The sequence below is a fragment of the Mercenaria mercenaria genome, chromosome 6 (genome assembly GCF_021730395.1).
Source record: "Mercenaria mercenaria strain notata chromosome 6, MADL_Memer_1, whole genome shotgun sequence".
Lineage (NCBI taxonomy): Eukaryota > Metazoa > Mollusca > Bivalvia > Venerida > Veneridae > Mercenaria > Mercenaria mercenaria.
The window spans coordinates 36356661-36428749 of NC_069366.1; the positions used below are offsets into that span (position 1 = coordinate 36356661).

The following is a 72089-nucleotide window of genomic DNA, read 5'->3' on the forward strand; positions in this document are numbered from 1 at the left end:
AACCCATGATGGGATCTGGCCAGTTTTCGAAAGTAACCGAGATATTATGCCAATACAAGTTGTGTGCAAGTTTGATTAAAGCTGATTGCAAAATGTGGTCTCTGTGTTCAGAAGCCAAAAATAGCAAATTTTGGCCATTTAAGGGGCCATAACTCTGGAACCCATGAAGGGATCTGGCCAGTTTTCAAAAGGAACCGAGATATTACGCCAATACAAGTTGTGTGCAAGTTTGATTAAAGTTGATTTCAAAATGTGGTCTCTATCGTGTTCACAGGCAAAAAATAGTAAATTTTGGCCCTTTAAGGGGCTATAACTCTGGAACCCATGATGGGATCTGACTAGTTTTCGAAAGGTACCGAGATATTATGCCAATACAAGTTGTGTGCAAGTTTGATTAAAATTGATTGCAAACTGTGGTCTCTATCATGTTCACAAGAAATTACGATTCCGCAGAAAGAACACATTTTTGCGCCCTTTGCAGCCGCCATTTTGATCAGCTACTGGACATGTGACCATAGCGCGTGCGATCTCGCGGAATGAACATTACGGCTACAAACTGTAACTCCCCCAGAACATAACATGACAGCCAAATCAATTATTTGGACATTTCACATTAAAAGTACTTTAAAAAAATCCAAATTTAAAACTGAACTAATCACCATAATACCACATTGTACAAGGAAATAATGTTGTCATAACCCAAGGAGGAAAGCTATCTCTTCAATGCTTGCAATGACCAAGAAAGAAGGCATGCACATTTACACTTCTAGGAGGAACACATGTGTGGAGTTCCATAAAATTTTCCTTACCAGTCTTGAAGAAGCTTGTGCTAAATATTCTTACTAGGCACAATTTCTTTACTACAGAAAATTTGATGACTGACCATCACTATACTTTTATATAAACCCTTACCATAACCCTCATATCCCCTGCCAAACATTCTTTAGATATTTGCTTTAATAAAAAGTATCCAATCATTTTTAAATGCAACTCTTGATAATTCTAACATGGCTCTTGTGTGGAGTTCAAAAGCATGTCATGCATGATTTGCATGTAATACAGTTAACATGCAAATACCTTTATACAAAATTTAATTTCTAATTAGCCCAGTCTAAAATCAGGAAAAGTGTGGTTGTAAGAACGACTGACTGTACAGCTGTACACAGACAAATTTCGGTACACTAAGTGACTTTTTTTAAGACATGATTTTTTTCTGTTCGTGTGAAATGAACAACATAATGGGATCAGCAAATCCATGAATGTCACCAGTGATTCATTTTTAAATTGCCAATTTTATTCTGTCATTCATTTCACATAATTTGATAAACACCAAAAAAGAAGTTTCATTTCTTTATATTTATGTTATATTTCCTTTCCATTTGTAAACAAGATTATATTATAAATTGCACACATTTTGTTGCATTGAACACTAGAATCAGCTTCCCAGCCATTTTTTTCACCAGACAGAACAACTGCGCCGTCATCTAAGGGATGTTCTCCCTGACAATACATGGATGTCGTCAAAACAGCGGCCCCTTATCACTAAGCAGCACTGATGTAACTTTCGCGCCTTTCCTTTTCAGTTATAGGACAAGGGTAAAGAGGAAAATTCTCCTAGATTGCTAAGATGATGCGTTTAATTAATACTAACCCCCAAGTCAATAAAATGGACATTAACACTCAGCAGTGGGGCTATAAATTACAACAGTGGTCAAATCTGGACAATGTGTGAAATGATAAGAAGAAATGTGTAAAACTAAAACATTGTGATACCATACATTATAAAATGGCTCATGAATTTGAACTAAAACATTGTGATACCATACAGTATAAAATGGCTCATGAATTTGAACTAAAACATTGTGATACCATACAGTATAAAATGGCTCATGAATATGAAACAACTCGAGATCTGTTTAAGCATCAGTGAAGTCATTAAAAAAAATCAAAGTTATTATAATATACATGTACATGAAACAAAAAACTTGTGAATTAAAGTACATTTAACATGTAAACTAAAAAATTGGAAGTAGACATACAGAAAAGTACTTTAGTTAAAACTTGTCATATAGATTCAAGTGTAACTAAATCAATTATTTTTGAGCTCCGAAATTACGAAAAAAGGGAACATACATAATACTTTAATACATAACTGTAATTACTTAAACATGTCATTTTTTTTTTGTTATAAGTGTGCACAGTTGTTTTACAAACTGATTCAACATTAGAACACATAAAAGGGAGTGTCTAGAGGTACGGACCTCCTTATTTTTTTTAGAGACTCATGGTTATTTACATCTTAAATTTTGTTGAATAAGAATAAACCAGTGTTCAAGTAAAACTTGGCTCTAAATGGTTGACAGATACCAGCGTTCACCCGATTGTTTACCTTCTAAATAACTGAGGAACTCCAAATGAATACACTGTTCCATGCCAATTATAAACTGTTGATGGCAGATTAAAGAGTGAATCTAACACTTGAATGAATTATATTTGAAATCACAGCAGAACAAGAGCTGTCACTATTGGTGACACAAGCCCCCGAAGTAGGCCCAAGAATGCCACAGTTGTATGGGCAAAAAAAATTACATATCATTTTGTGACCTTGACCTTGACTAAGAGGCCTGGGTCATAAGCGTGACACATCTTCTCAATATGGTTAACATTTGTGTCAAACTATTTTCAAATCCCTTGATAAATGGTAGAGTTATGGACCAGACAAGAAACACCTTTAACTTCAAAGTGTGACCTTGACCTTGGATCTAGGGGTCTGGGTCTAGCGAATGACACCTCATCTCATTATAGCGAACATTTATGTCAAGTAATTTCAAAATATCTTCATCTATGGCAGAGTTATGGACCGGACAAGAAACAGACCATCTTAACATCTGACCTCTAAGTGTGACCTTGACCTTGGAGCTAGGGGTCTGGGTTTTGCTCATGACACATCGTCTCATTATGAGGAACATTAATGCCAAGTAATTTCAAAATCCCTTAATAAATGGCAGAGTTATGGACCGAACATGAAACAAACCCAGTTAATCTTGGACTTCTAAGTGTGACCTTGACCTTGGAGCTAGGGGTCTGGGTCTTGCGCATAACACGTCGTCTCATTATGCAAAATATTTATGCCAAGTTGTCTCAAAACCCCTTCATGGATGGCAGAGTTATGGACCGGACACGAAACAGACCATGTTAACCTTTGACCTCTAAGTGTGACCTTGACCTTGGAACTAGGGGTCTGGGTCTTGCGCATGACATGTCGTCTCGTTATGGTGAACATTTAGGCCAAGTTATTTGAAAATCCCTTTATGAATGGAAGAGTTACAGCCCGGACAAGAATTTTACACGGACGGACGGACGGACAGTGCGATTTTAATATGCCCACCTTCGGGGGCATAAAAAGCAAGAGTGTCGGATGACAGCGCGCTAGACTATTCAAAGAATTGATGGAAGAATGGGGTCAAAATATTACCACAGATTTTTAGACAACAGAAAAAATAGATAAGACAAACAGTGTTCCTGTATTTGTGGCTTTGGAGTATTGCACTATAAAAGCAATGTCTGATCATGATGGTAAGCAAGTGTTCAAACTTTCAAAGCCATATATCAAACAGTTTAGACAAAATATGGAATGGTATGAGAAACTTAACTAATTTGTATGTCAGAAAAAGGGCTAAACTGAGCTAAAGTCCTTGTCCTATTTATGAAGTCTTGCCTACATATGTAGACTATGATGGTAAACGAGTGGTCAAAGTTTTAAAGTCATATGACAGTTTAGGCAAAATCTATGTCCAAAAAGTGCCATAATTCAGGCAAAATAGTTGACAGAGTTATGTACTCTTGACTATAGATTGAAATCATGATGATAAATAAGTGTTCAAAGTTTCAAAGCCACAGGTCAAATAGTTTTGACAAAACGCTGACTTCTACGAGAAACTGAACTGATTTCCAAGTTCAAAAAGGGCCATAATTCATAATTAGACAAACAATGTACCGGTACCTGCATTTGTGGATTTGGATAAGTCTTGCACTATATGGCAATCAGGCCAATGCCAATGTGCGATCATGATGGTCAGCAAGAGTTCAAAGTTTCAGAGCCATATATCGAACAGTTTAGACAAAATATGGAATGGTATGCGAAACTCAACTAATTTCTACGTCATAAGGCCACAACTGGCCTAAAGTCTTTGCCCTAGTTATGTAGTCTTGCCTACATATGTAGACTATGATGGTAAAGAAGTGGTCAAAATTTCAAAGCCATACAACAAACAGGTTATGGAAAATTATGGAGTTGTATGAAAAATTTAACTGATTTCTAAGTTCAAAAAGGGCAATAATTCATCCAAAATAGTTGTCAGAGTTATGTACTCTTGCCTACAGATGGAAATCATGATGATAAGTAAGTGTTCAAAGTTTAAAAGCCATATGTCAAATAGTTTTGACAAAACATGGACTTGTACAAAAAGTGAACCAATTTCGGAGTCCAAAAAGGGCCATAATTCAGCCAAAATATTTGTCAGAGTTATGTACTTTTGCCAACAGATAGAGGTTGTTATGATAAACAAATGATAAAAGTTTCAAAGCCATATGTCAAACACTTTACATAAAATATGAACTGGTACGAAAAACTTAACCAAGAATTTCAAGTCAAAAGGGGCCATAATTCAGCCAAAATCCTTGATGGAGTTATGTACTCTTGCCTATAACTGGACATGGTGATGGTAAACAAGTGTTGAAAGTTTCAAAGCTTTATCTCAAAAGACTTTATCAAAATATGGACTGTTACAAACAACTTAACTAAGGTGTTTTGCCAACGCCGACGCTGTGGTGAGTAGGATAGCTCTAATTATTCTTCGAATAGTCGAGCTAATAGGCATAATAATATGCACCTATTTATTTTGTTATTTAGCAAGATATAATGATAATCGACAAGGAACTGATTGTTTAATAATCCATTAATCGACATTAAGTAAAAGAAACTGTTTGTGAAAACGCCCCTTGTATCTCGTAACGGCTACCGAATGATTATCATTAAAATAGTTTTTTTCACAACATATTTAACATTATTTTGTTTAATCTTTATAATCATAATAATATATATAATCTTTTTTTCTGCCAGTTCGAATCCTCGTGATTTATTTGGTGTTTCTTGGTTATTTACGTTTTGAAAGATCGGGTGAACTTTGTTATCTGTAAACCAGCTAGATCCAAGTTTAAGGTGAATACTGATGAAGTCTTATTTGTTATTTCAGTTTCAACAAAATTTGAAATGTAAATGACTCTTAATCTCTAGAAAAACGGAGGTCCGTTCCCCTAGAAAACCCGTAAGGTACGGATCCGTACAGGATTGTTTTAAAGGAAGAGTACTGCATAATTTTTACAGTCAATCTGTTGAAATAAAAAAAAAATACTGTGATTATAAAGCTTACCTATAGTCAAAAGTGTTTCTGTTAAAATGCTCATTATTTCATAAGAATTTTAACATTATGTACAAAGTATAACTAACTACACATGTGAATGGCAACAGCACTGAATCTTTAAGTCCACAGTTTTGATGGCTTAGCTTTCTATTTCTAGTCCCAATGTCGCATAATTTTACATTGTATTAATGTATATCAAAAATGTGTGTCGCATCTCAACTATGTTCACAATGTAACTGTATACAGCAAAAGCACTGATTTGTTTTTATAATTAATGAGAATCACACGGCTCTTTTTTTCAACAAGTTCAGTGTCTGATTTCCTGAATTATTCCTTTGAATTTATATGTTTATGGAGGTAAATATCATTTACTACACTTCGCTTAGAGTTATTCTTTGCACGAAAGCAGTTTGCACTGTCTTCTCATCTTTAGACTGACAACAGTTACTGCTACACACTTTGTCATTGTATGGTCCACACACTTTTATTCATCAAACTTCACTTAAGAGTTATTCTTTGCACTGAAAATTAGTCTCATTTTTATCAGTCATTCATGAAAGTCATTCCGAGTTAAGGTAGGTCTGCATTACTGTCATAGTCATTCTGGATTAATTCTGAATTAATGGCACTGTCATTGTAGTTACTTGATTCAAAGTCATTCTGAATAAAGGTCACAGTCATTCTGACTTGTGATCACAGTCATTTTAACTTAGGGCATAGGCATTCTGAACTTGATTCAAAGACATTCTGAATAAAGGTCATAGTCATTCTGACTTGTGATCACAGTCATTTTAACTTAAGGGCATAGGCATTCTGAAATTATTAGTCCCAGTTATTCTGAATAAAAATCAGTCAATCTGACTGAAGGTCTCTCAGGCATTCTGACTTAAAATCGCAATCATTGACTTAAGAGCATAGGTATTATGAATTATTGTCAGGTAGAGTCAACAAAAAGTAATATTCTGTATTAGTAAATTCAAAAGACCTTTAAATATTTATTCGTTGTACATGATGTTAAAATATAAATTGAATACTAAAGTACTTATGATATTTCTTCACAAAATGTACATGCAGTTTTATTGAAAAAAAAGGGAAATATACATGACTGCCCCCTCCCCCACCAAACATCCTAGAACAGTGGCTTTTAATACACTTCCATTTTGGCCTTGCTACGTACTTGACACTGGTGTACTTTCTGTAAGGTACAGTAATTGCCCTGGTAAACACTTTATGAAAAAGTTTAAAGGTCCAGATACACACCAAAAACGCACCACTTTGCATCTATAATGTGCAATTTTTCCTGACCCCACTAGAACAGTGGCCTACACTTCCATTTAGTGGCCTAGCTAAACCCCGGAATTATTAATTTTGTTAAAATACACCATTTTGCATTCTAATTTGTGCAATTTTTACGTGAGAGCATGCCCAGAACCCCCAGGACAGTGGCATACACTTCCATTTTAGCCTAGCAACGCCTCTGAATTATGAATTTCACCAAAATGCATCATGTTTTATCTAGAATGTATTTTTTTCTGGGGAAACATCCCCCATCCCCTTAAAACAGTGACTTATACTTCCATTATGGTCCAGCTACTCCTTTGACACTGGTCTACTTTCTAAATTGTACAATAGCTTCACCGGGTCTATACTTCATTTTTGAAAAATGAAAAACATAAAAGTCCTGATATCATCCAAAATGCAACATTTTGCATCTAAAATGTGAAATAAATTTTCTGTGGGAGCATGCCATACCTTCCTTGGACAGTGACGTACAATTCCATTTTAGCCTAACTACGCCCCTGAGTTATAAATTTCAAGCTTTAGGTCTTGTGATTCAAAGTCACATTCATATAGTATTATAAAATATTGCCATTTACAATGTAAATTATATATTATCAAAAGTTACAATATAAAATGATTACAATGTTTATTCTTAATTTCATAAGTAAAACAGTTTCAATAAAGATTTTAATAAAACACATCTAAAAAAAAAACAACTATTGAGTTATCAGTTCATTCTTGTGAGACACAGAACATTGACTTAAGTTACAATCATTAAACATGTTCTAAAATTCTCAAACCACCATTAGAACAGATTCCAAGCTTATCAAATTGGTCAGAGCCATTAATTCACATTATCTGATTCTTAATGGGACATCATGCTGACAAGATAACAAGCCTGAAAGTTCCAAATCAAAATTGATTCTCCAGCTACCCCTTGTCCTATAACTGTTTTACTGTTCACACCAAATGAAAGTCATAATTTTCAATGGAAAATAATAGCAAAGCAATAATGTCCTGATAAATACAATAAATTCATTCAATTCTGTAGCTGTTCCATTAAAACATGAATTCACTAAGATGCAGTATTTTGGGGTTGTTATTTATTTGTTCATTTCGGATTAAATTTCTTGTATTGGCGCAACCTGGAATATTACTTCTCCTGACAATAAATGATTTTACAATAACAAACGAAGAATCAACTACAACAAGCAACTGACGATGTTACATTTTATCATCATCTGAAAGCAGCAAAAATGAAACTGAACTTCAGAAATAGTAACAGCATTACCCTTGTGACATGTGTCTGTACAACAGAAATGCCATATTAAACTAAAGCTATCACTGAAGGTGACGAATGTACCCCCCGCACGCACTGACACAGTACATTGCAATAATGTGGACTGTATGTATATAGACTCTATGTATATAGTAAAGTAACATAAAAAACAAAGTCCCATAACTCTGTTAGGTTGGTACTGATCACTTGTGTGAAGTTTCAATAAATTGTGTGCAATGGTTCGGGAGATTAGGCGCGTACAAGATTGCATAAGCAGACTCTATGTATATAGCATAGTAACAAAAAACAAAGTCCCATAACTCTGCAGAATATTTATCTAAAAGAACATAACATGCACCATGCACAACTAGGGTTGGTACTGATCACTTGTGTGAAGTTTCATTCAATTGTGTCAAGGGGATGAGGAGAGAAGGTGCGCACAAGATTGCATATGCAGACTCAATGTATATAGCACAGTAACAAAAAACAAAGTCCCGTAACTCTGCAAATTTATTTTCTGAAAGAACCTAACATGCACCATGCACAACTACTGTTGTTACTGATCACTTGTGTGAAGTTTCATTAAATAGTGTCAAGGGGATGAGGAGAATTGGTGCACACAAGATTGTGTCTACGGACGGACAGACGGACAGACGACAGACAACCTGAAACCAGTATACCCCCCCCCCTTACAACTTCGTTGTCGTGGGGTACAAAAAGTAAAATATAAATACTTAATTTTCTAGTAGACCCCCGTCTCCAGACAGGGCGGGTTAAAAATACAAAGACTATTTCACGGAAAGTGTCCAAAGAGTTTCTTGTGTAGGCGTAGTTTTAGAGGTCTAGGTCTAACTGTATTAATCAAAAACCCCTTTGGATATTTATGCGGAGCATACTTTCAATTGGAAACTCTTTACTGCGTTAATCAAAAACCGATTTGGATATTTATGCTACCGCTCAGGTGAGCTAAAAATTTATTGGAAACCAATATAATTGTGTTTCAAATGTGTTTAAAATTTGAAATTTCTCTCACATCACCTCCTTTCATCATTTTAGAAAACAGAATAACTGTCGGGCAAAGACAAGGAGATTCTATGACAAAGAGGGTATAGCTGCGTTCCAATCAATGGCCATTCACTCCATGGGTTAATGCCATGCCTGGGCAGTTAAATGAGTAAGTTATTCAGGTGATGTTTTAAAGGTTGATGGTTCTATCAAGATGTCCACCCTTGCCGGAAATAATGCCTAAAGGGGCATCTGGGGTCTTCCTTCACCATTTGAAGCTGAAATGTCTCTGGATGATCCATTGTAAAACCCAACAGCAAAAAGACATAATGAAACTGCTACTTGAAAAATCAGAGTCTTAAGATTCTATGGCAAAAAGCTTACATCTCTAGTCCTTGATATTTTCCACACACCTCCTGGCAGATCATCCCCTACATAGTTATCTGTGATCACCTGTCGAGACAACATATTCTTTTTAGCATGTTGCACATGCTGATGAACCTGTAGACAAAAGCTTTAAAATTTAATAACTGATCATCTGTAAAGATTAAGTGATTCAATTTTATAGCTCTCTATCTCTTCAATTCATATAATCTTCTTCGATTAAAACAGATCAATTAATGAACAGACTGAAATAAACTATACATGTAGAGAAATAAAATGCTAAGAAGTGCTCTTTCTTTGTTTCAGGTTTAGCACCATTTTTCAGCAGTATTTCAGTTATGTAATGACTGGCAACTAACCTTACTAGTGTTCCTGTATTCTGTACCAGTACTAACCTGTTCTTCACAAGTAACTGCCAACTTCTTCACATGTATCAGAGGATGAGGATGAAATTACTTCTGACACAATGTCTGTTATCAAATCAGCACAGAGAAAATATGCTTCGGCCGGGGGATTGAACTCATGACCCCATGATCTGTAGATATGTGTTCTCCTTATTGAGCTAAGTGGACAGGCTTTGCTAAAAATTGTACACTGCTATAATTTCTGACAGCCAAGCTATAGGGAGAACGCTACAGTGTATGAATTATTCTCAAATATTCCCTGTTCAGTAGGCTTCCATTGTTTTACATTTACACAGATAATTTTGTCAGTTACAACTGAATGTAATCAGATTTATCATTTATCAAGAGTAATCTGCTACTTTTGACTAGAAGTAAGACTACACTAGATTACACAGCTCCTAAACCCAAACTCCCTGCAGGGATTATCTCCTCTAGTGCTATAATATCACAAATACCATGTGACCATGAATGTTTACCTTACCGTTGAAATACTATTTTCTTAATTTCATTTTATTCTTTTCATTTCATGACCCACATTAGCCTTAGAAATCTGAAAAATACTCAAAACAATTTCAATAACCAAAATCCTATATCAAATGTTTAAACAAAACGAATTAAAATAATCTTGATAAAATGTGTTTGGCAGCAGAAATCTGTTAAAGTATTTACTGTAAGAGGAGACTACTGATTAGATTAACCCTTACCTGGACCTGGTTGGTTTGATCAGAGAAAGCTTGACCTTCCAAAGTCTCATTGTTCTTCTTTTCTTTATGTCCTTAAAATAGTATTTCATCATTTTAAAACAGGACTAAATACAAGTGTGACTCTTCATTCCATAGGGGTTTGATTCTGTGCTATTTTCAAGCCAGAACTGCAAGCATCTGGTGTTTGACGAGTCTTGGTTGGTATTGGTTTGAAATGCTGGAGTTTAAAGATACTTTAAATTTTTCAATGTTGTGCCTTATTAATTAACATGTAACTGAAATACCCTTATGGTGAACACTGAATATTACAGTAAATGAATTGCGTTTAAGCCGCTGCTAGGGGTGTGAGGGGGTTGCACTTTTCATACCTTCTCATGACAGCCTTGAACGGCCTTTGCTATTATGCTGTTTGGTTGCATTCTATGTTTCCAGGGGATCTTTTTACAGATTTTATTTTCAACTTACTTTTACTATAGCCATTTCTAACTTGACACTTGCCGGTAGTTAAGTACTTACTTTAAAAAATAGCACAAGCCATTTACCTTTAAACTAAGAAACCAGTGTTGAGATAAGAAGTATACCTTGTCAAAAATAATGTTTCTCCAATACCTTTTTGACCTCTGTTCAATTTTTCTACTTCGAGCACCGTGTTTGGCCGAACAAGACTTGTGTCTTTCTTTGCAAAGTCCTGTGACGACAACGCACTCTGACAAACAATGTTGCTCTCATGCTCAGCCTAAATAGATAATATTAATTTTTAAATTTACTATTGTAAAAAATAACACATTTAAATATAAAGTATATTAAGATGATAGTGGACCTGTAATGACACTCAGCAATTTTCATGTGATTACGTACACTAGCTAGGCATTTCACCCTTCTTGAGACAAACATGTAAATATTGCTTAACTTTCACATGTTTTCCCATAAAAACTGGAGAATGTCAAAATGCATATAGACAATATGCAAATTGCCGACTGTCATTATCGGTATACAACCTTAAAAGCTGAAACTTCAAATCTATTGCAAATGTGTATCATACATTACAGTTAGTCTAGATAGAATTGCTTGGCAGCATTAGACAATATTAGCTCTCTTCTTTCGTTCAGATACTTGCCCTATTTCCATTTACTAGTAATTCAAATCAATATATTTTATTCAATTTTAGGGGGAAAAATGAGTTATTGGCAAGAAAAGGCCTGAATAATAGTTTTGTAATGCTTAAGAAAGAGACTACTCAACTGTCTGTTATACATATAATTTGCTGGCTATGCATAAGTTTGCTGTCAATACATTACCCAAACAGAAAATTTTCTTGACTTTCAAAACAATCATTACAAAGTCAATCAAATTGGAAAAAAGATGTTCTTACTGCTTTGTAATTAGTTTCTAGCTGTGCCTGTTTCTTCATTTTATCCAGCCTTGTTACACGTTTCTTCACCTCTAGTTGAAACTGTTTCAGTCGAGCCTGTTTCTCCAGCTGTAACTGTCTAAGTGGTAATTCTTCTTCCTCAGCTGCCAGCTGAAACAGTGGTATGGCAGTGCTTTAAATCACTACAATTACTATGATTAAGCTATTCCAAAATATACAAAACCTGAAGAATTGAAATAAGAATTATTGTGCAATAGACCAATATTTCCCTCACATGATTGTGTTAAAGTTAACTTAAACGGAAATCTACATGTTGTTGATGTCATTGATGATTATGATCATGAGTGCTGTTTTTCACTTGAATAAAATTGACTTTGTTTTTAAATGTTATTCCTTCATCTTTTACCATGAATACATGACCGAAAAACTATATCATGTACACAAAACCCGTCGGTTCAATCTGCAGAAGCCATGGACTGAATATGACTCACAACTATACTTGTCGTTAAAGCCAAAACATGTTTCCTACCAACATGAAGGAAGCCCTATCTCGAATTGAGATCTGTCTCAAAGACATAGTCTCTTGGGTGCATCAGAACATGCTGAAGCTCAATACTGACAAAACTGAGGTCATTTTGTTTCACACAAATCACACAAAAATACCCGAAGATATCTGCGTGAAAGTAGGACCCTCTCGGATTTAACCATCAATTTGTGTGAAGAATCTCGGTGCTAGAATGGATTCAAACATGGTAATGAAACAGCATGTTAACTCTCTATGTAGAGCTAGTTATGCACAACTTCGGCAAATAGGCCACATTAGGCAGTACATCACAGCTGATGCTACCAAGTCTCTTGTGAACTCTCTGGTTAAATCGAAAGTAGACTACTGTAACTCGCTGCTGTATGGAATTTCCAAAGACACATTGCAAAAACTTCAATGTGTACAAAACACAGCTGCCCGCATCATAACCAAGACTCCGCGATACAATCATATCACACCAGTCTTGAAGGAGTTGCATTGGCTTCCGGTTCAGCACCGAATTGAGTAGAATATCTTGACACTTACATACATAGCCATGCACAATGAATCTCCCAAGTACATTGTCGATATGCTGGACTTGTACAGGCCTCGTAGAGACTTAAGGTCGGCAAATGGCCCAGTGTCTTTGGTTGTTCCGAGGATTCGAACAGTAAAGTATGGTGACAGAAGTTTCAAACATGCAGCTCCAAAGCTTTGGAATGCCCTCCCAGCAAGCATCAGAGATTCAAGCTTACTGTCCGCATTTAAAAAATCTTTGAAAACACATCTCTTTCACACATGTTATATAAAATAACAAAATCTGAAATACTGTTGAAAATGGCGTTAAACCCAAAACAAACAAAAAAATAACAAAATCATGACAGGTTTGTTTCGTGTTGAGGAAAGGATTGCTCTCCTGTAATAGAGTATGTAATGTGATTTAACGTTGAGCAAAATTTAAGGATGATCTTGTTTTAATTACTATTCCTTTTAATCTTTTACCAATGTATTTACATGTATATACAATGTATATGTATGTATGTGTTCTTTAATGTCTTTGTAAAGCACTTTTGAACGCACATATTTTGTATGAAAAGAGTGCTATAAAAATGTAGTATATTAATAACAAGAGCTCGTCGAACACGAAATGCCCCCCTTGATGCATTCAGTAATTGCACAAGGAACAGAAATTATTTGCTCACTGTAAACAAAAGTTCTACTGTTCTAGTTCAATGTGACCTTGACCTTTGACCTATTGACCTCAAAATCAACAAGGGTCATCAGCTGGTCATAATCAACCTCCTTATTGAATTTCGTGATCCTAGGCCCAAACATTCTCAAGGTATCGTCCGAAAAGGGTTTAAATTTTCCAGGCCAATGAGACCTTGACCTTTGGCCTACATACCTCAAAATCTCTAGGGGTCATCTACTGGTCCAAGCGTTCTCAAGTAATTGTCTGGAAACGGTTTAAATGTTTCGAGTCACTGTAACCTTGTAACCTTGACCTTTGACCTACTGACCTCAAAATCAATAGGGGTTATTTGCTGGTCATGATGAACGTCTGTATCATCTTTCATGAACCTTGGCCCAAGCATTCTCAAGTTATCATCCAGAAACCCTTTAACTGTTCCTGGCCAATGTGACCTTGAACTTTGACCTAATGACCTCAAAACCAATATGGGTGAGAGAGAGAGGGGGAGTGAATGTGAATGGGAGCTAGAACCAATTAGGTAAAGGGTCACACAAGGAACATACTTCTAAATTGGCTATCACTTTCAGAGAAGATGATTTCTAAAGTTCTCCATATAGTAAACTAGCCTTCAACTAGTTTTCAAATAATTCCAATGCTATTTAAAAAATATGTATTTGAAACAAAATTCTAAGTTTGCTAAAATGCATGAACACGGTCATGTCTTAATGTTGCACCTACATCAAAATGCATGTACATTATGAGGTTATATTATCACGATATTATGTAGTCTGAATGTGTAAATTGTTGTTAAAAACGCATATAAAACATTAAAAAAATGAAATTCTGCTGGCCCACAACTAGAAATTTTTATTAGGGATGCAAGTTGACAGTAAAGGCGTTTTCACCGAATGAAGTTAACTGTGAAAGGAGGTATCCCCTACTTTAACAGTGGTTAGGACTTCTCCCCCTGGGCAGTATTAAATAAATAAGTAAATGTTGGCCTCTAGTACAGTACATTTTAGGACTAGATTCTTGGTATCTTGATCTTGTAGACAGGCACGCCTATTTAACTTAATTAACTGCATCAATTAAATACGCTGGATAAAACAAGAAAACAACAGATATTAACTCAAGATACAATAATACAGAGGTCATAGTGTTCTATCCGGAATATACTACAGTACACAAGGATTCTACAAATCATCATAAAGGTTCAAAGAAAACATTTCAACAGTCTAACATTGCTCTTCAATTTACTGGATTATGGTCCTGTGTTGTCAACGAAGTCCAGGTGAAGGCATGAATCACATTTGTGAAAGCTCTAGTAAAGTATTTGTATTTCAATAGTCAAGGAAATTATATGACCAGTTGAGCTAAAAGTATGTTATACATGAAAGGGAAATATAGTTATTTTTGCTCAAAACAATAACTTTCAGAATTAAGAAATACATATTTCATAGATCAACTTGTAAATCATGTAGAATGGAGTATCCTTGGTGTAAGTAAGACACGTGCGGACCTACCCTTGTTATCCCCCAAAATCCTCAGACTTATACGTAAACGGGACAAAATGTATTCAAACATGAAAAAGAAAGGTATCAACTATCGCCCAAGCATTTAAGGCCCTAAAAAGTAGGACCCAAAAGGGAATAAGAACCTCCCATTGGTCTTATTTCTTGAAACAGGTCACGGTCTAAATTAATGGAACATATTCTTGTCTCAAATATCATGTCCCACTTTGACAGAAATGATCTCCTTAGCCAATATCAACATGGCTTCAGGTCAAAACATAGCTGTGAAACACAACTTATCAGCTTCACACAAGAGGTATTTGACATTCTTGAAAATGGCCAACAGACTGATGTCATCGTCATGAACTTCAGTAAAGCCTTTGACAAGGTTGACCATAAATTGATTCATAAGCTCGATACCCTGGGAGTCCACCCATTAGCATCCCAGTGGATCAGGTCATTTCTCAAGGATCGTTCCCAAAGAGTAGTTGTGGATGGCTTCACCTCAGATGAACTTCCTGTTCTTTCCGGGGTTCCACAAGGATCAGTCATTGGCCCTTGTCTCTTTCTAGCCTACATAAATGACCTCCCAGAGTCCATCAAAAGTAAGTCACGTCTTTTTGCAGATGACACTATTGTCTATCTGACGGTTAAATCCTCCCTTGATTCTCAATCCCTACAAAATGATCTTCATTCCCTAGAAGCCTGGGAAAAGGACTGGTCAGTGGAGTTCAATCCAGATAAGTGTGAGGTGTTGAGGATTACTCGAAAGAAAAAACCTATCATCTACAACTATACACTCCATAATATATCACTAAAAACTACAGAAGCTGCTCTCAGCTGGTCAAAACACATTGATAAAATCACATCGAAAGCAAAAAATTCACTTAGATTCATCAAAAGAAATGTCAAAACAAACAACAGAATAGTAAAAGAAACAGCTTACAACACTTATGTCCGCCCACAGCTTGAATACTGTTCCACTATATGGCACCCTTGGCAAAAATCCCTCACATACAAAATTGAGTACAACGATCTGCAGCTCGATACGATGTAACAACTATGGTCAAACAAGCAGCGTCACCCAAATGCTTAATGATCTCAACTGGCAATCCCTTAAATAAATTCCCTTAACTACTTGATCCCACAATCTCACACGCAATACCATTCAAACTCCTTTTTTCCAAGAACAATTCGTTCTTGGAATGGTCTCCCCCTACATATACAGTCCAGCCCCAGTTTGATTCTATTCACTGAGAGGCTGGCAATTGTAACTTTCTAATCTCTATCTATGCTTTTATCCGAAGAACTATAAAATACATTTTATTTTTATAGCTCTTTGTTTTATCTTAGTAATTGTAGTTCTTTTTAACTTTGCACCTAATGAGCTTGCTCATCTTTTAACAGTCCGTCCCAGACAAAGCGACTCCCAGTTATAATCAGTATTGATTGTTGGGCAGTAAAATGTAGATATAGATGACTAGATGTAGATGTACCAATTACCGGTGTATTATTTAATGATTGATATTCCACAATACACGACATTCAATTTATATGCTAACTAAAATTAAACTCATTTTCAAGAAAAATTAATTTTTTCTTCATTAAAAGTAAATTTTATTCACCTGGGTACACAGTTATCGGAAATATTAGGTCATATTTTGACCGACCATGGTCGCCATCTTGGATGTTTACAGTTACCAATTACCGGTGGAATTGTGGGAAATAATGCTACTGCATTAAACTTCCATCCAGATAAACAAAAATAACAAGTAAACAAAGCTGAAAGTTCTAGCTAATGGATTATTTTATTTGCTGTGGGGAAGAAATGTATATTATAACAATCCATACAAAATAAATTAAATAAATGAATAATATCACAAACAGCAATGTGTCACATTTTTGTCAAAAATCACAGATAAACCAGACTTATCACATTCAGTGGTGGCACAAGAACTCATCATGCCTCCTTAAAAACTTCACACCACAGCAGTATTTCGGGTGTCCAATGACCACACTTATCACACTGTCCCTTGTAACTGTAATGAAATAAACAAAAAAAAACTTACCACATGCACACAATATTGAATGCAATTTGATTTCTGTTCTTAACAATGAAAAGTCGGAAGTTTAGTCCAGTATCAAAAAGGGCGCCAAAAAGCGCATGCGAGGCAGTGCTCGATGACGTCATTTACAGGAAGGGAACTCCTTCTGTCATTTATTTTCTGGGGAATTATTCTTTATTATAACACGACCCGATTTGTTTTCCTATTAAACTAAGAAGGCTAAAACCTGTGTGTTATCATTCAACAATTCATTTTTTCTGACGTCACAATTATTACGTCATAGGCGTTAGACGGCATAGCGGCGCACTGGAAAAGAAGTCAACAGAAATCAGACAAATGTTTGATGGATATCGTCAAGGACGTATATAATAATGATTAAAAACGTGTTAGAATCAAAATAATATATCTCAAAAAGTGATTTGCTCGTGAATAAAATCATTGTTTGTCGTTTAGATGCGTATTATTATATCACTCGGGCTGCGCCCTCGTGATATAATTCCTTCGCATCTAAACTCCAAACAGTGATTTTATTCAACGACAAATCACTGTTTAGGATATACTATTTCTTAATTCATCGAGTGATATTGAAGTTTATCAATAAAATAAATTTGAAAAACATATTTTCCATCAATTCATATAGAATAAATAAGTAACTTACCTTTAGGAAGGACATATTTCACGGAAATTCACTTTGATAATATTTCCTACATTAAAGCGTAATAATATAGCTTAGAATAATATAAAAAAAACAAGCACGTTATTCACCAAAAAGTTACTTTTTACGCTGGGTGGTCACACATACATCCATAACAATTTCTGGTCTGTATAACTTCTGGCCGCAGGAAATCTTTCAACTTGTCATTCTGATTGGAGGTCTATCAAGACCTCTCCATAGTGTTGGCTTTCAAACTAGAGGATTTAGACTAATCTACTAATTTTACGGCATTAGATTTCACTTTCTAGCGCAAATTACGGTGAGCCAGTCTAAAATGGCCCAATGCGCTTGCGTACAAGTAAGTTTTGAAATCCTCTAAGACGAAACTAATTGTTCGTTTAAAATAAAGAAATATAGTGTAATACTATTGTTACAAATGTTGGAAACGGTTCAGTTATTAATAGCAAAATATATAGATATATATTTACTATTCTTTGTTCGCAGTATTCAAAGATATGCATATGCATTGAATCACATTAAAATATATTTCGTTCAATTAAATAAATCTATCGTTTAACTGGCGGTTTGTTTGCTCCGTTCGTTTGGGAAGATATGGCTCTTCCGAGATGTTCGATTGTGCGTCTTCTGTTTTTAGAAGATCTTCTGTGTCTTCCACACAATAGTCGGAAGAGGTAGCAGATAAAAGATGTTAATCGCGTGATCAAAACAAGGCAGCAATTCGACATATAAAACTTACAAACTGAGTAATAAACTAAAACAAATAAAATGTTTAGAATTTCTTTTTTAAATTAACATTTAACAATAAAAATCTCTGAAAAAATACATTTAACAAAAGAATGATATATTTTTTCACTTCCGGCAGACGTCCGTTCGATTGGGATTTACTTCCAAGCTTTTCTAAAGCTTCTCGGAAGCTATATTCTTGGGCCCAAACGAACGGGGCAGTTGACAAACAAGCTTGTCAGGTGAGGTTCTCGCAAAAATGGTAAGATGTCAATTTGGCAGCTTTCACCAGGGCCAAGTTCGGACTTGGAGCCAAAGACATCAGTGTACTATTATTATTGCAGTGGTAGCTTTTGAACATTTTTAAATGAAAGTCAGTTACTAGGAAATGCATGAGTCTACAGTCCTCGGATTGGCGGAGGTTGATCATATCCTGAAGATGGCTTATTGATTTTGAGATCATTAGGTCGCGGTTACAATGACCTGGACCAGAAAAACAGTTTCCAGACTATAACCCAAGAACGCTTTGGCTTATGATCTCTAAACTTGATAAGAAGTTTGGCCATCACCAACAGAATGATGACCCCTAATAGGTCACAGTGATCTGCATCAGGGAAACTGTTTTTCGTATAATGCACAACCTATCATATAACCAGAGACATAGATAACAATTGTTGTTATCTATGTCCCTGATATAACTTTAAAAGGAGCAACACTGGACCGCCTCTCCTAGGTTTCTTTTTTAAAAGAAGTCACTTGTTTCAGGTTGAAGGTCAGTAATTCAAATCCTTTGTTTCATATAAAAAAAAACGACAACTTCAGGTCGACTTTACGTATCTTTATAGAATATCACGTTTTCCTACACCTATTTTTCATGAAAGTTCTATCATAAATTAACGAAAAAATGAAAAGAAAATAGGGGGTTGAATAGTTCCTAGTGAAATGCCAGTCAGTTGTGGTCTGCTACCCAAAAAATGGCGCATATTAGCTCTTGTCCGCACAATAAACACCAACTTCCGGTTTCGATCTGCAAAACTTGCCATGTGTGGTGTATAAACATAAAAACCGCCTCATTTCATGCAGAATGAATTCTAGCAGTGACAACATGTGATTAAAGCACTAGTTCTACACGAGTTTGTGCAAAAAATGGAAAAATTAGGACTTATTTATTATGGACTACTTTCCACTACACCACGCGTAGAAGCACATTTTCGATCAAATTACTGACATTATTCCTATAAGAAATATTTCTTATCAAATTTCACAACATTTTATTTCTATTTTCAGGAAAGATGTAATACCAAACATATTACCAAGTTTTATTGTGAAAGTTTAAGATTTTAGAGAAATATATAGAGGATATTTGTTTGTTTGCAGTGTGATATCGAAATATATCTTCATCGATAAGGGAGACAATTGAATATTTTCACGAAGGCGGATATCACACTGCAAACAAACAAATTTTCTTTTTATTTTATGCTTATTGGTGAAGATCAACGAATTTTCTGTTTATAACATGCTTACATGTTCAAATAAGGCCAATACTTCATGATGATATTAGGATTTATTTAGGCTACCATGTTACATATGATGCATCCGCTAAATTACCATGGACACTCAGGCACATTAATATCGAATATTGGTGATTAGGTCCGTTAAATCAAAACGACGCCATTTTGTTTTTGAAAACAAAAACTACATTTAAAATATTTTGTTAAAAAATGCACAATAATCCGCGGCCAACAGACAGAAGTTAATTAAGCATATTTAAAACTTTTCGGTCAATGCCGTCAGTTCGTTAAATAACCGGAAGTTTGCTTTGTTTACAAACGCTGAAGGTCAGATTAAAAAACAACTCGAAAAACGTAAACAACTGGGGATTATCCGAAAGTCCTTGGAAAATCAAGCTGCAGAATTAAATATCAACATGGATTTAATGGAAATATTGGTCTAGGAGCTGTATGTATAGCATAACGAACAGGGATTGAATTTGGAACACAACTGGCTGGGTGGGGAAGAATTTCGACGAAAATGCTGGCACATTACGTAAGGTTGAGTTGATGTCTTGTGATGATAAACTAAGACAACAACCAACTAAATGTGCTGTCGCCAGTAAAATCTACAATACGATAGTGAGGAACCGATGAAAAGTGGAGGAAAGACGTATGAGGTAATAGCCAAGCAACCAAGCCTTGGTCCAAGGTAACATTTCAAGAGCATTAGATCTAAGTAGTACTGTTATTTCTTTTGCAAAGGTTATTATAGCTAGCTTGTCCTATATAGGATTATCTAGCTGTACATGTCTCCTGTATGGCTTGAATACTATGATAATAATAGGATACCAACAATTATAAAGGCAACAAAGTGAGTTAATTATAGAATATATTTCAAGGGAGATAATTTGATCTGAAAAAAAGAAGTTCGGCACTGTGAGTGATATAGAGAAATATCTCACTGATATTTTTCAGTATTTCACCAGTTAGCATAAAATAAAGACATTTAATTGAAGCCACCCCCTACCAAATTACTGGACTAAATTTAGGCCCTATGGTCGCTTCTCTGTAAATTTTGGTAAAATTTTCACTTGTTTGCATTATTTTTACTTGGGTTCTGAAATATCATTCATTCCGTCATGAATAAGGCCCAGATGGATGCATTTTGTGCATTTTCTGACATTCTGGAGACAAACAATTGGCCCTTTTATCCCAGAAATCGCTGCAAAAGCGCATCTACATGATCTACATTGTATGCAAAATATGGTCAGAATTCAAAAAATTTCAAATTTCATGATTATGTTGCATTGGAAACACCCTTTTATAACATAAACAACAAATTTATGACTATTAAGAATAATTGTGATGTGTTCCGAGAAAAGTCTTATTTCAGCTCTTATAAGAAATATTTCTTATCAAATTTCACAACATTTTTATTTCTATTTTCAAGAAAGATGTAATACCAAACATATTACCAAGTTCCATTGTGAAATTGTAAGATTTTAGAGAAATACAGACATTTAATGGAAGCCACCCCTACCCATTTACTGGGCTAAATTTAGGCCCTATGGTCGCTTCTCTGTAAATTTTGGTAAAATTTTCTCTTGTTTGCATTATTTTTTACTTGGATTCTGAAATATCATTCATTCCGTCATGAATAAGGCCCAGATGGATGCATTTTGTGCATTTTCTGACATTCTGGAGACAAACAATTGGCATTTTTATCCCAGAAATCGCTGCAGAAATAGGCGCATCTATGCAAAATATGGTCAGAATTCAAAATGTTTCAAATTTCATGATTATTTTGCATTGGAAACACCCTTTTATAACATAAACAACCAATTTATGACTATTAAGACTATTTGTGGTGTGTTCCGAGAAAAGTCTTGTTTCAGCTCTAATATAAGAAATATTTCTTATCAAATTTCACAACATTTTTATTTCTATTTTCAGAAAAGATGTAATATCAAACATATTACAAAGTTTCATTGTGAAATTTTAAGATTTTAGAGAAATATAGACATTTAATTGAAGCCACCCCTACCCATTTACTGGGCTAAATTTAGGCCCTATGGTCGCTTCTCTGTAAATTTTAGTAAAATTTTCACTTGTTTGCATTATTTTGTACTTGGATTCTGCAATGTCATTCATTCCGTCATGAATAAGGCCCAGATGGATGCATTTTGTGCATTTTTTGACATTCTGGAGACAAACAATTGGCCTTTTTATCCCAGAAATCGCTGCAGAAATAGGCGAATCTATGCAAAATATGGTCAAAATTAAAAAAAATCAAATTTCATGATTATTTTGCGTTGGAAACACCCTTTTCAAACATAAACAACCATTTATGGCTATTAAGACTACTTGTGATGTGTTCCGAGAAATGTCTTATTTCAGCTCTTATAAGAAATAGTTCTTATCAAATTTCACAACTTTTTTATTTCTATTTTCAAGAAAGATGTAATACCAAACATATTACCAAGTTTCAATGTGAAATTTTAAGATTTTAGAGAAGTATAGACATTTAATTGAAGACACCCCCTACCAATTCACTGGACTAAATTTAGGCCCTATGGTCGCTTCTCTGTATATTTTGGTAAAGTTTTCACTTGTTTGCATTATTTTTTACTTGGGTTCTGAAATATCATTCATTCCGTCATGAATAAGGCCCAGATGGATGCATTTTGTGCATTTTCTGACATTCTGGAGACAAACAATTGGCCTTTTTATCCCAGAAATCGCTGCAGAAATAGGCGCATCTATGCAAAATATGGTCAAAATTCAATTTTTTTCAAATTTCATGATTATTTTGCATTGGAAACTCCCTTTTATAACATAAACAAACAATTTATGACTATTAAGGCTAATTGTGATGTGTTCCGAGAGAAGTCTTATTTTAGCTCTTTTAAGAAATATTTCTTATCAAATTTCACAACATTTTTTATTTCTATTTTCAAGAAAGATGTAATGTCAAACATATTAGAGATTTTCAACTTACTTCGACGCGGACTGCGGACAGCGGACTGCGTACTTACAGTAGGGGTTTTCTCAAAATATTTAAAGGTTCGCAAAAAAAAAAAACATACTTAGGGTATATATATTTCTTTTACCTATATGTGTAGTAACTTTTGCCTTCATTGTACAAATTAGTGTATTGTGATATAATTATTTCCTATTACACAATACATACCTTTGAAAACTTATGGATAGTGAACAGGCTAAATTTAAAACACGTAATCACAATTTTCAGACGTTATCTAAATACTCTGTCCCATTTTACTTGCGTCAATTAATCGTATGCTTTAACATTTTGTTTTTATATTTTGAGACATTTCTGGCGTTATTTAACTTCCGCGCGAATCGGGCGACATGACATGTGAAGTTTTGAACTCACTGTACTACGATAATACCTTACCTTAATGTGTTCATGCATTAAAATACAACTTGAAACATGGATTTGAAGATAACGGCGATTCCTGGTTTTAATATGTGTCCGTCCATACAATTCCTAGACTAGATTTTCCTGGAAACAAAATAAGAAAAAAAACGCAGTACAAAATGTTATTGTAAAAAAAATAATAACACATTCTGAATGAAAAAGTCCGTTTAATTTTTGTTGCATAGTATAAATACTGTGTTCTCGTAGACTTCTGTACGAAAAAGGTCATTGTTTTTCATTAATTTTGATAATTGTATCTAATGTTCGATAAAGTAGAAGTTTTACTGAAATATCTTGAATGATTTAGTTCAACACTTTGTATAAACTTACAGGAAGTTCTCATACATGTATCTTTTAACCCCGTCGAAACGAGATCCGATACATTACCACATTTTAACTAAATCATCCGGAATTAGTTTTGTTTCAGCATGTTTTAAAAATAAAAAAAGGAAATAGCCCCTTCGTATTTTCATAATGATTAAATCTGATATAAGAATTGCATGTTAAAAGTTAAGTTTTAATTTTACTTTCTTAAAGTGACTAGTCAGTATGGATTATCAGTCTCAACTGGAATTTAATCTTTAAGTACCATTAAAACTGTCAAAATGTCAATCTAAAACCCAGTGGAGACCGAAAATTGTTTTGTGAACAGTAGGCATGGGACGCGCCAAAAGGTCAAATTCCAATCATCATGCATACATATGGTATGTGTAGATACTCGGCTTTGGGGAACTTGAACAAAGATTTAAACTCATGAAAACTCACGGTATATATTGGTTTAAAATATTATAATGTAGCCATCTTTTATATCCTGATAACGTTACCGAGAAAACTGAATGAATTCAGTACCGTATAAAAATGAATTTGTAGAGTTTGAAATAGTTCAGAATATACATGTATAATACCAAGTAAGACATTTTTTACCGCGGTGCATTAAACAGTCACGCATCGTATCGTGCAAATTCAAATTTGTGCGTCGTACAATAGCATTTCAGCGACCCGCGTGCAATAGTACGAAACTATGTTTCTAAAATCACTATATACATTCTTTGAAACCAAATATTCAACTAACTTGTAACATATGTTGTTTTGATTACCTGATTAAAAATAGGCGGACCTCTTGCGGCACAGGGGAAGAGTGTCTGTCTCTTTACCAGGTATTCATTGATTCAAGTCCTTGATTAAAAGGTATGTTGATCATTGAATTAACAGCCGTTATCACTGCTAGCGAATACTGGCTAGAACCTCGCAAAATTGACTACAAGCGTATAAATAAATTGGTACACTTCAGATAAAAAAAGAATAAGTTTGCGATGTCTTGTTTAAAAATATGGTAGTCGAAAGATTTGTATAGATACATTAATAAAAAAGGGTATAAAAGGTAAAAGGATATTTAAAAAAAAATGCACCCACGCTGTTACGAATGCTTGTAAGACAAATTATATGTATATCGGTAATTCATATAATTATACAATACAACAGATATTAATAAATCTTATAACTGTCTTTTCTCGGATATTTTAAATGGAAACAGTATTACGGCATTAGAACCTGATGCTAAATATGCCACTGTTCAGTTATGCATAAAAAATCTTATATACAGTTTGAGAAAACCACTGTAGTAAATTCGCAGTCCGTGGTCCGCAGTACGCGTCGAAGTAAGCTGAAAATCTCTATTACCAAGTTTCATTGTGAAAGTTTAAGATTTAAGAGAAATATAGACATTTAATTGAAGCCACCCCCTACCCATTTACTGGGCTAAATTTAGGCCCTATGGTCGCTTTTCTGTAAATTTTGGTAACATTTACACTTGTTTGCATTATGTTGTAATTGGATTTTAAAATATCATTCATTCCGTCATGAATAAGGCCCAGATGGATGCATTTTGTGCATTTTCTGACATTCTGGAGACAAACAATTGGCATTTTTATCCCAGAAATCGCTGCAGAAATAGGCGCCTCTATGCAAAATATGGTCAGGGTTCAAAATGTTTCAAATTTCATGATTATTTTGCATTGGAAACATCCTTTTATAACATAAACAACAAATTTATGACTATTTAGAATAATTGTGATGTGTTCCGAGAAAAGTCTTATTTCAGCTCTTATAAGAAATATTTCTTATCAAATTTCACAACATTTTTATTTCTATTTTCAAGAAAGATGTAATACCAAATATATAACCAAGTTGCATTGTGAAATTATAAGGTTTTAGAGAAATATAGACATTTAATTGAAGCCACCCCCTACCCATTTACTGAGTGGGCTAAATTTAGGCCCTATGGTCGCTTCTCTGTAAATTTTGGTAAAATTTTCACTTGTTTGCATTTTTTTTTACTTGGATTCTGAAAAATCATTCATTCCGTCATGAATAAGGCCCAGATGGATGCATTTTGTGCATTTTCTGACATTCTGGGGACAAACAATTGGCCTTTTTATCCCAGAAATCGCTGCAGAAATAGGCGCATCTATGCAAAATATGGTCAAAATTCATTTTTTTTCAAATTTCATGATCATTTTGCATTGGAAACACCCTTTTATAACATAAACAACCATTTATGACTATTAAGACTAATTGTGATGTGTTCCGAGACAAGTTTTACTTCAGCTCTTATAGGTTGAAGGTCAGTAATTCAAATCCTTCTTTGTTTCATATAAAAAACGACAACTTCAGGTCGTCTTTACGTACCTTTATAGAACATCACTTTTTCCTACACCTATTTTTCATGAAAGTTCTATCATAAATTAACGAAAAAATGAAAAAAAAATAGGGGGTTGACTAGTTCCTAGTGAAATGCCAGTCAGTTGTGGTCAGCTACCCAAAAAATGGCGCATATTTGCTCTTGTCCGTACAATAAACACCTACTTCCGGTTTCGATCTGCAACACTTGCCATGTGTGGTGTATGTGGTGGAACGCCTAGTGATATTTTTAGTGTTTTTTTTTACCTAGTATAGTTTTTGCTGGTGGTATTATACCTGTACATACTTGCAAATTACACCGCTGCTTCGCGCGGTTTCAATTCTCGTTATGAAAGTCTAGTCTCTTGACCTTAGATGTTTTTGTGGCCCACCACGGCGTAAGTTTAAAGGCCAGTCTGGTGTAGGCCCTACACCCAAATTGTAGGAGGAGCTTCCTAAAAATACATGAATGTGAGTGAGGTCAAGAAACGGTCAGTCTGTTCCATCCAGGTGAATCAGCTGACTGACCCTGATAAAAGATATAAGTAGAGTATTTGATCCCTGTTGAATCTTAGCTACACATGTACATGTAGAGGAAGTACTCATAATTTATTGCTAGAATTTAGTTGATTGAAAAAAAAATGGAAGATACGTATGTAAATTGTGTTACTGTAAAACTCATTGTGTAACAGTTGAATTCTAAACAGGGACTATTAAATCATCTACACTTTTTCGTTTTAGTGTACAAAGAATCACTTTCAGGATTTTCTAAAGTGAAATATATTATGGATTCAAATGGTACATATTATTTGATTTAACTTGATCACATTTTGTGATCTGATCAAAGTGTTTAAATAGTCTTTGATCTGGACTTTTGAAATGTAGAATAATACAACACATAAACATTTGTAGGAATTACAGTAACAAATTTGAATTTATTTATCAAAAAAAAAAACAACAAAAGAAACAACAACAAAAGAAAAAAACAATAGTAGCATACATATTTATATGAATTTGTTTTATTGACAGATTAATAGATAAGTGTGATTAATCCTTGTTTTTATTTAATTTATAATTACTATCGACTTTCTAGAACTGCAAGCTTATCAGTAAAGTAGCCAGTGTGATAAATCACTATTGAGAACAACTAGTGCCTTGTTACCTGACATGACATGTGTGTTTACATTTTCCTGCTGACTGCTCTGCTTTATCACATGACCAATGTATGAGTTCCGATTTCAAATTTCAACTGTCAAATTTTTCAAATTCTTGTTATTTTGCAAGCAAAATAACTCCTATGAGATATTTTTGTATACCTTTAATTTAATATCATTAAAAAGTTTAGAACTTAGAGAATTGATGAGGCAAAATGTATTTAATAACTTTCATTCTTATTTGAGTTATTTAGAAAAAACTATTAAAAAAACTGAAGGATGTCTGAATGGTTTTTGAATTTGCAATGATTGACATTTTGTGGGTGGAGCCATTCCTTTTATACTGAGCCCTGGGGTTTAACATTTTTATCAGCCCTAGTCTTTGTTTACGCTTGTAAATATATGTCAAAATTACTTGTGTTGTAGATAAATATACTGAAGGTTTTTTCGTACCCATAATTTTTCGTACCACGACAATATAGTAAAGAGCCGTGAACAGAATCATCTTCAACAAGGTCATCATGCAGGTCACTCGTGTCAACTTTAACTTGATGTCTACCCATATTTCTCCAAGATGAACTATGGAACATCGACAACTACGTTGTGAAGTCCCTTCAAGCGTGCTGTGAATCGCGACTACCCTACTGATTGTTGAACTACAGACATTGCTTTATGCTCATGATATTTTGATGCATAAAGCACTTAGACTTTGGTGCATAAAACACACTGCTCAATGCTCATGCTTTGATCTTGTCTTCCTGTTAATTTATATACTTGTTTATATGGCTGAAAAACGAGTAAGAACTCTCACTGACAAGGCCATGGAGTTGTTTGTAGAAAAATGCATGAACTTTGATGAACAGATTTTGAAACTTTGAGAAAACATTAAGACTATAACTAGTTTACAAGTAACTGAAGATGAGACAGCTGATTGGCTTTTAAGTGACTTAGACACTAAATTCAAAGAATATCTAACGGTATATAAACAATACGGTGAATAATTATTTACTAGGCATTCGCACTGATGAATCAAGTAAAAAGTTAAACGATTTGGAGAAAGCACATTCAGACAAATGTATTGAGTATGAATCTTTCAAAGATAAGGTTCAGTCATTTATTAAAGAGAAATCGTCTAAGGCACCATCGCATCATTCAAAGTCACGCGTATTTGGGTGGCGGTCTAAATATGGTAGCGGAGTTAGCGTCTCGGAGAGCGTTACTTTGGCTAAAGCAAAGGCAGAGGCTGCTCGGGCAAAGATTCAAATTAATGAAAAGGAAATGAAATTAAAGCAAGAAATGGCAGAAATAGAAGAAAAGGATCAGATAAGAAAGCTGTTGTAGAGAAATTAAAAACTAATTTAGAAACAGAACTTGAATTCTTAAATCAGAAAAAAGAGTTAGCAGCTGCCGAGGCTGAACTGAAAAATTTTAAACGAAAGTATTCGCGACGATGAAATTAGTGAAGTTGACAAAGAACTTGTTCAAAATAGGACTGCTGAGTTTGTTGTGAAAATTCCAAATGCAGAGCCTGAAATGAAACCTGATATGCATGACATTGTCGTGAACAACACTGTAAGTAAATATGATCAAGCGACTGTACTTGAACAATGTAAAGTAGATGTTCCAACTAGACCCCCTGTAGACAATAAGAAAACTATAAAAGATTCAGAAATAATGAATGATCGAGAAGTGCTATCAAACTTTTTCATGAGAAAAGACCTAGTTATGTCGCGTTTCACAAAATTCAACAATAAGGCTGATAGTTATATTGCATGGAGGTCTAGTTTTAAGAGTGTGTCACAGGAACTGAAAGTAAGCGCAATGGAAGAAATAGAAATGCTTGTGAAAAACCTTGGACCAGAGTCGCACAAGTATGCAACGAGTTTAAAGACAGCCTATATAAGCGAACCGAAAAAAGGTCTCGAGCAACTTTGAGTTAGGTTAGATGGTAGATACGGTTCCCCTGAAAGTGTTCATCGGACAGTTCTTGCAAAGTTGGAAAAGTTCCCAAAGATAACCAACAAAGATCTGAATAAGTTATATGAATTGTCAGATATTCTGGCTGAAGTAGTGGCTCTCAAAACAAATGAAAGGTACCGCATTGTTTTATCATACTTTGACTCTTCAGTAGGCATAACACCAATCGTAACAAAACTACCGTATGGTCTTCAAGAGAAATGGGCTACCAAAGCATACACATAAACAGTCAAATAATGTGTCTTTTCCGCCTCTTTCGCTATTGTATGAGTTTGTAACAGATCAAGCAAAGATTCGCGATGATCCAGGGTTAAAGTTAAACATGGCTATGGGAAATGATGGTACTCATAAACCTGCACAAAAACCTGTAACAGCTAACAAAACAAATTTTCAGGATGTTAAAAAATGTCCAAATCACAAATCAAATCACACTTTGAACGAATGTCGGGTGTTTCAGTCGAAAACTCATGAAGAAAAGATAAGAATGTTAAAAAACTTGAAGCTATGTTTTAGGTGTTTGAACTCAACAAGTCATCAAGGAAAACATTGTCTGAAACAAATCACATGTGAAAAGTGTAGTAAAAGGCATGCAACAGTTTTGCACTTAGACAATTCTCACGATGGGGAGAGAGACAGTTCTCACGGTGGGGAGGGACAGGTGTCAAATAATTGTACAGAAGTATGCGGTGGTAAATTTAGAGGTAAATCATGTGCTAAAATAATACTTGTTGATGTACAGTGCAATGGTCAGAGTGTTAGAACATATGCTTTATTAGACGAACAAAGCAACAGGTCATTGGCAAAATCTGAACTTTTTGATAAACTTCAAGTAAACTCGTGTTCTGGGAAATCTGTCAAGAAAAGGTCGTAGAGCACATGATTTAGTTGTGAAATCCATAAACGGACAAACTTGTTACTCAATGCCAACTGTCATAGATTGTAGAGACATCCCATATAATAGAGAGGAGATCCCTACTAGAGAGGTTGCCAAATACCATCCCCATCTACATGGAATTGTGAACCAGATACCAGAAATAGATCCTGATGCTGATATACTATTGCTTATCGGAAGAGACTTAGCAGGGGCTCATCACGTCTTAGAGCAGCTTACTGGTTCAAGAGGTTCGCCATATGCTCAGCGTTTAAACCTAGGCTGGGTAATAATTGGTGAAACATGTCTTGGTAGGGTACATGAACCGCAACAAATAAATGCGAACAAAACTTACGTAATTGGTGAAAATCGCAAATCCCTTATGTCACCATGTACAAACAAGTTTAAGGTAGAAGAAGGTACATATCAGTATCTAAACAATGATGTGTTCTCAAAAAGGGAGGATGATGAAAAAGAAGCACTCTCAATACAAGATAGAGAATTCTTGTCGTTAATGGACAGTGAAATGTATCTGTCTGAAAGCGGGAATTGGACAGCTCCGCTACCATTCAAGGGTGCGTCAAAAACTCGTCAACCAAACAACAAATCGCAAGTGTATGACAGAGCCAAGATGCTGGACAGCCACTTGAAGAGAAATCCCGAGAAGCTTGAGCATTTCGTTACATTCATGGATAGTGTCATTCTTGCAGGACACGCAGAAGTAGCCCCGACATTTGAGGAGAATGAAGAGTGTTGGTACTTGCCAGTCTTTGGTGTATACCACCCCAAGAAGTTAGATAGAATACATGGTGTGTTTGATTCATCGGTGCGATATATGGGTATATCACTGAACGACGTTTTGATGACTGGTCCAAAACAGCCTTCTGGGGGTACTCATACGATTCAGGAAAGAACCTATTGCTGTAACTGTCGACATCGAAAAAATGTTCTACTGCTTTCTTGTTGATCCTAGACACCGGAACTTCTTGCGATTTTTCTGGTATAAGAACAATAACCCCAGGAACGAACTCACTGAATACCGAATGTGCGCTCACGTCTTTAATAATAAACCTTCGCCTGCTGTCGCAAACTACAGATTGAAAAAGGTAGCACAAATCAGCGAACAGAAGTATGGGACTGATGTCAAGGATTTTGTGTGTTCAAATTTCTATGTTGATGACGGGCTTACCTCTTTACCAAGGCCAATAGAGGCTATCGGTTTAATTCAACGAACTCAGATGGCTCTGAAGACAAATGGTAACATACGATTACACAAGCTAGCATCAGACAGTATAGAAGTACTTGATGCCTTTCCTCCACCTCTCCTCAGAGAAGCCTGGGTCTACACTGGGATATAAAGTCTGACAGATTTATTTTTCGAGTGTCACCAGAAGAGAAATCTTTTACTCGCCGAAGTGTTCTATCTACGCATTTTTGATCCCATCGGATTTGTCGCGCCTGTAGTCATCACTGGAAAGTTAATGCTCAGAGATTTTATGCAAAGTGTCACCGACTTGGACAAACCTTTCCCTGTAGACAAACTTGATGAGTGGACTAAGTGGAGGGATTCACTGAAAGAATTAGAATATTTAAAAATTCCTAGAACTTACTTTCTCCAGTCTTTGACAGGAACAGTTGAACAACATTTGTACATTTACTCAGATGCGTCAGAAAAAGCTATTTCAGCAATGGCTTACATAGTCGCGAAATCAGTAGACGGTCAATGGCTCAAGAGTTTAATTATAGGCAAGTCAGTAGTAGCACCAAAAAGTAGACATACTGTACCAAGATTAGAATTATGTGCTGCAGTGTTTTTGAAATTGTTAAGGAACAGGAAAATATTGAGTTCCAGAAAGTGGTATTTTACACAGACAGTAAAGTTGTCCTAGGTTACATTCACAATACGACACGCCGGTTCTTCACTTATGTAGCCAATCGCGTCCAAAAATTTAGAAAAAGTTCTAATCCAGATCAGTGGAAGTATGTGAAAACTGAATTGAACCCTGCAGACACTGGAACAAGACCAGTTTAAGTTAAGGATTTCCTTAGCAGTCTGTGGATTAAGGGGCCTGTAAAACTTTACGTAGACACAACTGGTGAATGTATGTTTTCTCTAGTAGAACCAGACAATGACCAGGAGATTAGACCAGCTGTGAATGTTTTAGCTACGAAGACAGAAGATGGTCTCTTAGGTACAGCTCGGTTCGAACGCTTCTAAACATGGTGCAGTCTAGTTAGAGCTATCAGTTGCCTAATTCATATCTGTCAGGCTGCAAAGAAACAAGTTTCATGTAAAGGATGGCACATCTGCAAAGACTCCGATAGTGTATCAAACCGCTTGGAAGCAGAGAAATTGATAATTTCAAATGTGCAGAGGGGATCATTCCCAGATGAATTTGATAGCCTTGAAAACAACAAACTTGTGAAAAAGGACTGTAGAATTGTCACTTTGAATCCAATCATTGACAATAATGGACTGCTTAGAGTAGGTGGGCGATTGCGTAGAGCTAATATCCCTGTTGAAAATAAGAACCCTCTTATCATTCCAAACAAGTGTCATACTGCTACACTTCTTGTTAGACATTTCCATAACAAAGTTTATCACCAGGGACGGCATCTTACAGAAGGTGCTATTCGTTCGGCAGGTTATTGGATTATTGGATGCAAGCGATTAGTGTCGTCACTAATACACAAGTGTGTGAAATGCCGTAAATTAAGGGGCAAACAAGAATTCCAGAAAATGGCGGATCTTCCGTCAGATCGTTTAGAGACAGATCCACCATTTACGTCGGTTGGGGTGGATGCGTTTGGAACTTGGGAAGTCCTGACGCGAAAAACGAGAGGAGGTCAAGCTAATAGTAAACGTTGGGGTATAATATTTACATGCCTTACTACAAGGGCTGTGCATATAGAAGTAGTGGAAGCATTAAGTGCCTCAGCATTCATAAACGCATTACGTAGATTCATTGCTTTGAGAGGTGAAGTGAAGTGTTTCGTTCGGATAGAGGTGCTAATTTTGTCGGCGCTGTGAATGAACTTGGTATCACTTCGATAAATGTGGAGGATAAATTGGTGAAGACATTTCTCAATAATAAGGGTGCCGTATGGATTTTTAACCCTCTTCATGCCTCCCACATGGGAGGAGTGTGGGAAAGAATGATTGGTGTAACAAGGAACACTACTGTGATGGCTGAAGTTTGTGCGATAATTAATGCGCGACCTCTCGGTGCAATTTCAACTGATCCAGAATGTCCAGAAATACTTACGCCTTCCATGTTGGTCGCGTAGAAGACTGTTTCTGTAACATCTAACATCCATATTCCGGATAAAGTCGATCCTCGTGTACAGTGGAAATACGTTCAAACGCTAGCAGACAGATTCTGGAAGCGTTGGCAAACAGAGTATTTGAATACGTTACAGAATAGACACAAATGGACAAATGAATGTACAAATTTGAAAGTGGGAGACATAGTTTTACTGAAGGATAAAGAAGTGTGTCGAAACGATTGGCCTATGGCTGTAATTGTTGACGTTTTCCCAAGTGATGATGGAAAAGTTAGAAAAGTTCAGATACAATTTATGCGCCAAGGAGAAAAAGTCATTCTTACTCGCCCTGTGACAGAGCTAGTATTGCTACTGTCTGTAGATTAAAGGGAATTCCTATAGTTTTCTATGCGCATCTTTCTGCGCAGCCGACACTTTCTATGGAAAACTGAACTGAAGTCAACATTTGTTGAAACATGTTACAGACAATCTTAAATATGAGGAATTTTGAATGAAATAACATTTTTGATAAGTAATATCAGTAATCAAATGTTGATACTGGTTTATGTTGTATTGACAAGTATCATGCCTGACAGGTATCTTGCTATTTTTGTGGTTGTGTCTTCACATCGCATTTTAGTACAAAGACAGTGTTGTTCATATAATGTAAGATAATTGACTTAGTACTGATAAGACAATATCACCTTTCAGATTATTTAGTATTCAATTATAGAAAGAATTAAGAATTTTTAAAACTTTTTTTTAACTTTTAGCAGACATACATGTAATCAATTTGGCCAGGTTCGCGACATTTCCGTCCGAACAGGTGTTGTATTCTAGCGGTCTTAACATAAAATTTAGCCTGGTGACCCATACATTTTCAGCCATTTTTATGCCCTCAATACAATTATCTATACACAAGAAGAAAAAAAAAACAAAAAAAATATGAAAGAGATTTTTTTCAAAAAAAAAAATATTCTTCACTATGGGTATTGTTCATTGAAAAATGTTCACAAAAGTAAATACGAAACAATATTTTTTTTTATTTGTACCCATTATTGTAAGGATAGAGTATTACAAATATGACTATGATATCAAATAAGTATATAATAAAATCTGTAAAAAGAAAAAACCGTATTGTGCTGCCTGGATGTATATTTTGGTTGGTATTTATAAAAAAGCAGAAAATTATGAAAATGTTGAAAAATCGCTGGCAGTTTCAGCAACAGTGGGTGTGTTCAAAACAATTTTTCACAAAAACAAGCCTGGTGACCTTGTTTTTATTTGTTCATTGTTTTCAGCACAAATTTTCCTATCATATATGTGAATTTAAAAAAATTCTATGAAAGGAAAAAAACTATAGGAATTCTCTTTAGGTGACAGTCACAAGTCTAGACATTGCATACACTTAAGGTTTCATAACTTAGAACATGACATTTTGTATGGGTACAAGCATTAGAAGTAATGTTTAAAGGATACATGTGAGAATTCATTCTGTTGTGAAATGTTTTGTTAAGTGAAAAGTTGAAAATGTAATTACAGTTTTGTATAGGTATACTTTTTAGGACTATAAAGTTCTGACTAGTCATTTAACTTGTGGAATCTTTGTCAAGTTTTTCAGTATTTTTTTTTCTGCTTAAGTCAAATACCTGTAATAGTTATTCAGCTTAAGTTTATGATAATCAGTATTATACAAAGTTTGCAATCTTTTTATATGTTAAACTTATTTTTTGTTATCTCAGAAAAGCTTCATAGTGATATTTTTTATAATATCAGGTGGGGAGTGTGGTGGAACGCCTAGTGGTATTTTTAGCGGTTTTTTACCTAATATAGTTTTCGCTGGTGGTATTATAACTGTACTTACTTGCAAATTACACCGCTGCTTCGCGCGGTTTCAATTCTCGTTATGGAAGTCTAGTCTCTTGACCTTAGATGTTTTTGTGGCTCACCACGGCGTAAGCTAAACATTTTTTATCAGCCCTAGTCTTTGTTTACGCTTGTAAATATGTGTCAAAATTACTCGTGTTGTAGATAAACATACTGAAGGTCTTTTCGTACCTATACTTTTTCGTACCACGACATTCCCTACCACACGTTTTGTTGTCAAACTACCGTGTAATTAATGTACACACACAAGATTAAGGTTTTCTTGTCATAGTCATTAAGGGCTTACCTATCTCATGTTGTTAATTGGTTTATTCAGTTAAGTAAAACGAGAATAGATCTATGTAATGTAACGCATGCATTAAGGAACTTTTTATTTTTTGTATTTTCAGTCTTTACCGCATAAACCGTATAAATGGTTTTTGGTTAACTATATGTAACCCCTCGGCAATATAGTGTATAAACATAAAAACCGTCTCATTTCATGCAGAATGAATTCTAGCAGTGAAAACATGTGATTAAAACACTCGTTCTACACGAATTTGCGCAAAAATGGGAACATCAGGATCTATCTATTATGGACTCTTTCGGCTACACCACGGAAGCGGAAGCACATTTTCGACCGAATTACTGACCTTATTCCTTCAGCATAATCCAGGAAGTAAACTTAAGCTCTTTGTGGTTTCCTAAATGAAGAACATCAAGGGGTGGTAATAAAATAGGAAAAATACCCCAATCATAAACTTTGGCCAATATCTACAAGAATATGTCTGAATGACCCACTACAATTTATGTTTCTTTTTGAAATATCATCTTCCCTTTATACAAACAACTATACTATTCTACTGAGACCTGTGCACTTTTCAAGATGTAGAGCACAATATAAACGTATATATGTTTTTCTCCATAAATATATTTTTCTTGCAACTGAAAGTCTAGATCATACAGGAATCAAATAAATATTTGGAAATATTAGTTTGGTATGAAACCTTGTTCATTTGCCTTTAAAATTTGCAAGTACGAAAATAAAGAACACTTTCTAGTATTTTTCAGATAACAAAACTGGCATACAGCTCTGATTGTTTTGAAAATTAAGCAAGTTGAGAATTTGCATCTTCGTTTCCATGGTAACCGGGACATATATTGAAAAAAAGAAAAACAGGATTTTCTTAATTTTGCACTCTCTTCAAGAAAAAAATTGGTTTAAAGGAAATCTGTGACTATGAGTTTCCAACTTTTTTTGGTTCTTACAGAGAGTTTTTTTTATTATTTAATATTAAGAATTAACTTTGAAGTTTTAAATTTTAAGTATTAATTTTAAATGGTCTTCCATACATAATAGCCATTTTGGAATTAGATTTGCTTTTACAATTTGTATTAATAACTTTTGTCGTATGAATATCTTTGTTTTCGTTCAGTTCATGTCGTTTATATACCTATCTCGAAGGTTCAGATTTCAAATTTTACAGATAAAACCCTGAACTATACTGATTTAAACTGAACTTCAAGTATAAGTAAATGAATAAATTACGCAATCACGAAAGGTAATGGATTTTTCCAAATAGGTAACCTTAATAATATGCGCTTTACATGCCTTTTTCTAGTATCATTACTATTATTACTTAAAGACATTATTTATGAAGTTAAGATTATGAGTTTGAAATAAAATCACAATTCCTTTTATCTACAGACGTATCGCTTTTTCTGTTTTTGTTAGATACGGACACTTGTGTTGTATATATTTGTTATTATACCAGATTTATATAGCGCAACACGTTCCGAGGCGCTTTAATAGATACAAAGGCAGTCACACAGGGCAACATTCATCCTTTACTAGTACAGACACAAAGCGATATGACCAGAAGCACACAAAGAGAGAAAGAGAGAGAAAGTTCCCTGGAATCGCCGACTAAACGTGCACAGCATTGCTGCTTTTCAGAGGGAAAGCCCTAATACATTTGACAACTGATTTTAACGTTGTTCTGAGACAAATAAACATTCGAATAATCTGCAGGCCTAATTTAAGATTTATTTATGCGTACGCAATCTATCTTATCGCAAATTGACATAAGCTATAAATGTATATTACTTGTTCAAATAATAACTACTAGGATTATACCCTTCTATGTCTTGATATCGTTTTTAAAAATCTATATACATTCTCATCTTGCTTTTTAAACTGGCTAAACAATTTTTTAAATTTTTGGAAACCAGTTCAGTATACTGTAAAACTATTTAGTTTTATGTCACAAACTTGATAGGCTAAATAACTTTGAACATGGAATCAAAATTTTCAGTAAAAAAAAAGACTGGGTTTAAACGTAAATATTTTATCAATGTTTCAAAGCTGGACATGGATTAAGTAGCAAAATAAGAACTATACTGCAATTTAGAGCTAATTGGATTACATAACAAACATTTATTAAACAACACTTTAAATTTATGAAATAAGACATTATATTGGATAGGATGTATAAACGGTCAAACGTTAAATAGGTGGATATACAACGAGTGTACAACTAGGCGTCGGCCATTAAGGACACTATTTAAGTTAATTCTACCAATCTAGTTTGAAAATCCACGAGGAAATATCGGAGGCAAAATTCATGAAAACTAGAAGGTAAAATTATATGGAGGTAATAACAGCTTGTAAACAAAGGGAATTAATCCATTTAAACCGGATGTGTGTTTAATAATATTCCGAATATAATACTATAGGAATAAGGTCAGTAATTCGGTCGAAAATGTGCTTCCGTGGTGTAGTCGAAAGAAGTCCATAATAAATAGATCCTAATTTTCCCATTTTTGCACGAATTCGTGTAGAACGAGTGCTTTAATCACCATTTTTCACTACTAGAATACATTCTGCGTGAAATGAGACGATTTTCATGTTCATACACCCCACATGGCAAGTTTTGCAGATCGGAACCGGAAGTAGGTGTTTATTGCGCGGACGACTGCAAATATGCGCCATTTTTTAGGGTAGCAGACCACAAGTGACTGGCATTTCACTAGGAACTACATAACCCCCTATTTTCTTTTCATTTTTTCGTTAATTTGTGATAGAACTTCCATGAAAAATAGGTGTAGGAAAAAGTGCTGTTCTCTAAAGATACGTAAAGACGACCTGAAGTTGTCGTTTTTTATATGAAACAAAGAAGGATTTGAATTACTGACCTTTAACCTATACGTGATTACCGGGAATTAGAGACCTTTACTATTCAGGATGGCCGAACATATTGGGTTATCCCGTAAATTATTTTCACTCTACCTTATTCATCCAGTTGTATGCATGTTATTTGTGTCTAGTAAATTTCATTGACAGAGCATACCGTTAACAAAGTTAATACAGAGATGCAAATATAGCCGTTTTTAAGCATTCACTGACTATATTCCGCCATTTTTGCGGAAGTCTTAGATTAGAAGTTGATACTAAATTACTCCTTTAGTTGCATGGGCTAGACTCAAATTACGTCCGATTTATTGCCTTTAAGCTTGTCGAATGTATTAAAACTGCATTTCTCAAATTTAACACATTAATTAAAGGCCATATATCTTAGGTAGCCGTCCTGAGATTTTCATAGAATTTGTATGGTCACAAGATATAATTGGCTAAATTGCATGCTTTAAAAACCAGACGGACCTTCGAATGTGTCAAAATTGTCACATTTCACCCTGTCAATGCATCTGAGACATATTTTCTGAGCAGTTATCATTTAACTTGTACAAAATATATATGACTACAAGATCTGAAATAATGATGAATTCATATGGAAAATACTGCTGTGATAGCACTTGGGTTGTAGCTCTTGAATCAGTCAAAATTAGCATTTATCAGATTATTATATAAATGACCACAATTCACTGAGCAACACAGAATATACATGGCTATAAGATCTTATGCAAACTGTTGTTGCCCATTTTAATGTCAACTGTTAAGGGTCCAGTTATGTGTTTGATTACCTCACCTTATGTGAATTTTATGTTTTGTATAAAAGACTTTCTATAAAAAAAATTTTTAGAAAATGCATTTTTGGCCATGGGTAACATGTAGTGTCCTAGTTGTGTTTGTACAGAATATCAAACTTTCTTTTCAAAAATAGTTTCTCTTCATATTAATATGAATTTTGTAACTAATATTTTCCAGGTAGTCTCCGAGGTAATGTTGTAAAGCATGTACAACTCAAAAAAATTGTAAAATTTTCAAATTGAAAGTGAAAGTGGAATTGTCAAAATTAAGAAAATGTTGCTATGTTTCAAATCAGACATCAATGTCTCAGATTTCATCATATTATATTTTCATACAATGTAACCTCTCCACAAAGATTCTTCAACTTTTTGGAACGATTACTTTATACATTATTAAGAACGGATGTAAGTACAGCTGAAAATAAAAATATTGCTTTGAACATAAAATTCAAAAGCAACTTCCTTTCTAAAAGTAACGTGACTCAACTTGACATTTTCACTTCGTATGAACTTTTTGCATCTAAGTAAGTGATATATGATAATATATATACCAAATCTTTAAAAAGTTAAATAGAATCTTTGTAAAACTATCCCAAATGATATATATTTTTTTTAAGATTTTAACAAAATTATGGTTGCCATAGAAAAACACGAAACTCTGTAACTAAGCTCTTGCATAGAGAGGCCCCATGACTCTTTTATAGACTACAGACATGTATTTATAAAAAAAAACAACACTAAAACGTTTTGCCAGTCTCATTGGTACCAATTTCTTAAATTTGGCATCTTTGCTCACGACCTAGATAGTTGTTATTGAATTAACAATTATTTCTTTATTTCCTAATCTCCCGTTTCATATATAATCGTGTTAATTAATATATTATATTGTCTGAAAAATACAGAAAATTGGAAATTGATATATTCATTCAAAGCAACATTCCCATATCAAGTGCACCAAAGTTTCTTTCTAGTGTTTGCTTAGTACAAATTCCGTTTATTAATTTCATAAGACTGAGTTTATGTTCTGTTAATGTAGCATTTGTGTAAAACAATTCATTTGAACTGTTACGGTTTAAAAACAAAAAAAAATACTGAAATTTGACCTCATACATTTTTCCCTGGTATATCCCAAGCAAATAAAGGAATACTTGCTTTGGTATTATGTATCTTAAGGTTCAAATCTATTTCAAATTTATTCAGTTTGATGTTCAATTCCATGACATTTTTGTTTCACTTTACAGTTGGAAAGACATTGATCAGGCAACTTCAGTAATGTGCACTAAGAAAATTGAGATTCTGTCAGTAACATTTTTTAAACTTTCTTTGTTAAATGGATATAAAACATGATTTATTTTTCAATCTTTGTTGATATTTTTTCAAAATACATGAAGGTTAATTCTTTCTTGGACAAACAGGTTTGGATGTATATAAAACAATCTAGCAGTGGATGGTCTATCTTAGTCATTTTGAGTTTTACTCAATTATACCAAATGCTAACTGGGACTTTGTTGTTAAATGAGTTCTGTGTCTACCCTGTGCAGATTTGCATTATTGTGAAGGATTCGCCTACGCGGAGCATTTACCAACCAGATCATTCACCAATGGGTGTCTCAGACAGATCCTCGCAGTTTATGTGGGCATGAACAATCTGTAAAATGATGTGTCTCTTATTTTTCTGAAACATATAACTTTATCGTTTTTAAACTGCTACTTCAGTTTATATAATTATGCCCCCCTTCGAAGAAAGAGGGGTATATTGTTTTGCAGATGTCAGTCGGTCGGTCGGTCTGTATATAGACGAATTCGTTTCCGGATGATAACTCAAGAACGCTTGGGCCTAGGATCATGAAAGTTGATAGGAAAGTGGTCATCACCTGCAGATGACCCCTATTGATTTTGAGATCTGTATATCAAAGGTCAAGGTCACAGTGACCCTGAACTGTTAAACGGTTTCTGGATGATAACTCAAGAACATTTGGGTCTAGGATCATGAAAGTTGATAGGGAGGTTGATCGTGACCAGTAGATGGCCTCTATTGATTTTGAGGTCAGTTGGTCAAAGTTCAAGGTCACAGTGACCCGGAACAGTTAAACGGTTTCCAGATGATAACTCAAGATTGCTTGGGCATAGGATCGTGAAAGTTAATAGGGAGGTTGATCATGACCAGCAAATGACCCTTATTGATTTTGAGATCAGTAGGTCAAAGGTCAAGGTCACAGTTATTAGGAACAGTAAAACGGTTTCCGGGCGATAACTCAAGAACGCTTGGGCCCAGGATCAGGAAAATTGAAAGACAGATTGATCATGACCAGCAGATGACTCCTATTGATTTTGAGGTCATTTGGTCAAAGTTCAAGGTCACAGGAACAGTTAAACGGTTTCTGGACGATAACTTGAGAACGCTTGGGCCAAGGGCCATAAAAGATGATAGAGGGGTTCATCATGACCAGCAGATGACCCCTATTGGTTTTAAGATCAGTAGGTCAAAGGGCAAGGTTACAGTGACTCGGAACATTTAAACTGTTTCCAGAAAATAACTTGAGAACGCTTGGGCCTAGGATAATAAAACTTGACAGAGAGGTTGGTCATGACCTGCAAATGACCCCTATAGATTTTGAGGTCTGTAGGCTAAAGGTCAAGGTCACATTGACCCGGAACAGTTAAACCCTTTCCGGACGATACCTTGAGAACGCTTGGGCCTAGGATCACTAAACTTAATAGTGAGGTTGATCATAAACAGCAGATGATCCCTGTTGATTTTGAGGTCAATAGGTCAAAGGTCAATGTCACATTGAACCAGAACAGTAGAACTTTTATTTACAGTGAGCAAATAATTTCTGTTCCTTGTGCAATTACTGAATGCATCAAGGGGGTCATTTTGTGTTCGACGAGCTCTTGTTAAATATATAAATACAGTTTTATATTTTATTTCTTCATATCATCAGATGATTCATTTATCAATGTATGTTTTTATCGGTATGGGTCACTGTCTGGTAGTCTGAAACAAAGACGGATTACAACCAAGAATCCCAAAGGAACCGCAATATGCGATAATGTCTTACAGTTGTATTATTCGTTTCGTTTCAGATGCAGTTCCACGAAAACGCACAAATGAATCAAAGGACGTTCCTTGCAATGAAAACAGGAAACGATTGAAACTAAGGACAGGAAACACGGAGACCGGTACATTTAAAATTTCTAACAGGGGTTCTTGGTCCCATTCAGACGTTAAAATGTGTTGTTGTTTTTTCTTCTTCTTTTAAATGTACAATTCGTTCTGTTTGCCTTTTGAAAACTTGAATTTGCAGTTTTAAAGGTATAATTAATAATTAGCGTTTAGAAGAGACATACTGAATTAACATGCGACAGATTTTCCGAAAAAAGTGCCTTCGGTTACTCTAAACTTATTTAGACATTTAATTGCTTTCAGAATAATATTTCATTGACATAGCATTTATCTAAACAGACAGTAAACTATAACGATAAATCTGATGAAGAATTGTGCATTTCAGTTTCAGTTTCCCTGTAGACGTTTATTTTTATTTCTCAAAGCTTCTGATAATTTACTGCTAAGAATAAATAATAAGTAAAAACAGAGCCCTTAGATCTATAAACAGCCCGAGACGTTTAGCCTGATCCTAAATCGACACTGCTTTTGTTTCTGGAAACGATATCAGGCCTAGAACTAAGTACAAGTAGTTTGCAACTCTTGTTGGAACATTAATGCTGTATTGTCCATATCATTTTGAACTGTGGTGTTAACACATCAGAAAAGTGTCTCTTTGTGTCTAACTGCTATGTTGTTATGTCAAAATGAAATGGTATCTTATTATTTCGAAATGTGGTGTTACCTTTTCCAAATAAAGTCTTGTTATGTTAAATTGCTACTTGTTGTTATGTTAAAGTGTGGGCTGAACTTGCTCAAGTAAAGTCCTATCATGTGAAAGAGCTGTGTAATCATGTCTAAATGTGAGGTTGACTTGTCCAAACAGTGTCTTACCATGTTGAAAGGCTATGTTATTATGTCAAAATGTGATATGAACTTGTTCAGATAGCCTCTTATTGTGTCTAACAAATAATAAGTATGCTTAATGACAAAATGTAATATTGACTTGTCCAGATAGTGTCTGTTAACTAGACATGTTTTGATAATGCAGTATTTGGACAAATACACACCACACTTTAATATAATAATGTAGCCATATAACATAATAGGTCACAATAGGTTATTTTATTACAGACAGAAATTATCTACGGTCTGTGGGGCTGCTAGGGTTATTATAGTTAATGTGGGATCTGAGTGTTTGAAGATCATTCTCTGATTTAAGATGTTATTAAACAGTGGTAATTCAACTGGATTTTTAACAGTTTTGAAGAAGAATTTTTCTCTCTTTTTCTTTTGTTATTCTTATAATATATATATATTTAATAATCGAAAGCAGTCTATCATATTTAGGCTACATATTATGTTTTTGTCAGTTTTGCGATCTTTGAAGGAACTCTTACGCAATTTTGTAACAACTTCCACTAATTTGAAAGCGTTTAAAAAGGATTTATATAAAAAAAAAAAATATCTGCATTTCACATGTTTTAAATGTATGCGCCCCAAGTGGTTCTGGGACGTGTATGAAAAAAAATTGGAACCACTGCCTTACCCTTACATGATTGTAAGAGGCGTCTAATAGGGTCTTATCACTTGGTTTTGCAGTAACTCTGTGATTCCGCACTTATGCAAATTTTGATTCCATACCTCATGTTTTAGTCCTGTTTGGCGCCTTATAACCTATACTGTGTTGGTGCGCCTTAAAACCCAAATAAATAAATAAATATTTAAATGTATGCAGCTTCCAAGTTAATTCATTACTGATCTATCAAGGTTGCGCAACTGGAATAGGGTGAAATAAAAGTTTCTAATGAATTTAAGCTGTGTACTTTTCATTGTTCATCTTTGACATTTATAATTCAATAATTCTTACATTCATGTCATTCGTTAGGCAAATAAAAATTACTAAATTTATACTTCTGTTAAAAATAACTCCATCCGGGTTGTGCAACCAGAATAGGAAAATAAGATTTTAAAAATACCTCTTGTGAAAATCAAACATGTATTAAGCAAATGTGTATATGATACTAATGATAGGCACAACAGTTTACAGCATATGCTATTATACTAATGGTATACACCCTTGTTTACGAGATAGTATACTATTGAGGGTCAAATAGAATACATTTGTTTTAAGTTTATTATTTTTGTTTGGGGGGGGGGGGGGGGGGGGGGGGGGGGCGGGTAATATTGACACTTTGACAAAGTGATATCATTTTGACACGGTAAGATACTGCATGTTTCACGGAATCACCTATTTTGACATTATAATATAGCAATATAACATAACATAACATAGTTTATTAAATAAATCTTATGCATTTATCATATCGATTTTACAATATTAGAAATAAAGCACAAAGAGGTACATAAGAGTACATAATATTGTAATCGTCATAAAGTAAGAGGAAGTACACCGAGAATAATAAATGTGATAAACTTATTACAACAAAATCTACATCTACTTCAAAAGACATTATTTGGACAAGCTGATATCACGTTTTGACATAATTTAATTCAACTTTCAACTTCAACTTGGCAATACAATGCTATAGCAAGTAAATTGGGTGATATTTAAAGGCAGTTCCCTTTATATTTGATTAAACAAAGTATTGCAACTTCATCTTTTATACGTTATACTAGTATCATTTATTTACTTACATGCATGCATTTATAATATAGGAGTTCAAGAAGCATTTTATAAATCATTGCTGTAACTGTTTATGAATTTCGAGCAAATATTGATATCATCCAGTACCCCATCTATCTGCCGTAACATTGTGAATACATTTTTGTTTTACGAATCCCCTTTGAATGTGTTTTATTCTTGTTTCTGGCTTTGAGATACACAATTGCTTTACAAAATAATTCTCCAGGGTAAAAACTGTTATCAATGTTAAAATGAAATTAAAAAGTACTTGTTTCGTGCAATTATTATATATTCCACTTTTAGAAACAAATCAAACAGAATGATACTATCAGTAGTATGCAACGCATACATATAGCATGTTTCGAGTTCCTTCTTGTTTATTTGTGTTATATTTGGGAAATAGATTGTAGTTTTGCGTACTTTGTTGACAAATAAGACAGTTTTGAGTTCAGGTGCGTAGATATCTAATCACGAAGGCTAAAGGCCTGAGTGATTAATTACGACGCATCTGAACGAAATCCATTCGAATTACACCAGGTAGGGATACTAATCTGAAATTCTTTTTAGACGTAAATGGCCAGAGTAAACCGGAATAGCCAAAAGTAGGTCATTTTTTGCGAAATGTGTTTAAATCGACAAACAATACACGGTAAAATCCTACTTTGTTTATATAAAAAAAAATCTTATATTGGTAGATATAATTTTTTCTACTGAACTGCACAGAATGTGCATCTGATTTTCATTGTATGCTTTTATAGTATAAACATGTGTGAGTTGTATTTATTCATTTTTAGAAAATATACATGTTACCAAAAAATGACACAACGTTGAACAACAAAAAGTACGCTGCCCATCGTAAAGTTCTATTCATGTTGTATTATAAAATAGTTTATTGCTGTCTGATGTTTCAGTGCCTGACACGTATCAGCCTCCAATACAGGAGACAGGTAAACACCTAACATCATTTCTTTTATTATGCCCTGATCTTTCTACAAGGCTCATTTTGATGTCGTTAATTAATAAGTCTTAGGACTTGTTATGTCTTGTGTCTTTTTTGTTAGGGCTTAGTATTGTGTATTGGGAATGATGTATTTATGCATCAGGTTAGAAAGAAAGCGGGGAAATTATTCGAGAGTTAATGGCAGACGGGTTTTCCATAAATTCAATCCTAAGATATTGCAGGAATTAAAGTTACATGTTTTAACTTGAAATCTAAGCTTTTTCTGTGATACTGAAATAAAGACTTGATAAGAAACGCTTCTGTACATGTACATTGATAGTAATTTAGTGTCAGTACATATATGTCTGGACTTGATGTGCAACCAATGAGTAAAGATTTAGCCTAAACCGTACGCACTATAAATTTTTCATCATTTCTGGATAAAACATTGATATGTAACAATAGAAGTTGTAGGTCTACTACTTTTTCCCTATATTAGTAAGTAATTTTTGTGTATATTGTTTAACAAGAATTCCAATCCTTTATTGTCATGTTGATTTTCAGTTGGAAATATAGATAGTTTTTAAAGCTAGGAAGTTATGTTCAAATTGTGCTGTCTAAAGAAAAATAAATAATATCAACTAAGACACAATGGCTCTAATAGGCTTCTGTATCTTTCAGAGATGAATTCATAACATTTACTAAGTTAAACGATGGTTCTCCAGATATGTTAAGGTAATATTCAGAGGCAGAATTGCCATGAATACTCAGTCTATAGATTTTTTTTTTCTTTTAGATATTATCAAAGACACACCTATTATAGACAAGTAATCAGAAAAGCTAAATAAAATCATTTAGAAAACGTAAACTATTTACATAGACACCAGTAGATATCGCGATTTTAGGAGTTATGGCCATTTTACATGTATTTGGGCCGAGTATCTGCCTCAGTGTTAACAGAATCTTATACCGAATTTTAAATATCCACCATTCCCACTGGCGCCAGACCAGAAAGACCAGAAAGAAAATGCCACTGTACATGCTAGGTATATTATTAGGTAACAGGGTACACTTTGAATTTTGGCCCCATCAATATTTGTAATAATTAGAACTTCGTGATTTTGGATGTCTGTTAATTAAAGTGAGAGATAATGATTGTTAATTCTTTAGAAAATTTAAACAGCTGATACATATAAAATTCCAAATTCAGTTGTAAAACTAACTGCTGCTAGTTTTGTATGGATAGATGAGACACCTTGGCGCGGGAAATTCAAATCATAGAAGGGTTCCATGCTTGTTGATTGATACTCGGGAACATTTTTGCTATTTTGCGAAAAAATAAAAGATGGATGGGCCCCCATTCCATTAATATCCTGTAGTTCAGCAGGGACTATTAAATTGAGATATGCAGTAAAATTGGACATTGATCCTCAACGGGATCATAGCACTCTGTTCAAAATGTGTAAATTTGATGATTTTGGCATGTTACTTTTAATGGATGGTGCAAAACTTTCGTTTTGATAACTTTCTGTATTTTTGTATGAGAGTCCTGATCTTGTCATTCAGTAAAAGCACAAATCATGCACACAATTTACAAAATGGCCACCCTGATTCTGCTCATTAGGGAAGTGCAATATTACGACTCGCTACATGTCAGTCTGGCCGTGCCCAAAATTTTCGAATCTAAATGTACCCTGCTACCTTAGAACCATGGTCATGAACGAGAAAATATAAAAAAAAAAAACATTTAAATCGCGAATTTCTCACCCGCACAATTCGGTAGATGGGTATTATGCATTGTAAACATGAGGTAATATATTCTCCATCGTGCACCGGATACATTGCATTCTGTGTCTGTACCTTCTCAATTTTCTGAAAACTTTGGATTTTACTTAAGTGTGCGGCCATCTATGCATTATTTTTAGAACTTCTAGATGCTTTACAATCAAAATGCACGTGATATGAAAATTTCAACACACCATTTTTAGAGTTAAATACTTTTTTGTCGAACTAATAATTCTATGAAGATTTCGATCTTTCTAACTTTTATGTCGATTAAGATACAGAACATGGTTTTTTATCACCCAATGTTTTTGTTTAGCTTTTTTTTGCTTTGAAGATTTCTTTACATGCGTTCAATGAAAAGAAACATTAAAGGCAAAGACAATTTCCTATTTAAGTGACCCCCACCCCCTAAAAGCCAGACATTTTAATCCCCAATAAACAGGATCCTGTCTGGTCCAGTCTGATAAGGGTTCATAAAACCCCTGTAGATTTGACATGTAGTTCATGTCAGAGGATCATAAATTTTATTGACATGTACAGATAATTGGTTATTTCCAGTGCTATACACTTCACTGATTGAAATGTAGCTTTTTCAGATTAAACACAACATTATTTTAATTGATAATATACTAATTGTAATTGCTCATTCTTGTTGAGTAACGTCCTGACCAATTAAATTATAATTCTTACATCAAGACAATTCTCACCATTTTAGGAAATTATTTAAGGAAAAATGAAATATTTATTTAAAACTCAATAGCAGAAACGACAAGCATTTTTTTCAATTATTAATCGATTATGATTTTTTTATCTAAGCAACAATTAAAACAAAAACAGAAAAATTGAATATGAGGAGATTTTCTTTGCCTTTTAGAGGGAAAACTTTATTTAACATTTTCCACCATAGTGATCATTTCATGTTTTCTCCAATTCATGTTATTGTTAATTTTGGTTTATATTATTTCACAGATCATTTTATTGTTCTATAATTGTTAACACATTGCAATTTTAGCGTTGAGATTCTTATTTTTAGTATCCATTTGGTGTCTTTCATATTGAAATTATCTGATCGTAAGTACGTCAAATTACGCTTAACGCTTCACAATTGATTTGTCAAGCATAGCATTCACAAATGGCTTGTGTAGTATATAGAATCTTAGAATAAAATGACCGGGATAATGATTACAATTCCAAATACAACAAAATATGTGCAATCATCTTTAAAAGGGAAAACTTGTTAACAAATTGAAAGGTAATATAACGTAGCTATAAGAACTGATATATTTTTTTCGGAGTTCATGCAAAATGAAAACATAATATGGTTGTTTATTCATTTCTTAAATGCATACTTTATTGATATACACAAACTTGTAACTTAATTTTGCACAAAACTGTAATACAAAACTTCTACGATTATACATGTTTTTTTTTGTTTTTTTTTTTTTTGTTTTTTTTTTTTGTTTTTTTTTTTTTTTTTTTTTTTTTTTTTTTGTTTTTGTTTTTTTGTGGGGGGTGGGGGTAAAATTAGCAAAGCTCATAATAACGGACTGAGGGAAAGGAATTAAAATGCTAATATTGATTTCAACATTTTTAAAGGTCTGTGATCATGTCAAGCAATTAAATATTGTCTATTTTGAATTTAGCCGGGCCTGCCGCAACTACCGATGTGATTCAAGGTCTTTTCTCTGCAAACATGCAACCCGTGCATGAGGAACAGGAAATTTCAGGTATTTTCTCACATTAATGAGTCTTTTCTAACAGTGTATAACTTATTATGTATACATTTCATGCTATTCCGGGGTTCATTGAAATATGACGGAGAATATATCCTGGTAAATTCGCTGTTTATAACCGTGATACTATCAAATATGATTTTTACGGAAGCCTATTAGGGACATTCTGTCTTAATTTTTATGCATAACCTCATATGTATGACATATTATTCGTTACGTATTATCAGTTACCTCTTACATGTTACGTTTTACCTCTTAGATGTTACATCTTGTGTGTTACTTATCAAAAGTTAGATTTGCCTAGTTCTCAATAGGGAAACCAAATGGCGAACGTTAACGATTACTGCTTGTGGCACTTTACCCCTTATGGTGACCACTAGAGCTAAAACTAGAAAAAAAGCTTTAAACGACTTATGCTATGAACAGCATGATGAATCTTGATCAAACCTGGCCTGTACCACCATTAGAAGATCATTTCCAAATTTGTTTCAAAACGCGCAATGGTGCTCTTGTAGGGTCCTCTAGAGCTAAACACAGAAATACCTTTAATTATTGTTTACATGAATTCTTTTGCTGAATTTTCATTAAACTTTGTCTGTAGTTTAAACACAGGACATTTGATCCCTTTCTGAAGCCATAAGAGACAGAAAAAGAAGTGTACCTTTATTCAAACAGCTTTTTCTGATGACCACTTGTTTATCATCATATTATACATATGTAGGCAAGACTACATAACTGGGACAAGGTCTTTAGCTCAGTTACGGCGTTTTCTTTTGACATAGAAATTAGTTACGTTTCGCACACAGTTCCATATTTTGTTTAAGTGTTTGATATATAACTTCGAAACTTTGAACACTTGCTTACCATCATGGCCACACATTGCCATATAGTGCAAGATATATCTAGATCCACATATACATGTAGATTGTTTGTCTTATCTATTTTTTGTCTTTTGTTAGAAAATCTCTGTTAATATTTTGAACCCATACTTCCATCACTTCTTAGAATAGTCGAGTGCGCTGTCAACCGACAGCTTTTGTTTCTTGTTGATTTATGGGAGACCTAATTTTTTCTTGTCAGTACGTCTTTCCTGATATATATGTCATGTATATCTCATAAAGTATTTAACATAGAGTCACCAGACCTAGGATTCTTATTAAACATGTTACGTAGTACTTCTGGTGTTGTGGCTTGAGTTTACACAGCCAGACCATGGCCATGACTTAGTTAAACTATACTTATTGTAAAAGGAAGTCGGGGTTTGGCTGTTCCTAAAAATAGAAAATGGCTTAAACTGGGGCAAATGGTCATATGCAGTATTATGTATTTCGTTACTGCCCATAAACAGACTTGATAAAACCCATTTATTATTTCTTAGTGATTCTTTTCAGTTTGTTGTCTTGCGGGATTATATATTTCATTACTGCCCATAAACAGACAAAATAAATTCATTTCTTATTTTCTGTTGTTGTTTTTTTTTTCTTTTTTTCTTTTTTTTCTCTCGGTTTGTTGTCTTGCTGCATTACATATTTCATTACAGATATTGTGCGTTGTCTTTTGTTAACTGCACAGTATGTAATCTCTAAACTCAATTATGTCTGAACACTATATTTATACAAACTAAATACTTTATCTATTATAAAGTACGATAGCCACAATAGAGAGTATATAAGTCCTTAGACATAAGATGGAATACCTAATTCCTAATACCTTTGACATAAGATGAAATACCCAATGCCTAATAACTTAGACAGAAGATGTAAGATGAAATACCTAATGCAAAATTATGTACATTGTATATATGCAAGAGCTATTAATAAGACTTCAGTAAGAATTCGCATTTCGCACAGCACTAAGGACTGAAGTATTCTTCCAGCATATTTATAACTTCACCAGTATTAAAAGCTATTTAATACCTTACACCAACGTTTAAAAACAAAACATATATCACTTCGGCAGTTTAGTGTCCCTTTTTCAGCTTAAAGAATTTTGATGAAAATATTCTTAATGTATTTTTGCTACAAATCAATGTTCTGCGTAAACCCAAGTAAAATTTACATAAAACTTCCCTGAGGAAAAGGAATTGGTTCAAACGTCATAGAAGTGTCCCCTAATCAAATCTGTATCACATCCAATAGTACCTTTATTTTCACAGATGCAATGAAAACTGATATGATGAAATGAAAGATATTTTCATTATGTTAATAAGTGATTAAACCAAACTTTTCTTCAACAAGTGTGCATAGCTCTCTATGTACCATCTATAGTACATGTATGGAAATTTGAACACTATAGGATTGAGCAGTCTTACTAGACATTCTGAGTCTTGGCTATATATCTTCCTATGGGAACCACAAATTTCACAGCATATATTGTCATCTTCTTAGCGTACTTTCTTGTCAAAATCATACCGATCAAATACTTTGGTAACAAAGTACATTAGATCAGGCTTTCCATGCGGAATGTTGATTCCATTTAACAGAGCTATTCGGCTGAGCTTTGTGAAAGAAAACTTTATACATTCCACGTATCAGTAAAGGATTCAGTTCATGTTTCCCGCTTCACCTCTACATTACGTGAATAATCTAAGGGGTAATAAATAATACGTAACGCATAATACATCACACATAAGAGGTTATGCATAAAAACTAAGACAACATGTCCCTAATAGGTTTGCGTAGATTTCACTGGTGCGAAACTGTACTTGAACGCGGAAGAATATGCATTGTACATAATAGGAAATTCGTTGAGTAATGGAACTTAAATATGTCATTTTTGATTATCTAGGTTTGTTTCACACGTAATACCTTGTACGTCATACATTTTGAGCTCCCGCAAGGAATAAAATCACTCACGGATAAACCACCATTAAAGCGCATAAAATACAAAAATGTAAAAAGAAAATTTGTGAGTTTTTGATCAAAGATCAAAAGTTAGTTCTACTATACATCATAATTTCACTAGTGATTGTGCTTGTTTGGCTCTTACAACGAAAAAACAAATAGATGTCCATTATTTAATCCGGTGCATGTCTTGTGCGTTTCATTCAAATAATTCGTAATTCTGATGCATTTTAAATGAAATTGCATTGACAAAGGCATTCAAAAGAAGATCTTAACGTAAGCAATTTAACGATTACAATGATTTGCATCTGTTACATTGGTCAAACATAGATTTTAAAGACCTGGTAGTGAGCACCATGCTGGTAATGTCATAGAAACACCGTAGTTGGCTATAAAAAATATCAGTTCACAACAATGATTGAAAGAGGCATACCAAAACTGATTTTAATCTGATTTTCTTTCTAGTACGTGGCGCAGCTGGAACATCCAGAAACATTCCAATACTGCCATCATCATCTGCTGTGACTGCTGCTGCTGGTTTGTTGACATTTTATGTATTCTGAATGTAGCGTTAAGAAACTCAAGGGTCATTTACTCGGGTCACGTACGCCCTCTAGAAATAGTCCGCAAGCGTATGACTTCGTCATTGTGATTATGGTTCTGCCAGTATATGTCCGGGTGCAATACTTACGAAATGCATTTACAAGAGGGTCATGGTGACCCTGGATCGCTCACCAGAGTAATATGAGCTATATGTTTCAAATGTCAAACTGATGATTTTTAAAAATTTTTTGGAAGATTTTCCTTAGTACAGTCAAGTAACCCCTGGGGCGGGGCCAGTTTTAACCCGAGGGACATGATTTGAACAAATTTTGTAGCAGTCTACTAGGCAATGTTACATATCAAATATCTAAGATCTAGGCCTTCTGGTTTGTTTTTAGCAAATTTATGAAGATTTCCCTATGTACAATCAAGTAACCCCTTGGGCTGGGTCAATTTGACCCTGGGGGTCAAGATTTGAACAACTTTTGTAGAGGTCTCCTAGGCAATGCTTCATGTCAAATATCTAAGATCTAGGCCTTCTGGGGTTTTTTTTAAAGAAAATTTTGAAGATTTCTCTATGTACAATCAAGTAACCCCATGGGGCGGGGTCAATTTGACCCTGGGGGTCATAATTTGAACAAATTTTGTAGAAGTCTACTAGGAAATGCCACATGTCAAATATCTAAGATCTAGGCCTTCTGGTTTATTTTTAGAAAATGTTTGAAGATTTTCCTATGTAAAATTAAGTGACCCCTGCGGCGGGGTCAATTTTGACCCCGGGATCATGATTTGAACAACTTTAGTAGAGGTCCATTAGGCAATGCTACATATGAAATATCTAAGCTCTAGGCCTTCTGGTTTATATTTAGAAAAATTTTGAATATTTTCCTATGTAAAATCAAGTGACCCCTGGGGCAGGGTCAATTTTGACCCCGGGGGTCATGATTTGAACAACTTTTGTAGAGATCCATTAGGCAATGCTACCTGTCAAATATCTAAGCTCTAGGCCTTCTGCTTTATTTTTAGAAAATTTTGAAGATTTTTCTATGTACAATCAAGAAACACAATGGGGCGGGGTCAATTTGACCCCGGAGGTCATGATTTGAACAAATTTTGTACAAGTCTACTAGGCAATGCTACATGTCAAATATCTAAGATCTAGGCCTTCTGGTTTATTTTTAGAAATTTTTTGAAGATTTTCCTATGTAAAATCAAGTGACCCCTGGGGCGGGGTCAATTTTGACCCCGGGGGTCATGATTTGAATAAAGTTGTAGAGGTCTACTAGATAATGCTACATGTCAAATATCTAAGCTCTATGCCTTCTGGTTTATTTTTAGAAGATTTTTTAAGATTTTCCTATGTAAAATTAAATGACCCTTGGGGCGGGGTCAATTTTGACCCCGGGATCATGATTTGAACAATTTTAGTAGAAGTCTATTAGGCAATGCCACATGTCAAATATCTAAGCTCTAGGGCTTCTAGTTTTTGAGAAGAAGATTTTTTAAGATTTTCCTATGTAAAATCAAGTGACCCCTGGGGCGGGGTCAATTTTGACCTCGGGGTCATGATTTGAACAAACTTGGTAGAGGTCCAACAGGCAATGCTTCACACCAAATATCTAAGCTCTAGGGCCTCTGGTTTTTGAGAAGAAGATTTTTAAAGTTTTTCCTTTCGGTTGCCATGGCAACAAGAGTTCTGCATGGAATTCAATTTTTTGAATAATGTTTGTAGAGCTTTACCCAAGGAACATTCCTGTGAAGTTTGGATGAAATTGGCCTAGCGGTTTATGAGTAGATGTCATTTAAATTAAAACGTTTACGGACGGACGACGGACGCCGGACGGTGACCCATCTAATAGCTCACCCTGAGCCTTTGGCTCTGGTGAGCTAATAATACAAAATACAGGTTTGAACGATTTTTCACTGTGTTGTTGTTGTGAAATAGGGTAATGAGGATGTGTAGGTTCCGCATTTCATGATAGATTTGTTTGAAAATAGATATCCGGAGCTTCTGTAAGTAACCAGATTTTATAGAGTTGATGTGAATGAAGAGAAAGGGATAAGAAATTGCTGAAAAGTCATGATTTCTTTTGCAAATGACTATCTGCGGATTTGTGCAGAAAGTAGGCGTGACCGCCTCTCTTACACCATTCATTCTGACAGATGTGAAGCAAAAATATTAATAGGGATTTTTGTGTTTCTCTCAGATAGATTCCTTACAAGAAGACATTTGTTTTTTTCTCTAGAACATTGTGTAAAAGCATTGCATTGATGTATTTGTATGTAACTCTATGGGAAATTAATTGTACCTTTGGATCTGAATAGGCCAGAAACGAAAATTCAGCCTATTTATCTATGTGTACAGTAACTGTAATGATCTGTACACGTTCTTTAAAAGTGAAAATAAGTTATTATGTTATAATACAGGTACTGGAAATCGAAATGAGAAGAACGCAGACGATGGGCATAGAGATATCACAACAGCAAAGGCAGGGTCATGGTAAAGAAGAAGACTATAGAAAATAATAAATGTTAACATAGTACTATATACTGTATTTTATATGTGTTTAGTGTATCTCTTTATTTCCACTACATGTGTTGATAAGTTTTAAATTAAGAAGAATATACATGTGTTATACTTTTTTTAACTGTTTCGGATAAACCTGTACACTTTCTGCTAGTAATAAAGATATACATTTTTGTATATTCACACACACTTGCAAAACAACTGAATGTGTATTAGTCATCATACTTTGCTACATGAAACATCGTGTATTTTTAAGAAGTTAGTAGGCATGATACAAAAAAGAAAGACATTAATGTATAATTAAACATCGATTTTAAATTTTATAATTGCAATATATTTCATCATTTGAGACGTATCAACCAGCTGTAAGAAAACCTGTTAAGGTTTGAGAACTGATTCGCGTTATCTATTCAATAATAGGCGACCTGTCACCTTTTTAGTTAATTTTTCCCTAAAAACAAAGTATTCCGATTGTCCAATAACTGGTTCTTAACTAGAGCCTGTTTGTTGCTAGTTTCCTAAAAAACGAATATATCGAAAACATTCCAATTTTACAATAACTGATAGCGCGATTCTTAGTTAAGATTCTTGTTACCATTTTCCGACAATCGGAAAGATCTGGCGGACATATTTGCTTTAAGAAATCTAGCAACACGAATCTTAACGTTTTCACATTGAACAATTGGAATACTGTGGCATAGTCGGTAATAGCAACATGAACTTTTTCTAGTTGATATACGTGTTACCTGTTATTGGACAATCAGCTACTGTATTTTGTTTCTAGGAAGAAATAACTGATGGCGGTTCTGTGCAGTCACAGGGTTTTAATTTGTGTAACGATATTTTTGTTACCGGAAAGATATTTTGGGTTAACATTTTGTGTATTAGCTTGTATCTCACTAACCATTAGCAGGAATGGATAGAAATTTCAAAATTTTGTTCACTGTGATAACGTGGCATTTACTGCACAGGTTCCATAACTCTTTCTCATAAAGTTATGCCACTTTTTCGATCTAGCTGAAGAGTGAAATTCACATGAGGTGATTTTTTTATTATTCAAGCTTGTTGCCTTTTTACTTAAGTACTTTTTGAAATCTATTTTCATCATTTTGATATCTCTTTTGTCAGATCATTTTTCAACGCAAATACTGAATAGTTTTTCTTGTTTTTTTCTTTTTAATAATATCTGTGTTCTGTTATAAATTACATTATATCTAAATGTCAGCTGAAATAGTGGATCTGTATTTATTTTATTACACTTAAAACATTTTCTGATGTCATACAATATACATGTATTCGTCAACTTTTTTCACAGAGAGATAAGCTCTTTCCACAGCTATCCAACTATATTTGGGGATTTAATATCTATCAATGACTTGGTATATAGTTGATATCTGAATCTTGCAGAATAAAGCCGCATTTCACAAAAAAAACTTTGTGATGGATTAGTTGGATCAAACAGTAAATTTGAATTATGTAATTAAAAGCATTATTGTTGTTAAATATGTTTTAAGAACAGTTATTAACTCCCTTTTTAAATGGTACAATATATCTGTTTCAAGTTTTGTGTGCATGTACACAGGGTATTCTTGAGTGTATTATACATTTTTCTTGAAGTTTGCCGCAACGTCGTTTAGGGCGTTTCCTGTAATTTTTGTTATGACTGACGCTTTGTATTTTTTTCAAAATGTAATGCCTGAGATAGTGTACTTTTAAAGCGTTGCAGTGAAAATTAAAATAATTGAAAAAACACAGGTCTGCGGTTTATTCCTTAAAATTGACTTTTGTATATTTTATACCTCACAAGGATTTTACTGACTTTTTTTAAATATATAGAGGATTTTTTGTTTGAGTGAATTGGAATATACCCCCGGAATAGAAATTTTCAAATATTTTCCGACGCGTACGCAAGTAAAAAATGTGAAAATTTTTCACTTCGAGGTGGGGATATTTTATATTCCGAAAAGCAAACAAATTTTCTTTTTATTTTATGTAAATTAGATTACGTTGAGAGGCATTTTTGCAACTTTTTTAACCTCAGAGGGGAACAGACGCGGAAAACAAATGAGCAGAGGCTGTGACTTAAAAAGACGCATGCAACCTAAATTTCCCTTTTTGTTTTTATTTTCTTATAAGGGTTTTATGAATTCTCTTTAAGGGAAAGATAATTTATCGAGAAATATTAAACTTTTTAAAGAAAAACTGGACTAAAATTTTCACCTGTTTTAAGAAATAATTTAAAATTCTACCAAGAAATGGGGGGGCGGAGCTTTTTCCAAACGTGTGAAATATAGATTTTATTTTCACAGTGGAGTGATGAAATATGAAAATATTAACAAAGAATACGTATTTCTTATTACATAAATAAAATATATATTTCCGTAGTTTACTACCAAAATAGTACCAAATATTAAAACATTAATATCAGGATTTCGTCTTTTCAAACAAATAAAACGCCAAAAGCCCCTACCACGTTCAAGAAAACATTTCCGGATTCTGTCGTTTCTTTTTTGGATCTTTATGTCAGAAAAAAGTTGTAACAGACAGTTCCCTGTCTCTAAAAAAATTTTACGTCAAATGTTAAAAGAATTTGGATATTTTTTGTCGGGACTTTTTTTGTGATCCTGATGAGTTGGTTTCTCTAAATATTTTATTATTAAAAAATTGCTCCTTTGGACATTTTAAAATAACTGTTTAAGACTTTTTGAAGATCATTTTTGTGCAATATTTAAATAACTCTGTTGCATCTCCCAAAAATGCCTTGTGTGCCCTTTAAAAAAACGTACATTGTTTGAAGAGTATTTGGATATTTTCCCTATAATTTACAAAAAATTTTTTTGCAAATTTAGAATATGAACTTTTCCTTTTATTTATTAAAAACGGGGGGGACTTTAACTTAAACGATGTAAAGAAAATTACCTTTGTGAAAAAAATTTTTATAGGGGATAAAACTTTACTATAAACTATTTTTTAAATGGTCTTCAAAGTCAGTAGAAAAAAAATTTCAATTGAATTCTTTTTTAACTACCTAGACGAACTCAAAATTTTGCAAAATTAAGGCAAAAACAACTCATAAGTTCTTTAAATTAAAAAACCCAGATTATTTTGTAAATCTTTTTTTTCTCTTTTTTAAAAAATTTCCCATCTCCGAAAAACCTACTGACCCCCATATCTAGAGGCATGTGTAACTTTTTGCAATAGTAAATCTAATGATAAATGAGCCGCCCAGGGGGAAACCCAAACATATGGTTTTGCGACCAGCTGGTCCGACCACTGCGTTTTCCGCGCAGTCTGGTCAGGACCATGCTGTTCGCAAACATTTTTTAAATTGCTATTGTTTTAAAAGCGAACAGCATGGATCCTGACGCTGCGGGGTGGCAGGCTGGTCGGATCCATGCGGGTCGCAAACCCCATTTTTTTTTGGGTTTTTCTCGGGGGCACGGTCAATTTGTTTTATTTTTAACTGTGTAGTTTCTTATTGTTTCTGTACATGAGCATTGACTTTACACGTTTCTTTGTGTATCACATGCTTCAAATGCTCTGATGTAAAATAAACTCAAATAAATTTTTTAAAAATTCTTATTCTAAAAGTACTTTATGTTTATAATCCATGCCCATCTTTTTTCATATTTTCTATTGCAAGTGTATTTTTTAAATCCTTTAAACCCCAGATGGGGTTGTGTGTTCAAGACTTTACATTGTAATGTTAGGAACTTTTCCTCAAACGCGATGATTATTTAGCTGGCGTTATAAAAATCTTTCAAGTCTTCTTCTTGATAAATTTTTCAATATGATCTTTTTTTTTTATTTTGTTTTTACATTTTTGAACTAAACTGTATTTTTAAAAAATGTCTTTTATGGCTGAAAATAAGATTTTGTTTACATTCATTTCAAATAATAAAACTTTTGGATAGGACAGTTTTAAACTTTTTCGGGATGGAAACAAAAAAAATATCAAATAGAAAAGACCCAAACCGATAACCCAAATGGTATAGCTCATCGCAAGAAGAATGAAAAAATAATTTTCGATTAGCAGTATTTTGCCGGTATCAGACAATACGGCAATCAGACTGTATTACTAATAAAAATGAAAGCCTACAGGTCTTTACAAACTTTAAAATGTTAATGGTCCTAATTTTCTTCCTTTTCCCCTCGTGCCCTTCCCCAATTTTATTGTGTTTTTTGTCCTTTTACTGCGTTTCAGTCTGTATTGTAGCTTCTATCGCATGTTCAATCACATGTAGATAAAAAATAAAAAACTTGGTTCTAAAAAAAGACTTTGAAAAAAATTTAAAAGGGGAGTAAAATCGGGGTTTTTTTGTTTAATTTGTAGATCTACATAAAATTGTGCAAAATTAATACTGATTTAAAAGCAAGGCGCAATTGCAAAAAGTTTCTAAAGTGAAAAAGAGTAACGTAGATTTTTTTTCCTCGGAAGTGAGCAATCCCCAAAAAGAAAAACCCAAAAAGAAGAAAAATAGACTCCCGTGAATGTTTGTAAACAAAGAATCCTAAAAAAGGGGATATATTTTGCCGTCGCTCGCAAATTACTAAGGAGGAGTGGTTGTCTTCATTGGGGATTTCCCATGAACAAAACTTTTTGGGGAACCTTTAGTTTGCGGCGTGCGTGAATGTAAAATTGGGTAGCTTAGTTCCCTGTTTGGGGTGTTGTTTGGTTTAGGGGACTAGGTTTTTGTTTTAGGAAAAACAATAAGGACTTTTTTGTTGCGACGTCTTTCTAGGGTTTGTAAGATGGGTTATTCATTATGTGGAAACAGGTAGTTCCGCATAGCATGTGTTGTCCTGTTAATATTTAAAGTTTCTATTTAGGTCTTTTCCCAGGGTGTAAAAATATTTCAATCATTCTCGCATCCAGGGTTACCGGGGTTTTTCCCCGGATAAAGGGATGTTGTCTCGGGATTTTGGGAACCCCTTTTTGGGTGATGAAATGATTCTCAAAGGAGTTTAATTGTTACAAGCCTTTGTTTGAATTTCTTTATTGTTTGCCGATTTTTTCCCCCAGATGAAAGGGGTAGATTTATGCTTTGGTTTTAATATTGTGTTTTTCAATTGTAGATCGGGCTTTTAAAATTAGTATAAATGAATTATGGGAAAAAACCTTTTTTCTATTTAAATTCGAAACACATCCCCCTCTACGGTTTTGAATTAAAGGAACCAATAGAGAGCATCCAGTAGATCATTTTGTATTTGGTTTTCTTGTTTGGAGTCTTACGAAGATTTGACTACCATGCAACTATATTATCAATGGAAACATTTTGGGCCCTATTTTTTTTTTTTTTAAGGGGTCGGGGGGATCATTTATATAGGGCAGAAGAGACATAGGGTGAGAAGGGAATAAGAAACCCCTGATAGGACTTATAGAGTATCTGAAGTGACCCTCTACTACAATCGTTGGTGCGGCCCATTCGGAATGATTTAATCCTCCTGATGCCAAAGTGAAATTTCCATTTCGGGTTTTTGTGTGTTTAGTTTATGTGCCAAACCTGTCAAATGCTTATACAAAAAATTTCATCTTTTGTTTGCCACTTTGTCAATGATATCTTTGTGAAGCTGACAAAGTGGTTTCACAATATGTTTAGATCAAAAACTTGCGGGTTTTGGCTTGCATGTCATAATTATTATTATAGTCAAAAAGTGTGACCCAAAATTGGTCTTGCACTTTCTAATAAAATTAAAGAAGAAACGTGCCTATTCAATTGGTGAACACTCCCTGTTTTGGGGAATAGGTTAAAGATTTTAGTGTATTTGGTGTACTCGTAAAAGTAGTCTTTAAGTTTTTAGGCGATTTATCAGGCCGCGGGTTCGTTGGTGATACCCCTTTAAGTAATTTGTCAACTTTTTCGACTTTTCAAATCTCGACACTTATTTTTCAATGTGGGACAAGATTTGTCTTCACATGTTTTAAACGAGCGATTGATTTTTGGGAAAAAATTCCGATTCAATTCGGGTTTGATGTTTGGTTTGTCGAAGGGTCATGTAGGTTGGGCCCGTTTTTTTTTTAAAAAATTGTCTTACGTTTTCTGTCTTATTTTGTTAAATTATCACTAAATAAATTGTTAAATTGAAAATTGAGTCTTTTAAAACATACTTTAAAAAATTAGGTTTGAAACAAAGCAACCTGATATCCAACACCCTTTAAATTTAATAATTTTAAAGCAAAAGGGGGCAAAAATTTTTTTGTAAATTTGCAAAACGGGGTTTAAAACCTTAAAAATGCATATCAAGGGAAAATTTGTGTAAAGTTTCAATCCTTTCCCAGTTTGTGGGTACTGAGATCCAGCTTACTAAAAAAATTTAAAACCAAAAATGCAAAGTCCGAATAAGGGGGATAATTTTGTAAAATACAAAGTAGAGACTTTTTTTGAAGGGTCGAGCTAAAAAGGTATTTATTGTGGGAATTTGGAAAAAAAGTAGCAAAAACTTGGTATGAAACTTTTCTTGGACATGAAATCAACCCCCTAGCCCCCGATCACGGGTTCCGTAAATTATTCTCCGGATGTGCCATGACATGGGGGGGTGCTTATTTTAATTGGGGACCCAAAATGTTACACAATTACCACATAAAAAAATGCAACCCTTGTAAATTTTTGGAAATAGCTATTTGGTTGATTTAACTGGTCTATTGTGCTACAATAGGACATTTAATGTTTTAATTTGTTAAAGTACAGTTTCAAATAGAGTTTAGAGGGGAAGGCCACTCTTCGTGTCATTTTGGTTTACCCCTGCCCAGTACTCTGACTGATAAACTTACGCCTCAATGATAGCACGCGATAACCTTCTTTTTAGATTGAATAGGATTTTCGGCGAAAAAAGTCAGGTTTTCATGGTTTTTTCAAAACTTTTAAAAGAAAACCCCCCACCCACCCTAATAACAATAAGATAATTTGTTTAATAAATGTTACTTCTGTTTTTGTTTCTGGGTTTGATTCTCGTTACAGGTTACTGTTAGCGGAATCTCTGACTGATGCGAAGACCCCAGTGTTTAACCTGTCAACGGTTTAAAAAATACAATAGAGCTCGGTAGTTTATAATCGGGCGGTTTGTATGTTATTATGTATGATGGGGACATTTATTTTGTAGACGTGTAAGTTTGATATGTGATACTTTTTACTTAAGGACACTTACATTTTAGTGGGCTTTTAGTGTTTGATTTTATAAAATTTATAAAATTTGTGTTTTTGTTTTTTTTTTTTTTTTCTTTTTTTATTTATTTTTTTTTAAACAAAGCAAGACACTGCAGTTTTTCCATATTCCCAAAGAAATGAGATTCAAGCATTAAAAAGGAAAAAAAAAAATTACCTTGTGGTTGATTCGGTATTTTTTTTTAAAAAGATTTGCCATTTTTCATAGTATTTTAGTACTTTTCAATGTACTAATCCCATTATTTATTTTGATACAAAAGATTTTGTGCCCGGTACTTGTTTCGTTTATATCTTATAAATTTTTCAAAGGTAACTGTATTGGCGTGTCTGAGCCCTGTAACGTTATTAAACGATATCAATCCTTTTAACCCTGACATCCATTCTTTTAATGGGAAAAAATCTTTTTTTGGTATTAACCATAGGGTTATCTGCATTGGCACAGTGAATAGAATGCGCGTCTGTAGAGAAATTATAAAATGAATGACATTTTAAAAAATTTTTACTAAGGTAGGACTGGAATACAAAATCTGCACTGGAAAATTAAAATCATATTCAAGCATGTATTTTGCCCCATCCCCCAGATTTTCGTATGCATATGAAAAAAAGTTTTTAAAAAATCACTGCATTTGCTAATAAATTTTTTTTAAAGTAAAGTTTTAAATTGAACGAATGAAACTTTAGCTCTGAAATTTTCAAACATGTCCTTTTAGTGGAACCAAAAAAAGATGAATCTAAAAAATTTGCAAAAAATTTAAAAGATTTGTAACTTCTTACGAAGGGGAGGGAGGGGGTAGTGGTTTTAAGCCCAAAAAATATCAGCCTAGCTACGGTCCTGTATTTTCTTCTAAAAAATTTACAAAATTACATTTTATAAATTGCCAAAATTGGCCGGCCCTTTTGTGAGTAGGTAGTCTCCTTCTCTTCGAATACGTGTAAAATAAAGGGTCATTTTGTACCTTTGATAAAAAAAAAAATCTTTTAAAATGTAAAAGTGTAACCCCCCCCGCCTTAGGGGGGTCACCTGTAGTAAAAAACCCAATCAAAAAAACAAATTTTCAAATGACTTAAACACCATCTTTTTAAGCGTCACGCTGGTCGCTCCCTTTGATGGCGCTTAAGTAGGTTTTGTTTGTCATTCAATTTTTTTTGCAAAAGGGGTAGAAGAGAAAATCTATTGTTTTGAAGGTCTACATTTTTTCAAAATTGTTTTGATATTTGGGCAACCCTTTCACCTTCACCCTTGGTCCTGTATTACAATTAGGGGGAGCTTATCTGAAAATGTTTGGGGTAGATAAAATTTGAATTGGTATCTCAAGAATTTTTTAAAGTTTGACACAATATTATGGATTTTTTAAATATGAAACTAAAAGTGAATACCCCCTACTACTTTTCAAGTTTAAAAAATTCATATAAATTATCGTAAAATCTTAAATGCGTTTTCCGGCAATCTTTAGAATTTACATCTGAAAATTTACATATTAGGTTGCAGTCTGTTTTTATTATTCAACGGAGTTATCAAGTGCTTTTATTTTATTTCACAAAAAAAAAATTTCAAAAAACCTGCAATTATGGCCATTTACCAAGTAACAGACCCCATCAACCAAAAGGCTAAAAACTTACTTTACAGCATTCATTCCTTCTCTTTTTAAAGTTCTTTTTTTACGGTTTTGTATATATAGTTTCATTTAGCGTGTTTACTTCAATGAAAAATGTAAAGATATTTGGTAAATCGTTTGAAGATTTTTAAAATTTCTTTTTTTTACTTGCGTATTGAACAGAAATGATATCTTAAAATGTCAACCTGCATCAATTTATTGTTATAGGGGTTTAAAATAATTTGTTAAAATCACTATCTTTTTTTTTCAGTTTTTTTTGTGTGTGTGTGTTTTTTTGGGTTTTTTTTATTATTATTATTTTGTTTTAAGATATATTATAGTTCTATGTCTACTGTACTTTAATAATTTCATTTTAAATATGCGTACTACTTGTATTGTATTATACGATTCTAATTATTTCATTAAAAAAACTTCATTGAAAATTGTAAGGCTAATAGGGGTGCCCCCCGCCCCCTTATGCCATGACGGGGAAAAATTTGGGTTTTCCAAAAGGGGGCCAAAAAAAAAATTGATTTTTAATATTCCTGTTTAAAATGGGGGGGGTGGTAATAACAAAATTTTAAAACAATAAATAAAAGAAAAATTTTTATTAGATATGTAATCTATGTAATGGCTCTTTTTTTCCTTTACAAGATATTAAAAGTAAAAATAATTTTTTAAAGAAAAAAAGTTGTTTTTAATATGTGCCCCCCTTTAAAATCGTAAAACACAAAAAAGAAAATCTATTTTTTACTTCCCGGTTTTAAAATAAAAACCTCTTTCATACGTTTTTTTGTAATCCTTTTTTGAATAATTTTTTACGTTTTTTTTTTTGAGAAAAAATAAACGCCCCCCCAAAATCAATCAATATTTAAAAAAAAAAAAAAAAAAAAAAAAAAAAAAAAAAAACCACCATGCATTGTACACTTAAAACTTCAGTATAAAATGTGGGGGGTAGTAGGGGAAGGTACCCTTTGTGCTATATTTAGGCTATATTCTGACAGTATTCCCACCATCATGGTCCCTCAGAAAAATTTCCAAAGGGTACGTCTTACTTAGGAAAATTCGTTTTGTACCCTAAAGGCGAGTGAGGTCGAGTCAAATCCCTGGAGTGAGTGAATGTTGAGGGGGTCCGGGGGACATTTGAGTTTTTTCTAAAGGGTCTCAAAAATTTTTTTGATGATAATTTACAATATTTAAATAACAAAAAGTAAGCTAACATTTCGTGTATGTTTTTAAAAGCGAAAGTCATGAAATTTGTAAAATATTTTGAACAAAAAAAAAAAACACGAAAAAAAAACATATTTGTTTTTTTAAATCATGTTGTTGGGGGAGACAAAAACGAAAAAAAATAAACATTTAATAGGCAGTAAACTGATGAAAACTGTTGAAGAGGGCTATGGAAATCAATTATCTAAAACCTAGCTTCTTTAAATTCATCTAAAAATTAAACTTTCCCCAAAAATAAAATGTCGAAAAGAAAATTTTATTTATAAATTCATTTTTAAAATGAAACGGAAACATTTTTTTTAATAAAATATGTTTAAATAAATGAAAGTACGGGTTGGGTTGGGGAAAACACCAAAAATAATATTATGGCAGATTTTAATATAAAATTCAATTTCGCGAAAAGTTAACTCATGTTTTTAACTCATGTATTTTAAGTTAAATTTCATTCTACTGTGCAGATGAGTAACTGTGATCACGGTCCACATAGACGGGGGACGGGACAACATACGTAGCATAAGAGAAATTTCCCAAATCAGCACTTTTGAAAACCCTTTGATGTTTTGTTAATAAAAATTGTGTAAATGAAAGCAATGGTTGCCCGCCGAATTAAGATGGGTGGGATTTATAAATAGACCGACTCCACTCACAATTCCCAAATCTACTCGAGGCCTCTTGATGATACTTCCCAAAGTTTGAGTCAAAGGAGTTTGATGAAGTAAAATAGGGCCCTTTAGATTTTCAATTTTAAGTCAGCCCCCCCTTGCTTGAGAGCCCAAACACTCTGACTAGTAATAATCCTACTTGCTTCACCATACTCTTTTTTCACAACTTGTGATAGGGCATTTCATTAAATGTTAATGTTTGGTAAATACTAAATATTTTTTTTTTCTTGTTTTTTATATTGATTGAAAGGCTTCAATAAATTATATCTAAATTTCAGTTTAAATAGTGATCTGAATTTATTTTACTAGACTTAAAATTTTTGTAAACATATGCTGTATTTCAATTTTCGCTTGAGTAATTTTTATTCCCGCAAAATCGGGTTATAATTTTGGGGTTTAAATATTTTCGTAGCTTGATAGGTAGGACTATCTCAGGAGCGGCTACAGGAAAATTAAAAATCTTTTACAAATGCTAAAAATAATAAATTAAAAGCTTAAGTATTTATTTGGCAATATCTAGCAATTATTTTTAAAAAAAAAAACATGAATTTTTTCAAATTGCTTTCCATTTTTTTTTTTAAATTTTTGGGTACTATCTTATAATATGGCCCACTTGCATAAGATATCGAAATGCGGCCCCAAACTGAAGATGATAGTAAAATATCTCAAAAACACACCGTTGAAACGTCGTATCGTGTATTACGCTGTTTCATATAAAAACCCTTTCGAAAATGAAAATTGAAGAATATTATATAACGAGATTAAACCTACCGGAAACCCGGCAATTCATACACTGAGGCAAAAAAGAGGGAGACTAAAAATTTTTTGAAAATACGAGGAAAGAGGCAGAAAAATGACCGAAGCAAATGCCTCGGTTTGCTCAATAGTTGCTACGGCCAGGACAGTTAAGACCTAGCTGACAGCTTCAACACTGGCGGGCAAGTTGATGCCATATTACTTGATTTTTAAGGCATTTAAAAAAGTCCCCCCCGACGCCTATGAAGAAAACAAATGTTTGGTGTGCGAGGTAAATTTCTTGATTGGTATCGGATTTTTTGCAGGCAGTACCCAGCGGGGTGCTAAAAGGGCCAAAACCCTCCCGCCCCCTAAAAACATCGGCGTTCCACAGGCACATTCCCGGGCCCGCGGTTGTTTTTTAATGTATACAGTGACTGCCTGGCTGGTTTTCCCTCTCTCGTCTCTTCTGATGGCTGTTTTCTACAACACCATAAAAAACAACGACAATAAAACTTCGCGAGATTTAAAAAAAACTTCAAGAATGAGAAAAAAAATACTGATGTAATTCCACCAACAGGTTGAGGTCACAGAATCACCCCAAAAAACCCCTGCTCCAAATCTTTTTCAATGTTCCATGGATCTCTTTTAAGCAAACAGAAAAAACTTGGTGAAAAATTTCTTCGATTATTATCAAAAAACCAATATATTATTGTCACAAGTAATAATAATCGGCTTTTTTTGAAAAATTATAACATACGTTATCCCCAAAAGTTAAAAAGAGAGGGCTAAAAGTCTTTATTCGACCATTAGAATATGCTCCCACTACTGGAATCCTTACAAACCATTTTTACTCTAAAATAAAAGGTTAACCGAAGACAGCAATACGTTAGGGTGAATACAGAAAATAGTGTGTGACTCCTGCTAAATCAAAAATCTGTGAATTTTTTACAAAAACGCCGTAAAAAACCAAATTCATCGGTTGAAAGCATAGTCCCCACTCTTAGTACCAGCTGAAATTTACTCGGCCAGCCAAAAACCATGCTTGGGGGGGCCCCAACATCAATACCGCATATCACACCCCTGACCCTATACATAAGGATCATTCCCCCAAGTACCATTCGATATGGAACTCATTTTCCTGCTCAAACTGTTTGCAGCCGCGCCCATCAGGGGTTTCGATTTAACCCGGGTCCCACGGTGCGTGTAAATAAAAAGGCATTTTTTTTTTTAAAATTGTACATTTCGGCATCTTAATTTTCACTGTGTTGTCCTTAAAAAACCATGATAGCCACACATTTGGGAAAATCTTTTTTTTTGAGTATGGGGTCACTTGGAAAAAGAAGAAATTTTCCTTCCTATCCCTCTTTTAATTAAAAAAGTTAAAAACTGAAGTTTTATAAACGCTAAAATTTTTTTCCCGAATTGTTTCGTTTTGAAAAAATTTATGTTCTACCATAGGGATAAAAGAAGAAACTAAAGCGGATTTTTTTTTTTTTTTTTTTTTTTTTGTTTTTTTTTTTTTTTTTTTTTTTTTTTTTGGTCCGTTGAATTACATTCAAAAAAAGTTTAAATGTTCCTTTTCCATTTTCAAGTTGATTAATCAAGTTACATAGTTTTAGACCCAGATCCCCTTTTAAAAGGGAGATTAGGACGGGTGCTGGTCAAAAACGTACCAAACCAAAATGTACCCAGAAATAAAAATAAAAATGTACCCACAAGAAGTCAAAATGTACCCAGCTGTGAAAGACAAAATGTACCCATGTCTTTTATTAGGAGTCAAAATGTACCCATGTTTTTTTATCAGAAGAATCAAAATGTCCCTAAGTTTTTTGATCACGTACTTAACTTTTTTTTGGATGACAAAAAATATCAGGTCATAAAATCAATTACCCCCCATACGCCAAATATATGAAGAATCTCCTAAGTGTTATTTCCCCCTTATCGGTATAAGGACTTTATCCGACACGTTCTGTCTTTTAGCTCAAAAAAAATACACGGGAAAAAGCCGAGGATAGGGATTGTCGTTGAATTTACGAGATTGTTAAATATTCCTGCGCGGAGGTTGGTATATTGTATGACCGCATTTATAAGTAACGGACTTAGTGGGATTGCTTTTGACATAAATATAACTTTTTAAAAAAAACGTTTTAAGGGGGTGTAAATTTGGAAAATTTAAAGGGGTAAAAATGTTATCTAGAACAAATCTGCACAACAAATTGCTTCATTCAAACCCGTTTTTCAAACCTTGCTGATCTTAGAAGACCTTTTTTTCAAATTTTGTGTAAACAGCAGGTTACAGACCTCCGGACACAGGGATTATTCCAGATTTTTATCATAATTTGGTTTAATCGAAGGACGATTCAAATGCGGTTTTTTTATACAACAGTGATACAATAAAAGTGATTTTATTCAAAGAAGAGATGTTGGAATATATATTCATTGATGAACCTAAAAAATTTCCGTTTCGCCCAGGTACCCTCGGCTTGCAATAGCCCGTTTTCCCTTTTCGTGGGACTAAAAGACTAAAGGAATAAAACCGCTTTACACCTACATTTTTTTTTTATTTTTCGTTTTCCAAAACGTAGGGAGTCGCACGCTATCGTAAAAAGCTCTGGTAGTCGAAATAGCTCGGCACCACTCCCAGGGCGGCAAGCAATCGTGAACGTGAGGTAAAAATTTTGACATTCAAAAATTTCTTCGATTTTCGATGTCCGATTTGAATTACGGTATAGCTCGGAAAGGCTCGTAAAGACTCGTAACAGTCGTAAAGTATCGTAAAAAACACGTAACCCTCGTACCCCCCCCCCCCCCCCGTAAATGATCTTAAACTTTGTTTTCGATTAAAAAACGATGGTTTACGATTTGTTTAAATTCTTCCCTTTCTTTCACGATGCGGTACGAGGGGTTTACGTTTGTTACGGCACTTTACAAATATTTAGATTTCTTTACGAGAAAAATACTTTTGCTTTACGATTTAAAAAGGGGTAAAAGCTACCAATCGAACGTTCCTTTTTGTTGCTGTCAATACGTCAATGGATGAGACCTCAATTATTCTGCAACAATGCCACCCAAAAAAGGGGTAGTCAACAAAAGAAGAGAGCACGCTGCCTTCGTGCAAATTTGAATTGCAAAAACATGTATTCGTAAAAAACTCGTACTAACAGTAATACTGTAACAAATCGTAAAAAAGTCGTATGTACTCGTAAAGCCTTTTGGGAATCATAAAATCCGTATTCACCCGCAACAGCTCGTAAAAAAATCGTAAAAAGTCTTAAAAAGATCGTATTGATCCTAATTACTCGGAACAAACGGTAAATTTGTCGTAAATGCTCGTAAATAACCCGGAATAAAACCAATTTTTTCGTAAAAAAGCTTAAATAGTGGAAAAGTGAGGGAACGGTGAATTTTTCCCATTTTGTGCAATCCCTACAAATGTAAGAAAATCGTAGATGTGAAGGGGGTATAAATGAATTTATAAAGGAAAGAAAAACAAGATTATATTGCTCTTATTTCCTATTATCTTCGTATATCTTTTTTTCAAAAAAATTTTAACGAAAATCATTTTTTAGCCTTGTTTCTTTAAACCCCTATCATTTTCCCAGACTGTGACCTTCATTTTTTCCAAGGGAATTAATTTTTAATTTTGCGGTACGGCATCCGACTTTATAAAAACCTTTTCCTGTGATTTAAAAAAGACCGGAACCCCCTTTTTTAAAAATAAAATTTTGTGGTAAGACTTAAAAATTAATTTCTGTTAAATTTTAAAAAGCACACTTGGCGAGTAATTTCGGGTTTTATATTTTGACAAAACACAATTCATTACCGATTTTACACGAGGGCTTTTAAAAAATTATATTAACCTACTTTTACCAATTAGGGGCAAAGTAGGGCAAAATTTGTTTCAGTAGGGGAGCGTGCACAAAGTTGTTCTCGCAAAATTCAAAAACCGGTGACCGGATGAAATGAAAATAGCAAAAAATATATAGCCGCTGTGTTTATACCCCCTGTATTGAACGTTTTATCTTAATTTAAAATTCTTTACTTTTTGGTTACCACTTTCAATTAAAATGCTTTTTTAAAATAGTCAGAATTTGCCCATAAATTTAAAAAAAAACAAGGGAAACCCACGCCATTTAACAATGGAAGTGGATTGAATCTGGGGTTTAAAAAAAACGACAAAACCGCGGGGGAAAGGTTTTCAAGTGAATGCGGCTAGGTACCCGGTTTCCCGTGGTAGATGCTATATTTCTTTAATTCCCCAATAATAAAATTTTTGGGCAATGTTCTTCAGTTTTTGTCTGGGGCCCCTCAGGCTTACACAAACGGTCCCCAAATTGAGTTATATTTTTTATAAGGCCGGCAAACGTGGGGTTAAAGTGCATCTAATCAGTTTGGGTTTGGGGGTCGGGGTTTCCCGTTTAAAGTAAATTTGCGTTTAAAACCTAAAACCGAAATTGAAAAAAATTAACCACCTGTGTGTGGACATTTTCAGTTTGAATGAATTTTTGGAAAAAAGGGCCCTTTGGAAAATATTTTGTCAATTTTGTTCGAAAGGCCTTAGGGTAGGGGGCCTACAGGTGGACGACCGTGGTCGTGTTCATTTCTTGAGACAAAGTATTAGGCGTGTCATTAAATAAAAAACAGTGACGGGGCAGAGCCAATTAAATCATTATTCTTTTTATTTTTTGAAAATCAGAACATTTGGTTTTTGTATAAACCAATTTTTAAGTACTTTTCCTACGGGCTGTCAAAAGGTAGTGATACATTTTTTTTTCAATGAAAGACAAAACAACAAGGCTAAATTATTCATGCAAAATTGTTTCCTTCATAAAATTTCCTTTTATGCTGTAAAAGTTAATTGTTTACAGTCTGTGATCTTTTTTTTTAGCCCGAGACTATTGACCACTTAAAGTTGTGAACATTCCCAATGTGGTTTAGAAGAAAAGGGGGAGGCATTTGGTTCCAAATTGGTTACAGTCATGATTTTTTTATTTTAAAAGTAAGAGGTTTTTTTTTTTAAAAAAAATTTTAAAACCCAGCAGGTTTTTAAAACTCATAGTTAACTGTAAAAAATGACTACAATACATTTTCTTGTTAGCCAGAAATATGTTATTTGTGAAATCATTTAATTCCATCCAGAAAAAATTTTTTGGTTTTTGGGCAAAATGTCCATTTTTTCCCAGATTGAATCAATTTATTGAATTCGTATTTTGAACATAAAAATTATGGGAAATTTACTTCTTCTGGGATTTATATAAAAAGAAATCCTTGAAAAAATTAGGCCCCCATCATGAATATTTTTTA

The 72089-nt window shown here is 34.0% G+C and overlaps 1 long non-coding RNA gene across 1 annotated transcript; it reads left to right on the forward strand.

Moving 5' to 3' along the window:
* The first annotated feature begins 37420 nt into the window (after positions 1–37420).
* On the forward strand, positions 37421–57016 carry LOC128557684 (uncharacterized). The gene is made up of 6 exons (XR_008371316.1): positions 37421–37924; positions 42361–42456; positions 45938–45973; positions 49395–49478; positions 52793–52864; positions 55298–57016. It is a non-coding gene; the product is annotated as an uncharacterized LOC128557684 (long non-coding RNA).
* The last annotated feature ends 15073 nt before the right edge of the window (positions 57017–72089 follow it).